The 65,280-nt window shown below is 36.3% G+C and overlaps 7 protein-coding genes across 7 annotated transcripts; 3 read left to right on the plus strand and 4 right to left on the minus strand.

Annotated features, from left to right (window-relative positions):
• Positions 1-22,344: 22,344 nt before the first annotated feature.
• On the plus strand, positions 22,345-22,743 carry K441DRAFT_734301 (uncharacterized protein; the record flags this gene model as incomplete). Its single annotated transcript, XM_067654273.1, has 1 exon — positions 22,345-22,743. The coding sequence occupies one exon, from the start codon at positions 22,348-22,350 to the stop codon at positions 22,741-22,743; it is 396 nt and encodes a 131-aa protein (XP_067499362.1).
• Positions 22,744-25,888: 3,145 nt separating this feature from the next.
• K441DRAFT_582090 (uncharacterized protein) lies at positions 25,889-26,056 on the minus strand (the record flags this gene model as incomplete). Its single annotated transcript, XM_067644442.1, has 1 exon — positions 25,889-26,056. A coding segment is annotated over one exon (168 nt), but the record flags the coding sequence as incomplete, so codon positions are not given.
• Positions 26,057-26,798: 742 nt separating this feature from the next.
• K441DRAFT_582124 (putative GABA permease) lies at positions 26,799-28,733 on the minus strand (the record flags this gene model as incomplete). Its single annotated transcript, XM_067644447.1, has 8 exons — positions 26,799-27,233; positions 27,287-27,612; positions 27,665-28,066; positions 28,122-28,190; positions 28,274-28,287; positions 28,343-28,456; positions 28,518-28,588; positions 28,647-28,733. The coding sequence occupies 8 exons, from the start codon at positions 28,731-28,733 to the stop codon at positions 26,799-26,801; spliced, it is 1,518 nt and encodes a 505-aa protein (XP_067499364.1).
• Positions 28,734-29,986: 1,253 nt separating this feature from the next.
• On the plus strand, positions 29,987-31,446 carry K441DRAFT_666971 (uncharacterized protein). Its single transcript, XM_067649742.1, has 5 exons — positions 29,987-30,082; positions 30,136-30,240; positions 30,295-30,519; positions 30,572-30,714; positions 30,774-31,446. The coding sequence occupies exons 1-5, from the start codon at positions 30,011-30,013 to the stop codon at positions 31,282-31,284; spliced, it is 1,056 nt and encodes a 351-aa protein (XP_067499365.1). The 5' UTR covers positions 29,987-30,010; the 3' UTR covers positions 31,285-31,446.
• Positions 31,447-32,024: 578 nt separating this feature from the next.
• On the plus strand, positions 32,025-34,658 carry K441DRAFT_666972 (putative cytochrome P450 monooxygenase). Its single transcript, XM_067649743.1, has 5 exons — positions 32,025-32,140; positions 32,186-33,760; positions 33,911-34,053; positions 34,139-34,381; positions 34,433-34,658. The coding sequence occupies exons 2-4, from the start codon at positions 32,368-32,370 to the stop codon at positions 34,169-34,171; spliced, it is 1,569 nt and encodes a 522-aa protein (XP_067499366.1). The 5' UTR covers positions 32,025-32,140; positions 32,186-32,367; the 3' UTR covers positions 34,172-34,381; positions 34,433-34,658.
• Positions 34,254-35,520, minus strand: K441DRAFT_666974 (uncharacterized protein). Its single transcript, XM_067649744.1, has 4 exons — positions 34,595-35,520; positions 34,392-34,540; positions 34,343-34,346; positions 34,254-34,287 (listed from the first exon to the last, which is right to left on the minus strand). The coding sequence occupies exon 1, from the start codon at positions 35,483-35,485 to the stop codon at positions 34,610-34,612; it is 876 nt and encodes a 291-aa protein (XP_067499367.1). The 5' UTR covers positions 35,486-35,520; the 3' UTR covers positions 34,254-34,287; positions 34,343-34,346; positions 34,392-34,540; positions 34,595-34,609.
• A 1,059-nt stretch (positions 35,521-36,579) lies between these two features.
• K441DRAFT_666975 (NAD(P)-binding protein) lies at positions 36,580-37,729 on the minus strand. Its single transcript, XM_067649745.1, has one exon. It carries the CDS (start codon positions 37,557-37,559, stop codon positions 36,840-36,842), a length of 720 nt encoding a protein of 239 aa, XP_067499368.1. The 5' UTR covers positions 37,560-37,729; the 3' UTR covers positions 36,580-36,839.
• Between the last annotated feature and the right edge of the window lie 27,551 nt (positions 37,730-65,280).

The raw sequence follows: 65,280 nt of genomic DNA on the forward strand, positions 1-65,280 counted from the left end.
TTATCCCTTATACGTCCTAATATACCAGATCTCTTATCTAGTTTCTATTCTTGCTATATAATAATTCTTTATCTAAATTCTTTTATGGTTTCCTTTAGTTTACGTCTTACGCTTAAATCCTTAAAGTTTTCTTACTTCTTAATTTTGGTATTAATACTTTAATCCTTTTACTAAGTCTTACTCGTAATTTCTTTAATAGTTTTTATTCTGTTGCTAAAATCTTGGTCCTATAGGATTTTTAATCCTAAGCTTACTTCTGTCTTAAGCTTAGCTCTAGCCTTAGTTTAATTAGGCTTTACTAGTGTTCTTATCTTGTTTTAAGAGTCTTAAATTTTACTTATCTTGTCTTAAGAGTTTTATATCTTTAGGAAACTTCGTCCTAAGCTTATTTATATATTACTAAACTAAGCTATTACCCTACTCTATTAGTTATCGTCTGTTATAGGTCCTTAGGCTTACCTTATCTTATCTTAAGAATCTTAGTTATCTTGTATCTTATCTTAAGAGTCTTAAGTCTTTAGCCTTTTGCCTTTATTAAGTGCTAAAGTAGTTTACTATCCTACTTCTTTTATATCTTGTGAAGTAATAGATATTATATCTAGTGGGGTCTTAATCCCTACTAATGTTCCTTACTCTATAGTAGAATTATCTTCTACTTCTTATATAACATTTCTAAGGTTTATATACTTTTAGTAAGCTACCTTCGTTGCCTTATTATTACGGAATGTTTTACCTACGTTAAACTTATTATCCTTAATGTCCGATCTGCGAACTAGTTCGTTAGTTCCTTTATATTTTATAGGTTTTAGCTCTTATAGCTAATAGCTTACGCTATACTTAGCGTTTTTATAAATTTAGTATGCGTTATTGTAACAAAACACAAAACTTTTAATTAAATATTCTTTCGTTCCTTATAGCATATTATTATCCCTCTATATATATATGTCGTCTGCTAGTTTTATCCCTTTTACTATATAATGGTTCTAACCACTCTTATAGTCTTTAACGTAATAACTTTACTTTCCATAATTTATATAAGCTCCTTCTTTAAACTATTTTTCTTATTATAGAGTCCGCCTAAATATCTTCTGCTACTAAGATCCCTAGTTTAGCCTCTGCTCTTTAGACCTTTAATTACTTAATTCTTATCCTCTAGGTTTCTATAATTTCTTATTCTATCTTTTAGATTCTTTAGTACTACTTAGGTCCATTAGCTCTGCGCTATACTATAGTTTTTAACTTTAACTTTATTATTGCGTGCCCTGCGCCTTATACGACTGTGAAACTTTATTCTAACCCTTCTTAGTCTACTCTCTTTAGTAGATCCTATTATTGATTTTAATTGCTTAATTAATTAAATTCCTAAGAGTATCCGCATCTTTTATTAGAATAATTATATCCTAGACTTTTGCCTTAAGTCCTTACTTATACTATGCTATTAGCGCCTTATTATTTTATTTAACCTATATTACTAACGTTTAAAACTGCGTTGTGTACTTAATTACTGAAGTCCTTTATACTAGGTTTTAAAGCTTTCTTTCTACTATAATAGTTGCCTTTAAGTCTCCAAATATCTGCGTTAATTATTTTATAAACTTATTCTAACTTAAGAATATATACCGGACCTCCTGGTTAGTAGTTATTATACTATATTCTTATATTTCCGTAAGGTAAGATTTAAACTACTTAAGTGCTCTTCCTATTAAGAATAATCCTATGTAAGCGACTTGATCTATAGACGTTTCTAGTTTAACTTTTTCCTATATAACTTTAAAGTGTATTTATATAAGGAATCCTTTAAGCTTTAACTTTTCTCCTAAGAATTGCTTAATTAAGGGTAACTTAACCTTAGCTGCTCCAATCCTACTAATCCTTTCTTTAAATATTTTATTATTGTCTATTAATCGATTAACTATTTCCTATAACTGTCTAATGGTGACTAACTAAGAGTTAGTATCTTCTGCTATACTAGTATTATTACCTAATCTCGATATAGTTGCTGCCGTTGACGGCGTTGTGGCTAATACTTTTGGTGGCATATTGTTTAACTTTGTTAATACTGTAACCTTAGTAGTAAATGTATAACGAAGCCTTATAGTAGGAACTACGGTGGACTTGTTAATAGGCTAGGTATATAGGTAAATAAGAAGTTAACAACGTAATAATAACTGGTGGAGTAGTTGCCTAATAGATTAACTCTAATTATATTTTAAGATTTACTATAAAGGAGAGAACTATTTAGGTAGGGACTATAGTCCTTTAAATATATAACCGTACTCCTAAGAAATCCCCTTTATACGTAAGGTACGTGTTATACGTATTATATATACGTTCCCTTTATATACCGCGTATACTGCGTATAACGTTATATAACCTTAGTTACTATTCCTCGTTATATAGCTCTATTAGTTCCATTCTAGACTGTGCCTAAATTAACTAACTAGCTTCTCCTAACTCTTCTCTAAGTAGTTATAACATTGTACTTAAAGTGTCTGTAATAGTAGTAAGTATATAAGCTAGAGCTTTTACCTATTATAGTACGGCTCTACCTAGTCTTTTATATCTCCCTACTAGAGCCTTATAGGTTATGCCTTAGGTTTTAACCCCTAGTAATAAAAGAGCTTAAGGAAGGCAGCTAGGAAGTAGAAGTAATTATCGCCTACTAGAATCGTGCTAGACAACTATAGTACCTTATTAAATAGCTAGAATGGTTAAATAAGTATAATAAATAGAAATATAAGACAGAACTTAAGAATTATTAATAACTGCTAAATAAGTACCGTAAGCGGGACACCCTAGCCTTATAGCTAAAGCGTAGGCGAAAAGTAAGTGCCGCTATTAAAATATAACCTATATTAAAGCGGAGCAGAGGACGTCCTAAGGGATTAAAGAATAAGTAACGATTGCTATAAGAACTATAGCCTTAATTTAAAAAGTACCCTTCCTAGACCTAGTCCGTTACTCTATACTAGCTAAGCAGATTATTTATATATTAGAAAATAAGCCCGTCTATAACTAGGGTCTATTTAACTAGGGTTTATAACCTACTAGTAACCTGCCGGTAGTAACCTATACCAATAACTTATATACTATTCTATATATATACTACGTAGATAACGTATAAGGCTAAAATATAGGTTAGTGGTAGGTTTAATGGGTATATAGCCTTACTATCCTAATCTGGCTATATATAAATAACCTATAACCTACCTATAAAGTATATACAGCGCTACGCTAGTATAGCGTAAGGCTAAAGTAGGGTTAGCGGCGGATTTAATAGGTATATAGCCTTACCGTTTACGAATCTGGCTGTATGCGAATAACCTATAACCTACCCGCGAGGTACTAGCGACCTACCTATATAAGCAAGCTTTAGAATATTTCTAGTCTACTAAATTTAGGCAATAGTATTAAGCTTTACTAGCTTTACCTATTAAATAGACTAATTAGGATTTTCTATACTAGGTATATAAAATCGCTATTAATTTAATTAAATGCGGGGGAGTCTTGGCAAGGCAAATCTAACTAATTAGATAACTTTAACCGCTAGTTAAAGTTCCTTAATATCTTCGCGCCGCGTATATATACCCGTCTCTTTATATATAAAATTAAGACGCTCTTTCCCCTCTAAAAATTTTTCCTTATTAAGGTTTTTTATAGGGTTTTATTAAGGCGTAAGTATATAAAGGATTGGGAATAACCCTTTTTAAAGGGGGGGCATTATTAGGTAAAACCTAAGTAGATAGTTATATAGCTGTAAGGTATAGGCGACCCTAGGGGTAATCTAGGGATAACTTGCCTGTAAGGTACGTGCTCTATATATACCTAAGGAAAACCCTTCCTACCTCGTATACAGACTCCTCCTTTTCCCTTAAGGATTTGTCTCTGTCTATATAATATACCTATTATTCTATTATTGAACTCCCTATCCATATCCTTACCTTATAATATTCTCCTTTAAATTAAGGATATTAGATATAATTACTTTATCTTATTTAAGGATAATAACTCTAGCTATGGCTTAAGTAAGAGTAATATTATTTGTATATAGAAGCAGGAGTATAGCGTTAATTACTTATTTAATGCCCCTAAGTCTCCAGACCTAAATATAATTAAAAATCACTAGTAGCTAGTTAAATAGTATATTTCTAAAGCTAACTACTAGGACAATAATAAGACTGTTAATTTTATATATAAAGGATAGAACCGTATAAAGTAATCCTTAATTAATAAGTAGGTAAGATTTATACTAAGTGTTATAGGATACCCCCGTAACACCTTATATATATCTACCTATTTTTACTAACTTAGTAACTAAAGACTAATTATAAAACGGCAATTTACGGCAATCTAACGGCAATCTGCTATATTCTACTATACTCCGCTAAGTTTTACTAAATTTTATTAAGTTCTACTAGGACTACTACCCAAATCCTATTCTGCTCTATATATATATTAACTAAGCAACTAAGCCAATAATATATATCCTTTCTTCCTATTTTCTTACCTTTTCTTCTTACGTAATGTCTTAACCTTATTATACAGTTTATATATATAGCTTAATAATATTTACCTCGTTATATACTATCGTTACTTATATTTACTCCGTAATACTATATTATATTAACCACCTATACTACTATTAAAATATAGAACGTACCTAAAGCCCCTATAATGGCAGCCGATATACTTACCGTGCTTAAAGAGCAGATAGTAGGTTTATAGACGTCCTTTATAAACGACCTCGCAGAATAAAAGGCCCAATACTAATAATTAATTAAAGCCCTTTAAGAAGAAATCCGTATCCTTAAGATACCTACGCTAGAACTTTAAGACTAAACGCTATCCCTAGAGGCCTATATACGGAACGCGAGCCCTAAACTATTAGTAGTTGTTTACCCCAAACTGACTACTATACTGCAATAATCTAAAAAACTATTAAACCCCCTTATAACGATCACCCACCAAGCCAAACGAACGCAACTAGCTAAAAAGGTACAGTGTCAAACCGAATGGTTTAACTGGCTCGGTAACTAATATATATACGTTCCCTGTCGTTACCTAACACCCCTAATATTTACTGGTAAACAATAAGAGCTTTAGTTATTCTTAAGCTGGCTTAAAAATAAGCTAACTAGTAATACTAACTGCTACCTAGCTAACTCTATTACGCCCTAAGTTAACTAGGAGAAAAGGTAGCTAACCTTATTAAACCTCTTTAGCCAAACTTAGTGTAAAGCCTAGTTAGACTTCTTAAAGCTATATATAGTAATCTAAACCGCTAGGCTACCGCTTAAAGGAAGATAAATTATATAGCTTAAGAAAAGAAAAGCCCCCTAGTATACTTCTCTAAATTTAACCATTACGTAAGGGAAATAGGCTAATGTATTTGACTACTCCCTGGGCTATACTAGTCCTCGGGCCACTCCAAAAACCACTAAAAATTAAGAAAATCGCATTTTAATATCTTGATAACGGCTTTATAATAAATTCTAAAATTCTATATCTAACCTTTAATGCCTATTCTAAGACTTTACTCTAACTTTAGAAGTAATTCATTTAGTAGTTCTAGAGGAATAGCAATTTAGTTCAAAATTGGGGGCTAAAACTCAATATCTTGATAACGGCTAGGCTTATTATTCTAGAACTTTAACAGAAGTCTTAGAATAGGTATAAAAGGCTAGCTATAAATTTTTAGAATTTATTATAAAGCCGTTATCAAGATATTAAAATGCGATTTTCTTGATTTTTAGTAGTTTTTGGAGTGGCCTAAGGACTAGTATGGCCTGGGGAGTGGTTAAACACGTTAGAATAACTCCGTACTAATTAGTAGCCTTATTAAATCCCTAAGCCCTAAACTAAAAACTTTCCTAATAGGCATAGACCTACTAGAAGCCCTTAGTGCCTATATAAATATTATTAACAAATAGTATAATAATATACTACATCTAATATTAAAGCCCGCTCCTTAATACAATATAACAACCCTATAAGTCCCTACTAAGTTATCTTCTTAGCCTAAGTACCTTAATGCTATAGACATTAACTCTAGAACCCTAGAGTATGCCCTACTAGGGTCCCTTAAATAAGAATAACGTATTAAGCTAGGCCTTTACTTTAAATGCAGAAGCAAGGCTTACATCTTAAGATACTACTCCGTCCCTATACCCTAACAGCTAATACTAGCAGCCATTTACTATATTAATCCGCTTACCTAGTTTTAGCCCTATATTTAATAAGCACCACTTATAAGGATAAAGCTATAACTAATGTTCTATAGGAACCCCTTCCTACTTACTACTAAAAGGTGCATTCTAAAGTTAAGTCGCTCTTTAGGATAGCTATATTATAGGATCTCGTTAAATGCCTTAAATATTATAAATCCTAACTCTTAGAATTGTAGTATAACCGTTAACTACTATCTTTAGTAGAAAGGTTAATAGGCTAATACTTAAGTCCTAATTAATATAGGAGCTAGCGGTATAGAATTTATTAATAAGATCTTTATATAAAATAATAGGTTTACCCTAATACCCCTTAACCGGTATATTAATATATTTAGATTTAATAGTAAACGCACTATTTTAGGCCGTATTATCCACGGAGTAGCTCTAAGACTTTAATACCTAAACTACAAAGAATTAATTAAGCCTTTTATTAATACCCTAGGTTACCTAGTAATTCTTAAACGGCCCTAAATAAAGCTATATAAAGTAGTTATTAATTAAAATAACCTTAAGCTTTTATTTACTGCTCCGCATTATAAGTGGGAATGCTTTATAATATACTATTCTAACCCTAAACTAAAATTTAGGAAATCTACTAAAATCTATTAGCCTAAGATTTCTACTAATATCTACCATACGCCTAAGGAATTTACTAAATTCCACTAATGTAAGATTTTCACTAATATCTATTAAGGATTGGAAAATCCTACTAAACCCTATAAATTAATCCTAAGCACTATACTGCTTAAAGCTAGGTAGAAGCTTAAGCTTACTACGCGAAGATATTAAAAGGACTAGTATTCTACTATAAAAATGATACTTAAAGAACCTAAACCTAAATCTAATACTAACTCTATATCTAATACTAAACCTAAAATTAAGTAAGAAACTATATAAGAAACTACAGATAACCAAAGCCTACTTAACGCCCTAGATATCCATATAAATAGAGCTACCCTACTAGCGCAACTTGCTAAGAGACCTAAATATATAATCTTCGCTATTACTATAGCTAATATTAAGAAGGCCTTAATACTAAAGAATTATACCGACCCTACTATAAAGGTACTAGTAGAGTACTATAACTGCCTAGAGGTATTTTTATAAAAGGAAGCCGATAAGCTACCAGAATACTACCCGTATAATTATAAGATTATACTTAAAGAAGGAAAGCAGCCTAGATTTAAACCCCTATATAGAATATTCTAAAATAAACTCTAAGTACTATAGAAGTACCTAGACAAAAACCTAAGTAAAGGATTTATTAGAGTAAGCTCTTTACCTATAGCTGTATTAGTAATCTTTATTAAAAAACCAAGTAGCGGACTATGTTTTTACGTAGACTACTAAGCTCTTAATGCCGTTACTGTTAAGAACTAATATCCGATCCCGCTAATATAAGAAACGCTAAATTAACTAAGTAAGGCTTGCTTCTACATAAAGCTTAATATTATCTCTATATTTAACTATCTCCGTATTATAAAAAAAAGATAAATAGTTTACTACTTTCCGTACCCGGTATAGATTATTTAAATACTTAATAATACTATTTAGCCTTATAAACGCTCTAAGCTCGTTTTAATATTATATAAATAATACCCAATATCCCTACCTAGATATCTTCTATACTGCTTATATTAATTAATAATTCATTACTTAACGTCCGATTCGGATCCCTATTAGGCCCACGCGGACTACTCCTTATATACATATAGGGAGAAAACTCTATTTAAGAAAACCCTGTAATCCATCTTTCTACCTTTTAGGACTCGCCTATAAGGCGCCTACGGGGCGCCTATAAGTCACCTATAGTGCTTCTACTACCTTACTTTTTAACCTCCTTAGGAACCACTACTGCCGTAACAAGCCTACGGACGCGCTAGTATTATATACTTTACTCTACTACTATAGAGTTATTAGGGGGCACCCGTTGCTCGCCCCCCCCGCCCTCTATTACTATTTCCCTTATAACCCGGAACTAGTTTAGTATATTTTAGCTAATAAGCTATTAGGTAACCGCCTTAAGGCCTTTTTATATTAAGAGCAGTATATTATAGTTCTCTATGCCAGCTACTAAGAGTATTACTTTTTAGTTAGTGCGTAAGGGGCATAACAGTATTACATATTTTTGTATCTGTTTTAGCCAGCTATATTTACATCTTAGGCTACCTACTAGGATACCCACCTAGTAGAGCCAGTCTTTTAGTCCTATTATTTCTGTTCCTAAGAGTGTTGCTATTATATTTTCTGCCTTTATTAGGCCTTCTTAGAGCCCTAAAGTGTTTACCCCCTATAGCGTTAACTATGCTACAGCTTAAGTTCCTCTTGCCTTAGTTAGCCTCTGTACCTTTAACTCCTATATATCTTTTTAGCGTTAGTCTAACCAGTATTATATTATAGTAGATAGTTTCCTAGCGTTTTTTTATACTCTACTTTAGCTCCTTTCTCTCTTACTATTATCTTTACTAGCCTCTTATACGTCTCCCTTTCTCCTCTATATAGGCCTAGGCCCTAAAGCAGCACTATTCTTCTTCTACTTTCTTTACTTATTTCTCTAATATATCTTCCCTACTTTAGGGTTATTAGTTTGTTCCCCTATAGGGCGCCCTAGGGTCCCCCTATAGTTTATTTAGGCGTGTCTTAATATACTTTATAACATTAGAGTTATATTTATTTTACGCCCTTTATATTATAGCGGCTTTAATATATAGTTATAGGGGGGGAATATTGGCTTCCTTCTTAAGTAGTGCTGTGGCCGTTCGCTTATATGCGCCTATTATACTCTAAAGGCAGGCTATTTAGACCTTTTAGAGTAGTTTAAGGAGCGACTTAGGGGGGCCTTTTTTAGATTCTCTAATGGCCTAAATATTAGACCTATACGTTATAGTTAGCCGGACAACTGCTATATATAGTAGGCGTAACCTCTAAAAGCATGGACCCTATATAGAATTAACGATCCTAGATAATATAATGTACTATACTTAGCCCTTATAGGCTACTTACGCCGTATATGCGCTCTACCGGAGCTTACTATCTACCTATACTCCTAATACCCTTAGGCCCTAAACTGGTTAACTCCTAAAGCCTTAAATGCGAATTATATACTAGAAATCTATAGATTAGTTGCGTTTTCTTATAAAATGGATTAGCTAGTATTTCTCTGGTAATAATTAGACTCTATATCGTCTTGCCTATTCTATATAGGTGTTATAAGCTTTCTCTAGTATTCTACAATTCTCTGCGGCTATTAGCTCGTATATAATTAGGTTTATATNNTNAANAAAGCCTATCCCNTNGGTCGCCCCTTCCTTAAAGGAGTTAAGTAGGTTGCTTATAAAGAAAAGGAAGAGTATAGGCAAGAGGGGTAATCCTTATGGTATTCCTGTTATAACTGTAATAGGGGGGCTCTAGTATCTGCTAGAGACTAGTAATATTTCTTTTTAACCTATAAACCCTTAAACAAATTATATAATCTATTCTAGGAAGCCTTTTACCCTAAGGATATATAGAAGACGCTTATAGGGTATGTTATTATAGGCGCCACTAATATCTAGGCTAAGCATTAATACTATAAAGTCCCTTCGCATCGCCTATACAGATTTAATGGTGGTAGCGAGTAGCGTAAGTACTAATAGTGTTAAGCGGTTCTTTCTTGCCCCTATTTAGCTCTATAGTAGTAGGGCGTATTTCTTAGCTATATTTACTATATAGTCCGCTATTACCTTTTCTAAGATCTTGCTAAGGGTGTTTTCTAAGGCAATAGGGCGGTAGCTTTCTGGGATTAAGTAATTTGCTTTACCTTCTTTTTATAGGATAACCGTTATTATAGATCTTCTAAGTTATAGGTAGTAGCCTATAGCAAAGTATGCTCTAGCTATATCTGTAAGCTAGGGTGCTATAAATAGTCTATAGGTCTTTAGGGCCTTATTTAGGATCCTATCTAGTCCTAGTACTATATTATTTAAAAAGTGGCTAATAGTTCTGGCCATTTCTTCTGTTATTATATTGCTATTGACCTACAGGCGAGTTACTAGTGTTTTACCTATAATGTCACTAAGGTCTGCTAGAGCCGGTTAGGGGAAGAACCTTTTTATAAGGATCTTTACCTTCTTATTATTATTGTTAGTGGCCTGTAATTCCCCTACTCTTTATAGGGGTAATAGGTGTAGGTCTTCTGCTAGTCGCCCTACCTTTTTTTTTTTACCTATTTTACTATAGCCCATAGGCCCTTATTATAGGGGAGGCTCGAATTAAAAGTATGCTTATTTATAAATCGTCTCCAGTTATTCCTTACTTCTTTTTTTAGGGTATTCTTTAACTAGTTTCTTATATCTTTATATTATCTCTTATCTTTAAGGTTATAGCTACTTAAGTATTTCTTTCTTACTCGTCGTTAGCTAGCTATAAGAACCGCGTATTATGCGGACCATATATGTCGCATATAGGGGCCCGGTTTTAAGACCGGGCAGTACTCTTTTAACCTATTTTTAATTGCTGCCTAGATCCTTTCTAGTCTTTAGTCGATTTCCTTAGGGGTAGCTAATAAGCCTTACTTATTTAGTATCGGGTAGATTTCTTCTAGGTCTTAGAGTTGTTGTTTAACTATATTAAGGAAGCTATCTGCCTTAAGCATCCTTATTACGTATCTTTTACTATTTAGTTACGCCTTAATATCTAAATCTAGCTATATCTGGATAGGGATATAGTCTAAAGTAAGTGCCTATTCTTTTTTAGGGTTATACCTTTTAAGTCTCTGGTATAGGCCTTCATCCATAAATATAAGGTTAATTATACTTTTGGCAGATCCTTGTTGCTATATAATTGCTCTAGGGGGGGTAGCCAGCTTAAGGCCCTAGGTATCTATAGCTTTTAGTAGGCACTCTACCTATTATTTAGCAGCAATATAAATACCCCCCTACTATAGGTAATAGAGGTTTATATCTCCTAATAGGATAGACTCTGTGCCTTTGGTTTTAAGTAAGCTTATTACTAATATAATATTCTCTATTTATAGGACCCCTTTAACCCTAGGGTTATATACATTAATAATTTATACCAGTCCTCTATATATCTAGATTGTTATAACTATAATATCTAGATTAACTGCCTACTATAACTATAAGGATAGGCTAATAGTCTTACTAATTATAAAGCACATGCATATAGCTGCTTTTAGTTTATATAGGAGCTAGAATCCTTAGGGGCAGTATATTAATTATATATAGGTATTATAGTACGGCTCTTATATAGTAAGGATATAGTATTTCTCTAGGTCTAGGCTGTCTAGTAAAGGCCTTATAAGACGGTGGTTTGTATTGCTATAGTTATACTATATAATGGATAGGTGGCGGACCCCTAGTAAGGGTCCTTTACCTCTTTATCGTTCCTTACTTCTTCTATTTCTACTTTCTCTAGGATATTTAGAACTTCTATCTCTTATATCTACATCCTAGTTACTACTTATTTTATATAGAGCTTTTTATTCCCGTGTTTTGTGTTCCTACTAGCGCTTTTATATTTAAATCTATTATTATCTCCAGTTCTTCCCCTATTCTTACTAGTTAGCTATACGCCCTTTAAAAGTTGGCTACAAATGTTATATTTACCGCGTTAAGTCTAATTCTTAATTATCCTGGTTTTAAGCTTACTATAGCTATCTATAAGGGTCTTCCTATAGGGCGTCCTCTCCTTTATATCCTCTATAACCCTTATATCCCTATATAGTCTAGTAATATCGCATAGCATCGCTTCTAGCCCGTTAAGGCTTGGGATAGCTAGCTTAGCCCCCTAGTATTAAAGGTAGGGAACGCTAGAAAGGCACCTACGCCCCCTATTACGGCACTGGCAGAACTTAGTAGAACTTAGCGGAACTTTACATCGGTAAGTTGCCACAGATTGCCACAGATTGCCGCATATTGCGATTACGTAACGCGAAGATCTTATAAAACACCGAATGGCGCTACTCTTCTTCTCCTTTTCTTTCCCTAGCTTTAGATTCTCGTTTATAGATAATCTAATTATATAGGCTTGCGCGACCCTTTTACCGTACTTATATCTCAATTAATTAAGTCGCTAATATTATCTAAAGCTTACTCTACTCTTTCTTTCTAAGAAGGAACTTAAATATATCTATAAGAACACAGAATAGGACCCTAAGGATATTACTAGGACTATAAGGACAGGACCTAAAAGAAAAGAACAGAACCCTAAGGAAAGAACCTATAAGATACGCATAGACTAAAACCCCTAAAGAAATTACCCGGAATTACCTAATACCCCTACCACTATGCCACAAACTATAGTAGTAGGTAAAGCAGCTGTAGAACCCTTAAATACTTTAGACAAAGAAATAATTAACGTTTTAACCCCCTAGGCGGAGCTTACGGCTGCTAATACTAAAATTAAATAACTGCGAGAGCTGCTTAAAGCTAGAGATACCCCTATATCTAATAATAAGTTATTATTAGATAACTAAAGACTTACTATAGTCCTTTAGGCCCTATCCTAGCGCCTTAGTGGATCTACTAAGGCCTATATAGCACTAAAGTGGTTAATAAAGGTCGCGGATCCCCTGCTACTTATAAACGGAACCAACCCTATATTTAATAATTAGAAGCTTTAATTACGGGATAAGCTTAAAGTTAATATAAACCACTTTCCTAACGCCTAAGCTAGAATAGCCTACGTTTTCGGCTATACTAGCGGAGACACCTAGACGTATTTACGCCCGCGATATACTAAAGACTTAGCAAACCCCTTTATCCCTAAAGAAGAAATAATTAAATACTTATCTTTTATTTATAAAAACCCTTTTAAAGTATAAAACGCCCGCCTTAGCTATAAAAGCCTAAATATAAAAATAACGGAGACCTTTTCGGCCTTCTAAACCCGCTTTTTATACCTGGCTAAATAGGCCTAGATCCCCTAGAAAGACCTACTACTAGACCTCTTTAATAAGCTTACCCTAGACCTACAGCGGGCCGTATTACTAGCTTATACTACGGTATAAACGTTAAAGGAACTTATGGACTATTACCTAGCTATTAACTAAGGCCTCTATTAAATTAAGGTACGCGCTAACTAGCTAAAAACTAGAAACCTTATAAACTAGGCCGCAAGTACTATAAGTACGGCCTATAGTGCCCTAGTATAATCGGCAACTCCTATAGTTAACCCAGCAGCTAGCCGCGTAGCTACCCCTACTATAGGCCTAGTGTACACCCGGTCTATATATAGCGACCCCTATATATAGGCCCTTAGCGATTAAGGAGCTTGCTTCTTATGCGGTTAAATAGGCTACTTTATAAAAAACTACCTAATAAAGGTAAAGATAAACGAGGTCCTATTAATTTAGGAGGATAGTATAGAGTTAAAAAAAGAGGAACCCTAAAGAAAGACTTCTCTTTAGGGTTAAAAGGGATTAATATGTTATATATTAATCTGGGTTGGCTAGTTAGTAAAAGAAGCTATACTATCCCTTATACTTTATTTCGCAATAAATATTAAGTTTTAACCTCTGCTTTAGCTAACTTAGGAGTAAATACCTTTACCTTAATTAATANAAAGTGCGCTATAAAACTNGCTAACTTTTTAAATNTANNCNTTAAAGAACTNCCNAAACTANTNCCTATTNGCGGTTATAANGGANNNATAGGNNTACCTATTATAACTATCTTATAGATCTACCTCCGCGTTAACGGATAAAGGTAGTATAATGTCCCCTTCCTTATTATGGACCTTAGAAGCCATAATATAATCTTAGGGAGAAAATAGCTAGCCTATTTAGGCTTATAGCTTAACATATGGAATAGGCAGCTTATCTAGCCCAAAACTATGCCCCTAATGCCTTCCTTTATAAAAGAGATTAGTATTATAATAGAAAACCTTATACGGCTATAGATAAATACCGTTTACTAGGCCGATGTAACGCGTAGGGATTAGGCTTTTAAGAAGGATATATAGCTTAATCCGTAACGGATCCGTATACTATACCGCCCCTAGACTGCCTATATTACACTACCCGCACTAGAGACTTAGGAAGTTGGTAGTGGCCTAGCTAAGTCCCTAATAAAGAACTTAGGCCCTATATAGCCATAAAGAAAGGCTAGGGACATTAAATAATATACTAAACTAATAGACTGAAAGAACAACTTGCGGAAAATGGAACGTAAGCTAAGGAAGACTATAAACCCTATACCGTAAAATACGGCCTAATAAATATCTATAAAGAAACCTATAGACCTCCCGCCAGTTAATATCTGCTATATTAGCGCTATAGGATTCTACTAAAACCTAGTTTAACCTAATACCGTTACCTTTATAACTAGCTTATACGAAATTAATTAAATAATTAAAGAAAAAGAAGCCCTAGCCTAAGAGAAAAGCGAGCTTATAGATAAGGAGCTAGTAAAACAAAAACTGCCCCGTTAATACTAGAAATTTAAAAATACCTTCTCTAAAGTAGCGTCTAATATACTCCCGCCTTACCGACCATATAACTATAAGATTAAAATTAAGCCGGATAAGGTGGTTACCCTTAGCTATAGCCCCCTCCGATAGTAATCTACTGCTAAATTATAGGCTATAAAGTAATATTTTATTAATAACCTAGATAAGGGCTTTATTAAGCCTAGTTAAGCCCCTTTTAACTTACCTATTCTCTTTACTAAAAAGCTAAATAGAGGACTTTGTTTTTGTATTAACTACTATAAGCTTAATAATTTAACCCTTAAAGACCGCTACCTACTACCTTTACTTAATGAGACTTTAGCCCGAATAAGTAGAGCTAAGATCTTTATAAAGCTTAATATCCGCTAGGCTTTTTACTAGATTAGGATGGACCCTAAATTAGAAGACTTTATTACGTTTTAGACCTATTACAGAATGTATAAATATAAAGTACTGCCTTTTAAACTAACTAACGGACTGGCTCTATACCAACGATATATAAATGACGTACTATTTAACTACCTTAATGACTTCTGTATAGTATACCTAGATAATATTATAATCTACTCTAAAAACGAATTAGAATATAAAGAGTATGTCTATAAAGTCCTATAACGGCTTTAGGAAGCTAGCCTCTAAGCCAATATTAAGAAGTTAGAATTTAGTGTTAAGCGTATAAAGTACCTAAGGTTTATTATTAGTATAAACGGGATTAAGGTAGACTTAGAAAAGACGGCCGTAATTAATTAATAGGTACCCCTAAGGACCGTAAAGGGGGTGTAGTTATTTTTAGGGTTCTATAACTTTTACTAACGCTTTATTAAGAACTATAGCAGGATTACCTAGCTACTAAGCTAAACTAGCTAATTTACAATAAAGAAATGCTGGCTATTATCTCTAGCTTTTAGCACTAGCGAGCCTAACTAAAAGGCACCCCTAAGTCTATTTAGGTAGTTTCCAATTATAAGGCCTTAGAATATTTTATAATAATAAAGGCCCTTATAGCCCGATAGGCGCGCTAGGCGGATACCCTATCTTAGTTTAACTTCCTAATTATATATAGGCTAGGCGCTACTAACCATGTAGACGCTCTTATAAGGCATAAACAGGATATAAATAACTAGATAGCTATAAAGATCTTATTACGGACCTAAGCGCTACTATAACTAGAGTATCTTAACTCCTAAATACGGGCAGAACTAAATACAGACTCTTTAGATGCTGAGATATGCCCTATTAACTCTATAGAACTGGACCTTATTAATAAACTGCTGTAGGTAAACTATACGGCCCCTTCTCTATAGGAGTACTGTGAAAAGGCAAAGAACGTTTCTAGCCTATAGTCCCTTAAAAGTGGACTACTTAAGCACCGCGAACGGCTATTAGTAGCAGAGAAACAGAATTTACGGACTTAGCTTATTGCCGAAGCATATACCTAGGTCTCTACGGCCCACCCTAAAAAAAATAAAACCTATAGGATTATTAGCGACCGCTATTACTAGCCCGGAATAATTATAGATATTAACCGCTATATACGGAACTGCAATAACTGCTATAGGTTTATAATTTTACGAGATAAGACCCTAGGACTATTAAAACCCCTCCTAATACCTAACCGCCCCTAGTAATATATCTCTATAGACTTTTATAAGCTACCTCTAGACTATAACGGATATAATATGGTTATAATCCTAGTTGACCGCTTTAGTAAGCGCCCGTTTTTAATTCCCTGTTATAAGAATATTAATGCTAAAGAGGTAGCCTAGCTGTATATCTACTACGTCTACCGAATTTACGGACTATTAGATACTATTATATTTAACTATAGGCCGTAGTTTATATTAGCCTTTTAGAATAAGTTTACTTAGATCTTAGGCATTAAGCTAAAGCTTTCTATAGTATATTACCCCTAGACAGATAGTTAAATAGAGATTATAAATTAATACTTGGACTAGAGACTTTAGCCTTTTATTAACTACTTCTAGGATAACTGGGCTAAACTATTGTCCTTAATAGACTACGCCCAAGTAACCCTACCCCATAACTCTACCGGATTTGCCCCTATTTAACTAGAAATGGGTTACCTACCCTATATAAGCTTTAACTAAGAAAGACTAAATGGGCCCTAGACTATACGCGAAAAACTATCTTATAAGGAAGCCTAGCAGTACGCTAAGCGCTTAGAAGAAGCTTAAAAAGTAGCCCGTATAAACCTAAAAAAGGCCCAGAAATTAATAAAATAGTAGGCGAATAAGTATAGGCGCGAGCCTGACTTTACTATAGGCGATATAGTCTAGATTATAATAAAGAACTAGAAGATAGAACGGCCTAGCTATAAGCTAAACTATAAGATAGTAGGACCGTATAAAATTCTTAATAAAGTAGGCAACTTATATAAGGTTAAGCTCCCAGACTTAATTAAAGTTTACCCTATTTTCTTACTAGATAAGTTATAGAAAGCTATGAATAACCTACTACCTAGACAAAAGAATAAACCTCCCCTACTAATTTAAGTTAATGGCGATAATAAATGGGAAATTAAAGAAGTGCTAGCCTATAAACTTATAAAGGGAACGTTAAAGTATTATATTAGTTGGAAAGGATATAACCTAGACCCTACTTAGTACCCTATATAGAACTTTATAGGTAGTCCCTATAAGCTCTAGGAGTTTTATAACCGTTACCCTAATAAACCTAGACCGCTAAAGTACCTAGATAAGTGGATAGAATGCTAGTATAATAAAGATAATAAGCTATTAAAAGAACATAAGGATAAAAACACCCTAAAAATTTCTTAGTTATGTAAGGTATTAAGATATCTAGGAACTTCGACCGGCGGTTAAAGTTATCTAATTAATTAGATTTTCTTATTAAGACTTTTAGCAACAAAGCCTAAGGGCAGGCTTTTTTAGAGGGGGGGGTAATATTACGGCACTAGCAGAACTTAGTAGAACTTAGTAGAACTTCGCACCAATAAGTTACCACAGATTGCCACAGATTGCCGTATATTGCGATTATGTGACGCGAAGATCTTATAAAACACCAAACAGCGCTGCTCTTCTTCTCCTTTCCTTTCCCTAGTTTTAGATTCTCGTTTATAGACAATCCAATTATACAGGCTTACGCGACCCTTTTGCCGTACTTATATCTCGATTAACTAAGTCGCTAATACCCCCCTAGCTTATCGCCTATTATTTCTATTTATATAACCTTATATATAGTTATTCCCGTAGCTATTAAGCCCTTATCTTCCGTCTCCTATATTTAATATAGTCTTCTCTCTCCTACGCCTTATATATGCTTTAGTAGCAGTTTACGCATTTTATTTAGTCTTAATTTAAGTAGTGTCTTATATTATAAGGGCCTATATAGTGGCTATAGCACACCTATACTGCGTATATAGATTAGGTGTATCCCTATTATATATAGCAATAGTATTATTCTAGGTATAGTCTGTGGTTATAAAGCCTTATATTATATATAAGGCCGTTTATAATTATTCCTTTTTAGATAAGGAGTTTTTATATTCTTAGTATATATATACTAATAATAAGGGAGCCATACGTTTATTTAGCGTCTCCCTAATAAGTCTCTAGCAACCCTTATATCCTCTTATTATTCTTATTATTTACTTAGTTTATATTTTCCTATTAAAGCTATTAAATTTAGGTAATCTTAAGTCCTAGTATAAGGCGTTCCGTTTATCTTACTATCTTTTATATAATTGCTATATTGTCTACCTAGCGTCTCTTTTCTACCCTAAGGCTTATAGGGACTGCTAGGACTTTAACTAGGTAATCCTTATAGAGTACTTTTATACCAATACGTTCTTCTAGCCTATCCCCTGCCCTTACGGCTTATTCCTTTACCTATTAGTCCTTTAGAGTAACTCTAATATCTTCGCTCCTAAGGTATTGGACTATAATAGCGTTATAGACCTCTTTATAGATTTCTATAAGGACTTCTGTTTCTAATTATCCCTAAAGCCCCTTTACTTTTTCTATATTTAGTTATATTATAATTATATACCCAGTTATTATCTTAAGGGGGGTAAGTTCCCTATGCTATAGAAGTGCAGCTATAGTAGCCTAGGTGCGGTTTGCCGGTAAAGGGGGGCTTTATTTATTTTTAATTTTACTTAGCCGTTAGAGGATTTAGTTAAGGGTTTGCTAAAGGGGTATCTAAGGTTTGCTAAACTAGCGGAGCTATTCTACTAGCTATATTAGATTGTTATAGCTAATAGTTACTCCCCCATAATTCTAGGTACTAAACGCGTCTAGTAGGCTTTATATTTTATTAGATGCCTTCTTAATAAAGGTATTTCCACTTTATGGTGTGGCATTCGCCCGTCTTTATTGTGGAGGGCCATTGCTAGGCGTAGTTCTGGCGGTCGCGCGCGGGTGTAAACCACCGTCGTTCGACGTATGCCTCCCTTGCGATGCATGCATCTTAGGGGGATTTTCTAGGTGTTTTATAGGGTTCTTTTAGTTGGTTTTAGTCTTTTTGGGCCGGGTATAGCAAGAGCTCCAATCGAATTGTTCCTTTTTGCTATACTTTTATTAGCTTTAACACGAAGCCTAATTCTATTACTGCTTATATTAATAATATCCTAATATATAGTAATAACCTAACTAAATACCGGAAACACGTTAATTTTATTCTATAAGCCCTATAAGGAGCTAGTCTATAATTAGATATAGATAAATGCAAATTTTATAAAACGGAAGTTTTATACCTTAGGCTTCTTATTTCTATAAATAGTATATAAATAGACTTAAAGAAAGTTAAAGTAATTATAAACTAGTAAGAACCTAAAAATGTTAAGGACGTAAAAGCCTTTATAGGATGTGCTAATTTCTACTAATAGTTTATTAATAACTTCTTTACCCTAGTTTTACCTTTTATAGCCCTAATATAAAAAGATAAAGCCTTTATCTTTAATAAGGAATATAAAAAGGCCTTTACTTACCTAAAGGTTATATTTACTACCGCGCCTATACTCTAACACTTTAACTTAAACTAGAAGAGTATTATAGAAGCTAACTTATCTAACTACGTTACTAGAGGTATTTTAATTTAATATAATAACGAAGGAGTATTATACCCTATAGCATACTTTTCAAAATAACTAAGTTTAGCCGAATATAATTATAAGATCTACAATAAAGAACTATTAGTTATTATTAGATGTTTTAAGTAATAGCGACTAGAACTAGAAGGTGCTAAATTCCTAATTATAGTTCTTAGCGATTATAAGAACCTATAATACTTTATAACTATAAAATAGCTAAGCCACCACTAGGCCTATTAGTTAGAATATCTATCTTATTTCTAATTCTTAATTACATACTAACTAGGCGCTTAAGGCTAAAAGCCTAACGCCCTAATATAATGCACGCAGGACGCGCTGGTACTAAAAGAAGCGCACTCCTACTATAACTAGACCCTACTAAAGACCTTATGGTATACGTCCTTAAAATAACTAATTAATTAATTAAATAGATTATAATTAACGAATACCCAAATAATAAGTTTATCTAAAAGACACTTAATCTAATTTAAGATAGCGTTAAATGCTTTAAAAAGATCTCTTTAAGTAAATATAAAGCTTATAGAGACCGTTTATACTACTAAAACCGCCTAGTTATACATAATCATAACGAACTTAAGCTTAAGCTTCTTAAATATATACACGATTTACTAGTAGCCGGATACCTAGGCTAAGAAAAAAACTCTAAAATTACTTTAATAAGAATACTATTAGCCGAATATATATAATATAATACGAAGATACGTCTCTAGCTACTATATCTATTAATAAGTTAAAGCTTTATATAAGACGTATAACGACCTTTTAAAGCTACTACCTATTCCAGACCGAAGATAGAAAGATATCTTAATTAACTTTATTATGGATCTCCCCGTAAGTAAAAGCTGTATAAATATTATAGTAGTTATAGACTAACTATCTAAGATAAGACACTTAATCGCCTACCCTAATATATTAGCACCTGCTATTGCCTAGCTATTCCTAGATTATATATAGAAACTTTATAAACTTCCTAAAACAATTATCTCTAATAAAGGTAGCTAGTTTATCTTTATATTTTAGAAAAAATTAACTACCCAACTCTATATTAAAGCACTATTATTTATTATATACTGCTTAGAGACGGATAGCTAAATAGAATATATAAATACTATAATAAAATAGTATATTTGGATATACACATTATATTTATAGGATAACTGGATTAACTAGCTTATATTTACTAAGTTTACTATAAATAACTTTATCTTAGAAACTATAAAGGTCTCCCTATTCCTAGCTAACTATAGCTAGTATCTATAAATAGGTTTTAAACACTTTAGTAATGTTCCTTACCCTACCTATTATACCTTATAAGTTATAAAAGTAAATAAATTTATAGAAAAGATAGAAGAACTATAATAGTTCCTTACTAATAAAATAATATAGGCTTAATCTATCTATAAAGCTATAGCGAATAAGAAATAAACCCTAGTACTAGCCTATTAAATTAGTAACTTTATTTAGCTAAATATAAGAAATCTAAATATAAAATAACCTACTAAGAAACTTAATTAGAAAAACGCTAGCCCTTATAAAGTTAAGAAGGTTATCTTCTCTTACGCCTACTAACTAAGGCTCCCTAATATGGTTAAAATCCACCCTGTATTCTATATATTAGTCCTCTACCCTACTACCCCCGTATTAGATACCCTGCCTAAATAAATATAGGATCCTCCCCTACTAGTTAAAGTAGATAATAAAAACGAGTACTTTGTTAAAAGAATTAATAATATTAAGTATAATAAAAGGAAATGCTAATATATATACCTTATAAAATAGAAAGGCTTTACTAAGCCCTTATAGGAACCTATTAACTTTATAGTACTTATATAAGCCACAGAAGACTTTTATAAACTTTCCCTAAAACTATTATAGCCCTATCTCGCAAAAGCTTAAGTTTAAAGGGGGGGTACTATTATAGGATACCCCTATAACACCTTATACACATCTACCTATTTCTACTAACTTAGCAACTAGAGATTAAATATAAGATAGCAATTTACGGCAATCTAACGGCAATCTGCTATATTCTGCTAAGTTCCACTAAATCCTGCTAAGTTCTACTAGGACTACTACTTAAATCCTATTCTGCTCCGTATATATATTAACTAAGTAACCAAGCTAACAATATATACCCTTTCTTCCCGTTTTCCTACCTTCTCTTCTTACGCAATGTCTTGACCTTATTACATAGTTTATGTATATAGCTTAATAATATCTACCTCGTTACATATTATCGTCGCTTGTACTTACTCCGTGACACTAAGTAGGCTAGACACCCACCTTAATCGCAATAGCTATATAACTACGTTTTAATATTACAACTTCTGAATTTTAACTATATATAAGTTCTATATAGAAATGTAAAGCCTTATACTTCATAAAACGTAATTAATGGTGTATTTATGCGTACGCATACAAATTTAGGTAGGGAGAGGTAGGTGCGGGCACCTCGCGTATTTCCATAGTGCCAACTTTTTTATCTATAGAGTAACAATTCCTGATGCTGTGACAATTCTTCTTGAGCACAATATCGATATTTTAGCTATCCGAGACAAGGATTCAACCACCCTTAGTCCTATGTTGAAATATATGGCTAGCCTCAAGATTCTAGTCTCCAAACTCCAGACATCGGAGTTGGAACTGCGTCCAGAGGATGCAAGCATACCCAATGCAATACTAGCAAACTCAACCTTGTCAGTGAGACTTCTTCTGGAATACGGCCTAGATGTCAATATGAAAGATGCGGGCGGGAAGAAACCACTAGACCTCGCCTTGGAACTCGCTAATCTAGAGATTCTGGAAAATTTATTAGACTTTCACGCTGAAGCAGGCCTAAAGTGGGATCATGCATCCGTATTCATCCAGAAATGGAGCAACGAGATTTGGTTCCACACCCTACTCTCCCAGCTCACTCCAGGGACGGCTCAGGGACTCTGTGGAACGTTTCTCTTCCGTAATAGAAAGTTGCGATGAGGAGACAACGTTTGTAGACGGCTCCCCCGACACTCCGTACTTGCAATTGGTCATCCCTCCACACCTACAAGAGATTCAAGGAATTATGATTCATATAGTGTCTCGCGACCAAGGTAAAAATATCCAAGTAGCCTCCAATCAAAAAGGATACTGTGGCTAATAGTTTATAAGGTTGGAGCGATCAATCCGATTAGTGGGGTGGTAGCTATATGGCCTCTTCTTCATGGTTCGAGCTCGGCGTTAAGCGGGCCTCTGGTCCAGCGCCTCAAGCTGAAAGGTTTCACATTTGTTTTAACGTCCATGGTAGTGATTCCTGGCATTTGCAAAGGCATATATGGGACGTTCAGAATCCGGCCAAACGAAAATGGCTCCGTACCTTGGCTCCTGGTGACACTTTACAGGTCTTTCCTAAAGCTCGATATGGGGGTTGGGAGAATCGTGTGCAGCCCATAAAGATCGTTCTATATGGGAACGAGACAGTCGAATAGTAGCCGATATCTATCACATATCGGGGGGGGGGGTCATTTGACGCGGTTATGACCGCGTTAATACGAGGTTAGGACCACCCCTGCTGATAACGCGCACGAACCCCCGCACGAGGTCGCGCAGCGACCGCCCCCGAGTACCCCTCGCACGCGATCTTGGGCGAAAAGGTACTTCAGACACTAGCGTAACTACCCTGATGCACGACTATCCTGTCTCCTTCTAATCATTTTCTAACAGAGCATATTCGTATCTTCTCTACGCAATAAAATTCACACCAACCAAAGCTAGCACCTCTCTCATACCAAAAGAAATCGGAGACTGTTGAATGTATTTCTCCATTAGGGATTATAATAGGAAACTTTCCACACGCATAGAACCCAAGGCGAATGTTCCTTTATCCCCACACTCGCCCTGTGCTTTCCATGCGTAAATTTCAGCCGTGCATTAGAGAATTAGTTCGCATCCGAGGCAGTATGGAATCCTACGTCTATCCGGACTAAGCGATCTAGATGGCACTAGCGGTAGGCTTGCCTGGTCTAGGTACCTCTTTTCACCACAAATTCATAAGCCATGTCCATAATCTGTGCGTTCGGTTGAGCCCCTTCTTTCAATGATATCTTTTTTAATCAACGCCCTCAAATTTTTTTCATTTTCAATTTTCAAAGGCCCAATACAGTGATGTATCAGCAGCAGCCAGCTTCACCCCCCCCTTTAGCGAGCGCTGCGAGATTTCAAATTCGCTACGCGCATCCAATCTCGCTTGATTGCGCGCCAGCTGTACATAGTAATTGTAGCGAAGCCATATGCTTGGCTGCAAGAACGTCGCGATCCCGCAGTGTCGTGATCTTCACCAGATATCGTGAGGTTTCCACCCGTATGATATTGCCAAATTCCATCGACCTCTCTGCAGAGACAGCGTTGTATTCGCGTTTGGCGGCCACAAGGGAGGCGTAGTTACGGGGGAGAAGGGGGAGAAGAGGAAGCGTACGTCTTCAATTTGATTCCCCTGGCCAACCAAGGCGTTTTCTCCAGGGCAACCAAAAGGTCCTTACGTGTGGCCACAGCCGTTCGCTACAGGTACTACGTACAGCTAGTGGCAATCAAGCGAGGTTGGATGCGCGTACGGAGGACGGCCCAGAAAGAGATTTCTCCTTCCTATTGGGAAAAGTGCGGTTTTAAGCGCCAAGACCTCACCAAAATCAACTCAATCAGCTTGATTGAAGCTTTTAATACTAGTATATTGTCTATATAGCTTCCAAAACGTGGTGTTTTAGTGTCTAGCATTTACCTGATTGACCTCATTCCACCGCACCTTATATTCTATAGGCTTTCGAGGTTTTCGAGGCCTTAGTTGCCTCTGTTGTTCTTGGCTCTCTACCTGGCTCTCTACCTAGCTCTCTACCTGGCTCTCTACCCGTTCGATTACCTGATTGCGATCGTCTCTTTAGAGTCTCTGGTTATAGAGCTGTCGATCTGCAATCAAGCCAGAGCCTTAAGTGTTTTAACGTCGATTTGGAACAACCAAATCAGCTAATTTTTGCCACTCTTCCTCAGTAATCTCCTCAATTTCCTCACGGCTCTGCGCAGGTAGGAAGAATTGTAGATAGGCGTCAGGCAGACTACAGTGATTGCGCAATATCTCGTAGCCCGTTTTAAGCACCTTAACGATCATAGAGAGCTTGCGATTGGCTTCCTTATGGAGCTGCTTCCGGCTTCGCTGCTTTTTATTTGCTCCCTCTCTATAATCGTTGCCTCCTTTAAGTTCTATAATCTTCTCAATATGGCGAGGGATCCTCTCAATCCACTACTGAATTCGCCACTGCTTAAGATCTTGCCAGGCTCTAAGCCAAGCCTTCTTTGCAGCTGCGCGGGAGGTAAGCGGGCCTCTTTTTGTAGTAATCCGTTTTAGGTAGCCCTAACAGGGCTTAATTATATTTAGATCAGGCGAATTACCTAGCTAAAGAAGACGTTGAATCTCGCAAGCGTCAAAGTAGGTTTAGTGAATCTTTGCAATATGAGTAGTAGCTTTGTCTTCCTGTATAATCGTATTAGGATTTAAGTATATAAGACTTTAGGCAAACGGAAGAAGTTTTGGTATTAAAATATTTGTTAGATATTGCCACTAGTTAATTCCACCTCCATCTAATCGAGTTAAAGCTCCGTACGACGCCGTAAACTTCCATTTAGTAGGAGCGCCGCCCATTTGCCTCTTATAACGTAGTTTGTATAGGCTCCTTTTAGTGGCTTAATTCTTCTTCTAGGTCTTATGTGCCTCTAGCTCTAGAGCTTAATTCCAGATCTTAATAATATATTTTAATTTGTTAAATTCCTTCTTTATTTAGGGCTTCTAAATATAGTAAGGGCCTTTAAAGTTGTATATAAAGTAACCCCAAAACATAAACTCGGAGTACCCCTTCCACCGCTCTTGTACGCAGCTGCGTACGTAGGCCTTATTCGATTGTTGCTATACTTAATAGCCCCCTCAACGGTGGCCTAAAATAATACTCGTCTTATCTGACTAAATTACAGCCTTCCAATCTTTTAACGTCTAATAACGATGAGCTAGTGTAAATCTATATCGTTTATTCTTTATAGCTGCAGTTAATCTAGGCTTCCTTATTAGCTTTATTTTACGGAAGCTGTGCTTTTTAAGTATAATTTAAACGGACGCCGTAGAGATACCTATTTCGCGAGCTATTTTTTTACTGCTTTTTTTACGCCCGTAACGATCGTATATAACGGCGTTTATAACTCTCTGCTTAATATTAGGGGTAATCTTTTTAGTACGCCCTGCGCGGGGCTTATCCTTAAGGTGGTTATTAAGGAGAACCCAATTTGCATTCTAACTATTCTCTACTACCTTTTTTACTAGGTTACCGATGTGCCTACCGTTAATCCCAGTAATTTGAGTGATTAGTTTTAGGGGTGTACCCAAAGCCTTTATTACTATGGCCTGCGCCCTCGTTGCAAGGCCGTAGTAAGGCATTTTGGGCTTAAAAATAGTAGGGAAAACAGTAGAAGGTATATAAAGGATATTATAAGCGATTAAGTGAGTAGATTCTATTAAAAGGTTGGTGTAGAGTTGCTTTTACAAAGCTCGAAGTCAAAAATTTGGCATATTTTGGTGGGGTCTTGGCACTAAAACCGCACTTTTCCCAAATAGGAAGGAGAAATCTCTTTCTGGGCCGTCCTCCGTAGCGAATTTGAAATCTCGCAGCGCTCGCTAAAGGGGGGGGTGAAGCTGGTCGTGAACATCACTGTAGTCTCGACTCAAGTCAGACAGTCTCAGAGGATGCGAACCATTTAAGCGATCTAAAACACTAAATCATTGTCACACCGTTACGGGAAATTTTCAAGACCCCGATTGTGAATATCATGAGATAATGCATTTAATTATCCTCGAAGCTGGAGTTGCTCAGTGCACTCACAGACATCCAAGTGCGTGAAAAGGTTATGTTTCACTATGTTCTGAGCCGAATAGCAGCACATCCTCCGCTCTATAAACAGGCCATCTCGCAGGTAAAATATCAAGTCGAATAGATCGCATTGCATCCTTCCTCCAAAAACCCCTAAATATCTCTGCGCACCAGCGTAACTGGTGGTGTATAAGTGTGTCGACCGAAAATAATATAATAGATAGTTGAAAACACAATCATTCCAGCATACATGACGATGGACCAGTTCATCGTGACCAGAGTAACGGGTGTGGCGGCTGGGAAAAAACTGAAGACATAGATGGGGGCTAGGAAGCAGAGGGCGAGCACGTTGACAAGGCCGCCGTAGCGACCGAGCGACCATCGACGGGGTGGGAGCGGCTGGCCGCGGATGCGCTTTAGCAGGACGCAGGAAATGATAATCATGTAGGATGTCAGCAGACTGGCAGTGGTGAGGGAGAGGATGGCGTTTAGGGCGGCGGTGGAGCCGATGTTGATGAGGGAGAGGCAGATTGTTACAAGAAGAGAAACAATGACGGCGTTGAGAGGGATGTTCCAACCGGGGGTGACCTGCATATGTCAGTAACGGACTAAATATGTGGGTGTGTGGACTGTTGGCTTACCCGAGCGACTGCAGAGGAGAACGGAACGCCGTTATCACGGGCAAATGACCACAGCTGGCGGGAGGCGGTAGCGATTTCAGAAATACAGCTCGAAGTGAGAGTAATAATAAGAATCGCTGTCATGACGTTTGTTCCAGAGTAGCTGCCGGTTACGTTGAAGAAGATCTGGATGAAGGGGTATCCGGTGGTAGAGGCGAGAATGCTGGCCTGGTCACCCATGGTGAAGCAGAGAGTGAGAACCATGATGAACCCAAGGATCGAGTTGAGCCCAACAGACCACATCATAGCTCGAGGCAAGGTCCTTCCGGCATCCTTAACTTCTTCGGCTATGAAACAGAATCAGCCTTCGTTTTCAGGTTGCTATCTAGGATGACTTACACATGTGCACCGCGCAGTCGAATCCCACCATTGAGATAATAGGACTGAGCAGCCCAATCATCACCGATACGCCAGTACTGCTCCATCCGCCATTGTTGGCAAACTCGGTAAAGACGGCCTTCGCATTGTTGCGTGGAGCAAGGACCCAGAGCGGGATAATAATGGCGAAAAGGCCCAAAACGTGGAGAACCAAGACGAGGCCTTCAACCAAAGGCAGCTTCTTAGCCAGAAAAGTATTAAAAAGAATAGAGAAGGTGGAAATGGCAATAACAAGCATGGTGCCATGCCAGCGCTGAAAGCTGTAGGTCGCTTCATTCAGGACGAGAAGGCCTTGGATGATGGTACCGGCTAAGAAAGCAATAGAGACAATAGCACCTTGCCACCCGGTAAAGCAGAGCCAGCCTATTTGAAAGCTGGTTAGATGAATTTGTTAAAATTATCGATCGCGTGATCTTACCAGTTAGAAAGCTCAGGTATTTCTGGCAGCTGCGTGGTGCGAACTCGGAAACCCAATGGTATTGGCCACCTAGATAAACATTTGGTAGTTAGCGTAGAGCTCAATGTTTTAAATCATGAATGAGATATTTTAGAAAATGCAGCTGTGCATACCAGAAGTAGGTGCCCTAGAAGCCGATTAGTGACAAAGAATACTACACGCTCATTAACTCGATTACTCACATCGAGGCCATTTCCGCAACACTCATATAAACCATGAAGAAACCAATGACGACTGCAATATAACCCCATACCAAACCCGCAGTACCGCCATCGGTCAATACAATACCAAGAGTACTGCATGTCGTACGTTAGCAAAGCTGCTGATATTCCATGAGATATGTTAGCTAACACTCACGTGATAATGACTTCCCAGGTACAGATAAGGGTACATCCAAAGCCCAAGATTGAGATGAAGCGGAAGTTGCGCTGTGACACGTCAGCAAGCAATACAACAAGCATTTGGATCGTCAGTAGAATATCTTACGCGCAGCTCCTGGACTCTGCCCAAGGCGGACATGTCCTGTCGATCAGCGACAGTGCCCTGCCATTTTTTGGCAACCGGAGCATTCATTTCATAGCTATCTTCCTCATCATGAGCGAAGGCAGTCTCAATGGGACCCGACTTGTCGTCCATGGCGTTCTCAATTGAAGTGTTCGACATAGTTGAAGACGGAAGATGGAAGGAATGGAGGGCGCAATGAAGAAAAGGAAGAACAGCGCAGCAGGGGGGGAAATGTCAAATGGTGGGGGAGCCAATTGCCAAACTGCCACTGGGGTACCTGCCATGATCGATATAAGCCGACCAAGAGGTCGAAGGTATGCGGGCTGGACCCAAAAGCCCGGGGCACTCTGCAGTTCGACGTATCAGGGAGTGAATTGGATGCCTCTAGCGCACAGTAGTGTGTTCCTGGATGCATGAGAATAGCATATACGAAACCGCTATGACTTCGCTCAGTTGTCCAAGTGCTCTGCAATAGCGGTGGCCGTCTCCCGCGGCGGTGGGATTCCACTGGAAACGTTCGGTTCCTCTGGTATGGCAAAGCAGTTGCTGGCATAAGCGAATGCTGCGGCTGAAGCACATCTCAACTGGTGGTAGTGGCCTGCCCGCTTCTGGTTTGGTGCAAGAAAACCCTCGCCAGTCAAGCAGGGGCCCCCCACACCAATTGCAAAGTTGTGGCCCCGTGGCGGAAGCTTCCTCGTTCTTCGAGCCGTGAGCCGTCCATGGGAACAGGCCTAGCCCGAATGGTGTTCATAGCGTTTACCGCACGGCTGGCCCCTGGTTCTGTCATCAGTGGCGATGGGTAACACGTACGGGGCAGACGCCCTCCCTGCTAGTATGTTAGCAGAATAATACAGCCCAACCATTTCGCAAGGGCTCGCTTATTTTAAAAACATTCTAGCAGGGGGGCGTCTGCCCGTTCGTGGTACCCCCTTGTAGCGTTATCTCAACATCGCGCTTCATGCTCCCCTATCAGAGTAAGGGTGCATGCTTCCTGCGTGCCAAACCGTCCACTCGCAAGGATCCAACCCACTCTCACCATAGCAAAAGCAAAGTATCTCCAGGACAATGGGCGTGCTTCACACTGCTCTTGGGTAGCGATGGGTGCATCCCGTGTTATCCCTCAAAATGTCCTTTTATTTGTATTCATATAGGTATTCTTTTCCAGATCGGCGCCTCGTCTTTGAATTTCCTTGAGATTGTTTGTTGCGACTGTCGCTATGTCGGCACCTACTGGGCTTCCTGCAGGTTACTCGCCTCCATCGTCAATTGTATCAGCAGATGACCATTCTGCGTGGATCACAATTACGGCCGCGCTGGGTCTTTGTTGTATCATACTATGTCTGATCATGCGACTTTACGTGCGAACCCGGATCAATCCACCGTTTGGCTGGGACGACGGTTCTCTCGTTGCTGCTACGGTACTTCTCAGAGAACTTCCATTAGGCTTAGCTGCAGCGTTGACCTCGTTTAGACAAGTTCTGTTGTTCAATCTGCAGTTGTGTTCCTGCAAGTCTCCCAATCGTTCGGCAAGTCTCTCGATCTGATCAGCGCACAAGGCCTTATCAGTGTGCAAAAGGTGGTGTCTTTTAGGTCATTTTGTTTGTAAACCAAAATTCCTAATTTTTTTTAGACTGCCTACGTCAACGATATTCTGTTTTTGCTTAGCATGTGTCTTTCGAAGGCCTGCATAGCCTTGTTATTCATGCGATTATCACCCGGAAAAAATCATATTAGGGCCTCCAAGATCGCCCTGATATCGTCGATCGTGTGGGCCATAGTGTCGATTTTCATGGTGGCCTTGAAATGCAACTTGTCCCACCCTTGGGTGGAGTATAACCAGAAATGTACCAACCTGGTGAGTATTCTACACTCTACCAAATAAAAACATTTTGCTAATATGCTCGCAGTTTGTACGATGGCAACTCATCACTGCCTTCGATATAATAATCGAAGTGTTGTTGTTCTCGATGTCTATATACCTGGTCAAAGACCTCCAGATGTCGCGAAAGAACAAATCGGCAGTTATTACGGCATTTGGATTCCGTTTACCGTAAGTATCTATGGAATGCTCCCATATTCTCTAATCACCCTTCTAACTGGACAAACCAGAGTCATAGCCTTCGCAGTTCTTCGACTCCGTTACATTGGCATCCGCATCAATTCGCCCAACCCCACACTTGAAGGTACCATCGCCCTCATCTGGACCCAAGTTGAGCTAGACTACAGCGTCATGGCATGTACAATACCCTGCCTTAAGCCTTTCATGATTGCTGTCAGTACGAACTATGGCTCCATTGCTCCTACCAAATCCACAATCAATGGAAGCAATGGACTATCTGGGGACCGCTCCAAAGGCAGTTTTGCCCTCACGTCTGTTAGTCGCTCAAAGACCAAAAGTCCAATGTCTACAGACCTAGGAGAGTCAAGGCTCCGAATGGACAAGGTGTTTAATTCGACTAGCGTAACATACAACGGGCAACCTGATCAACACAGCGTCGGGAGCAGTGACAGCACCAGAATGATCATCAAGAAGGAGACGGAATGGTCAATTGAGAGGGAAGTCGCTAAGACGCCCCGCGTGGGGGCGCCAGACGTTGAGGTAGTAGCGGTTCATGGTTGATTGCACCTCGTTGTATCATAGTAAATGTATGGCTTCGCGCTGGGGTTCTGACAGTTCAGAGCGGCGTTCAAGGGAAATGATTGTGTTATCGGAGGGTCAGACATGAATTGTAAAATTATTTAGCACTTAGAACTAGACAATCGAGACTCTAGAACGTGGCCGTTTTGCGTGTCTCATTGGATATTCCCGTACATTGCGTAATGTGCGTAATGCCCCAGTTGCAGAACGAATTCCTGACCCTCGGCTCTTAGTGGAGGACTATTACGGTTTGGTCTGCAAAGCAAAGAAAACGAGCCACTCAATTCATTGGAGTCCGTGTTCGCACCAACCCTTCGTCTCTGTTAGTTTATGGTGTTCTTCTGGAAATTACTTCTGCTAACCCGGCAATATCGATCCGTGGGGTCTGAACCCCTGGACAAAATTCCCGAATGCGTTAGTCTCAGTGGGATTTTGTAACGCCAAGAACCTTAGACTCTTCTTACAGGCAAGCACGACGCACTATGACGACAACAAAAGCAACCGTCCAAGCAACCGTCCAGAGTTCCTGGCGAATGGCTCACATATGTCCCGTTGTCCCGGAAGCTACTCGTTATCCGTGATACGGCTGCTGAAACTAACTGGCTGACCCAATCATGCCAGCTTTGACGCATTTATTGCGTAAGCCATTCCAGGACCCTGAACTTAAAAGAAAATCCCCTCCCGTCTGTTTTCCGTTCAGGTTCCCGAGGCGAGACGGGTTAAATAGTGGCGTCCCGTATGCGAACCTGCGAACCATCTCTATTGGCCAATCAGACTGCACAGGGTTTCAGCTATCAATTTATGCAGCGACGATCGTTGAACTCCAGCGCTTCTGCAGTGAGCTCCGGAAATTGCAATGGCTTTCCAGAATTGACGGTTACAGATACCCCGCCTTCGGCCGCTCTGGGGCCCCCGGCCTTGTCTTTGCAGCGGCGAATAATTGTTCCATTTCAAAAATCATGCATGGCTGAGAGAAGGAAATCCTTGCTGCATCACTAACGTTTTATCGGTAGCGGTGAAATATAGCCATCATGTCAATTGATTGTGGTTCTCCGTATTTCCAGAATGGCTGTTTCAGTTCTTGTTGTCTGCGCAGCAGTATCATTACTGTCCCTGACAATCTACCACTATGTCGTTGTCCCTGCATTCCTTTCTCCTCTCTCAAAAATTCCTAATGCCCATTTTACGTCTTCATGGTTACCGACATGGATCTGGTGGAAACGTCGGATTAGCCGCGAGGTCCGTTCCATCTATGCCGCCCATCAGGAACATGGCCCTATAGTGCGGCTTGCTCCCAATGAGCTCAGTGTCTGTTCGCTCGAGGGTCTACGCCAGATATACACAGCCGGCTTTGAGAGGACCCCGTGGTACACAGGGTTCATGAACTTCAATGTTCCTAACATGGTCAGTATGCTAGAACACAAACCGCATTCAATTCAGAAGCGTATGGTCTCAAATGTGTACTCGAAATCATTCCTGCAAAATTCCCCTGATTTGCAGGTAGCATGCGGAGTGATTCTCTCTGAGAAACTTCTTCCCGTCCTTTTTTCTGCTGCCCAGAGAGATGAATCGATAAATGTGCTCCCGCTGGCCCAAGGAGCGGGCATGGACTTCATGTCCTCGTACCTCTTTGGCATTACAAACGCAACCGACTTCATTCGTGACATTCCAGCCCGGCAGAAGTATTTCGACACCTACCACACCAAGGCTCACAAGCTCCCTGGCTTTCAGCAAGCAACTGCGGAATTGGAATCGTACTGTCTTTCTCGTTGTGTAGCTGCAGAGAAACTGACCCAAAATCTCTCCAACACTTCAGCTACCACACCACGCACTAGCCCTGTTGTTTACGCTAAAATGCACTCGATGCTGTCCAGCAGCAAATTTCCTGAAATGCCCAGAACCCCCGAAGCAAAGCGCCTCCACGTCGCCTCCGAAATGCTGGACCACCTGCTCGGGGGCCACGAAACCTCCGCCATCACCGTCACCTACATTCTGTGGGAGCTATCGCGTCGACCAGCGCTGCAATCTGCTCTACGGGCTGAAGTGCTCACACTCTCGCCGCCCCTGACGTTCCCATTACAACAAACCTCAGGCGGAGAACCGCACACTCCGCTCCTGCCCCGGCCTCAGGACATCGATAACCTGCCGCTACTGAACGCCATCATATACGAGGTGCTTCGACTATACCCGGCAGTACCGTCGCTCCAGCCGCGGGTCACGCCACCGGGCGGCGTCACAATTGAGGGCTATCCGAACATTCCCGGGGGAGTCAAGGTCGGCGCATCGGCGTACTGCATGCATCGGAACGAGGAGGCATTTCCGGAGGCAGAGAAATTCAAGCCGGAGAGGTGGATGCAGGGCGAGAACGGCTATGGAGGGACTGAAGCGATGAGGCGTTGGTTTTGGACATTTGGGAGTGGAGGTAAGATGTGTGTTGGCAACAATTTTGCTTTGCAAGGTATGCACCTTTTCTCTCCTGCCCCCAAACTTGCCTCGATACTCTTAAAATCGCAGAGTGACACGCTTGGATTGCTACACATTTCTTCCTCCTACTCCTACTCCTACCTCAACGGGGGGTTCGTAGTGACCACGGCTGACCGCAAACTAGTGTTAAAACTCATAACGGCATCCATCTACGCGAATTTTACGACCACCATTATCGACGACGAGGGCATTGAGCAAGCAGATTCTTATATTGCTGGGCCTGTGAGTGGAAAGCTGGTCTTGAAGTTTCACGAAATCATGCCTCAGGTACGTCCTGCTTTGAAGACTCAATAACATGAATATCTGATAGTGGAGATTCCTGTGTCTTGATTCACGCTCATGGTAGTGTTAGGTATCGCACTCTGCTATGGAGAAGACTGTTTGAGAAGTGCAGCCGGGCTCGAAACCCTACCGCGGAATGGGACTTTCCTTTTAACAGGCTGGATAATAATTCTCGTCTCGGCGTCGTTCACCTTCTAAAGATATTATTCGTCGCGCGTAATCCCTGTATATGTGTCACGAAGAGAAAGATGCATAGGTAGAAACTCCACGACATTTCTGTTACATTATGGCCTAATGAATCATATAATGAAAGGTACTCTTACTTGTCACACCTTTAGCCTTGAGGCAGCTAATTTGAGAGCAGTTGGGGAATAAGGGGAGGCGAAGAAACTGCGCCAAAGCCGAGAAGAGGGGCCGCTGATCCATAAAATCACGTTTTCCAGCTACCCTGTTTCCCAATCCCCAAATTCGACTGTGTGCTGTCAGTTAAAAATGAATAAGCGCATCGTGAGCCTCTCACCCTCACCCTTCCTATGCCATCTTAAAGGTTCTGGGCTGTGGCTATGGTCGTGGCCCATGTTTCTAGTTCGGCCGCGCTCAATGAGACGTTCCGCTCTGGGGCTATTGGAGGGCGTCGCATGATCCCGGCGAAAGGCAATACAAATGGCGCACCAGTGATGGTCGGGGGTGTTGACCTAAGGTCAATCGTCGCAGATGCCGTACACATTGCGAGACTTCGGGCTCCGGGTGGCGTAGACCTTGTTACTCTACCAGGGGCGGCGACAAGCTCGTATTTTTCAAGGTGGAAGGTACGTTCAGGTCTTTTGAATGAAACCAGAACTACTAAAGTAGTATCATTCGGGGGCAACTGGGCAGAGAGCCACCACTGCGCGTCAACATGCAGATGCGCCAAAGACTCTGACCAACCAGCCTCAATGACTATGGCGGGCCGTGGCTGGGGACCGACAGGTGCTAATGCGCTATCCGCTTCTTTGAATGAATTATTTGAGCGGTGTTGGTACCGGGCTGATCCCAAGTCGACGAAATGTTCATTACCCCGAAGGCCCATGAGCGCCATATCTCTTTGTATGATGATCAATAGGCCCCTGTGCATCATTTCATGCACTGGGCCCACCATTTTCACAATTAATTTACTATCATCGAGTTGCAAACGAATTGGGTAACGGAGTTGGTCGATGTATTTCAGTTTTGAACAGTCGAAGCCTCGAAAAACGATCCACAGCTGCGTGTCATCACCACCGTCATGAGCTCGTAGACGGTCTGTAACGGCCTTTTTGAAATTGGCAATGCTGAATGGTAGTACTTCGTTTTGCTCGAGTCCTGTTGCGGGTGGAATTTTAAGAGTGCCGAGCTTGAACACTGGTGGTTCAGTAGTTGATGAAGCTGGAGGAGTCATGATGAGCTAGAATTTCCAGAAGGCGGTATCTGGTGTTTAGGAAGGAGTGCGAAAGCTCGGCTAGCGTTAAAATATTCTCGCTTGCAGAACCTGGCGATTATGTAAGTAAGAATGCCTCGCATATGCAAAGCGGGTACCTGCATGTCATTAACAGCCTCAATAATCTTGCTCTGTGCAGTACGCTTGAGCTCGTCGTCGCGTTTGATGCAGTTCGGCAGGCGTGGTATCTGACCTGCTACATACCACCTCACATCCTCTTCGCTGGCTCGCACCTCTAGCGTAGGGATCGAGCAAACATTTTGCATTATTTCGGGGAGGTAAACGTCAGGCGCATGTCTCTTCTCACCGGCTCCTGAACATTCCGACCAATACTTTCCACCACACCAATCTACACAAAACTCTAACTAAACTCACGAACCTAGCTCAGCTCATCCCAAATTAGCCACAACGAAACTCACTCCAGCCATGGACCTGCTACCTGTCTTCATCGTACTCGCAGCCGTGGCCATCGCTAGCCCGACGAAAGGGCCACAACCTTACGATGATCCTTGCGATAACTGCGACAGGGCCATAGCCTAGAGGCTGCATGCGCAGTATTGTACGTAGCATATACAACGGATATTAAAAAAAAAACTGCGGCAGGGGCTTCCGCTTATGTCTTGGTGTATGCCTTCTCTATCACGCTACACTGTCTAGCTAGGATGAGCGCTCTGGCATGATTTACGTAAGAAATGTACTACTGGAGTTGTTGAAGCTAGATGCCTTCGCGAGTGCAGGGTGGACATGCGGTTGAGGCCGATTGCAACTTTGCGCTCCGGATTTTTTAGGATTGAGCGGGTTTAGATGAGAGAGTTTTAGGGTTAGTTGAGTTTGACTTATGATGGCAGTGCCAGGAGGAATGCGGCTTCATTAATATCGATTGTTGCACCGAATGTTGAAGTATCAACAAGTTAGACCTGCTTCCTGATGAGTCTCTTGTGTGGAGTGCCTGGATCCGGTACTGGGTTAGTGAATTAAGAGGACGAAGGCACCGAGGCAGGTCATACGGCCGCTATGGTATTCGAGGAATGGGCTGAGATGTTCGGAAGCATCTGTGTTCTTACTGAGAGCTTTCTCTTCTCAAAAATAGTATGGATAATTCTATGACTCTAGTACATTTTAGAGTAAATATTGGGGGTTTACGCCATACACGCCCGAAAGTTGTCTTCCAATTCTAGCGTTTCTCAACCCTCTTTTTCCAACCCTCTTCATATCGAAAACATACCTCTATATCGCCATTCTCCTTGAGAACCCTATTATCATTCCCAGCCCACCCCCTCCCAAAAACTCCTCCCCCTCCATCTCCACCTCCACCTCACCACCCAATATCCTTTCCCCACCGATCTACAAACCGCCCCGAATCTTCCCTCCCCAATCTCCCAACCAACGCCACCATCTCCCTCACGCTCTCGTCCGCCCCAATCGCCCCTTCCTCCTTCCACTCCACCAAGCCCGTCTCCACCCTCCCCGGGTGGACAAGCACAAACATGACCTCGGGCACATCGATGCTGAGGCTCTTGACCACGGCATTCAGCGCCGCCTTCGACGCACGGTACGCGTAGCCGCCGCCTGTGGAATTGTACGACACCGAGCCCATGCGCGACGACATGACGACAGCTCTAGGCGCGGCGGCGAGACGCAGGTTCGGCAGGAGCATCCGAATAAGCACGAACGCCCCAAGCGTATTGATCTCGAATGCAGCCCTCATTGTCTCCCGGTCCGTGACCTCGATCGTCTCCGCGCGCGCCGCGTCCCCGGGATGGCTCTGTGCGAGCTCGGGCACCAGCCCGCGCACGCCGGCACTGTGGATGAGGAGGTCGATTGGCACGTCTTTGAGTTTCCGGGACAGGGATGCGAGGGAGGGCTCGGAGGTGATGTCGAGGGTGTGCGTGGTTAGGCGCGCCGCGCAGGTGGGGAGAGGTTGGATCGGGGAGCGATCTAGTGCAAGGAGGGAGTTGGAGGGGTCGGCGGCGTAGTGGGCGAGGAAGGCAGCGCCGAGACCGGATGCCGCACCTGTTATCAGGATTGTGGGCATTGGGATAAGTACTCTCTTTCTCTATCTCGAGGGTTAATTGAGGAGGAGTGAGTGATCAGCAGCATGGCAGCTGGGAGAGGAGCTACGAAGGAATTTGACGTCCCATTCTAGTTATAGCCCTGGACTACTGGAGCGAAAATAAGGGAGAGAAGGGGGGCGTAAAGATTCCCATCTCGGGCATGCAAGATAAGCTTTGCGTTAAGGTTGCAGTAGCGCCAAGCCACGTTCCCTGGGACAGCGCTCCCCTCGAATCGTCAAGTCACCCACTTTATCAAATATCGTCCAACTTTGTTAATTTAACGTAACGTGTCCCGCCTCATTGTCGCCAAATGGCCAAAAAGACAGCAGCACTCGCGAATCTATCGCGACTGTGGCGGGACCTAATATATATACTCTTACAATAATAATATTATATATTAATGTCAGGTAAAACTAGAGTGGATACTTAGTAGAGAGACTAAATTATAGAATAACGAAAAACTATTAGGAGCAATATTACGAAAGGACAAGGATAGGAGAATTAGATATAATTATCTAAAGATTGTAGCAATGTAAAAGAACTAGATCTACGAAATACTAGAGACTACCGTTATAGTATAGCTTTTTATTTATAAACGGATAGGTAAGCGGAACGCTAAAACTAGGAACTATGGTCTTACCTATAAATATATTTAAACTACTGATAAGATAATTAGTGTAAGCTACTTCCGTACGCGGAATACGCTTATAATTTAATGCAATATTTATTACATTAGTATACTCTAATCTATATTACCTATAGTGTTTAACTATTTAGGTTTAATAGTATACCTAAAAATTACTAGCTAAGACCGTATAATTAATTATAGGACGCTATTAGGAAGTTTAAGGATATCTGCTAGAGAGTATTGTTAGCGACTTAGTCAATCGAGGCACGAGCACGGCAAAAGGGTCGCGTAAGCCTGTACAATTGGATTGTCTATAAACGAGGATCTAAAGCTAAAGAAAGAAAAGGAGACGGAGGGTGGCGCCACTTAACGTTATATATAATCCTCTAGTTACGTAACGGCAATTGTCTAAAACTATCTAAAACTATCTACAATTGTCCGCCACAATTCACTAATATCTACTAGTTTCCACTAGCGCCGTAACATTACCCCCCCCTCTAAAAAGCCTACCCTTAGGCTTTGTATATCCGTAGGGTATTCTTATCTTTATACTTAATAGGTAGCTTATTATCTTCGCTATTTTAGCACTCTATTTACTTATTAAGGTACTTTAGGGGCTTAAGTTTATTAGGGTAACGGCTATAAAACTTTTAAAGCTTATAGGGACTACCTATAAAGTTCTATATAGGGTACTAAGTAGGGTTTAGGTTATACCCTTTCTAACTAATATAATATTTTAACATTCCCCTTATAAGCTTATAGGCTAGTATTTTCTTAATTTCCTATTTATTGTCGCTATTAACTTAAATTGGTAGGGGAGGTTTATTCTTTTATTTAGGTAATAGGTCGTTTACGGCTTTTTATAGTTTATTTAGAGAGAAAATAGGGTAAACCTTAATTAAATCTAGGAGCTTTATTTTATATAAGTTGACTATTTTCTTAAAAACCTTATATAGTCCTGCTATTTAATAGCTTAGCTTATAGCTAGGTCGTTCCGTTTTTTAGTTTTTTATTATAACCTAGACTATATCTCCTACAGTAAAGTTAGGCTCTTGCCTATACTTATTCGCCTACTATTATATTAATTTTTAGGCCTTTTTTAAATTTGTATAAGCTACCGTCTAAGCTTCTTTTAAGCGCTTAGCGTACTGCCGTACTTCCTTATAAGATAGTTATTCGTATATAGTTTAGGGTTCTTCTAGTCTTCCTAGTTAAAGCTTATATAGGGTAAGTAGCCTATTTTTAGTTAAATAGAGACAAATCCTATAGAGTTATAGGGTAGGGTCGCTTGGGCGTAGTCTTTTAGGGATAGTAGTTTAGCCTAGTTATCTTAAAAGTAGTTAATAAAGGGCTAAAGTCTCTAATCTAAGTATTAATTTATAATTTCTGTCTAACTATCTATTTAGGGGTAGTATACTATAACTTACTAAAGTAGTTAACTAGAATTATAACCATATTATATCCGTTATAGTCTATAGGTAGCTTATAGAAGTCTATAAAGGTATACTGCTAGGGGCGTTCTAGTATTAAGAGTGGTTTTAATAGTCCTAGGGTTTTATCTTATAGGATTATAGATCTATAACAGCTGTCGTAGTTCTATATATAACGGTTAATATCTATAACTATTCTAGGCTAGTAGTAGCGGTCACTAATAATCTTACGGGCTTTATTTTTTTTTAGGGTAGGCCATAGAGACCTAGGTATAAGCTTTGGTAATAAGCCGGGTCTATAAGTTCTATTTCTTAGCTACTACTAACCGTTCCTAGTACTTAAGTAGTCCGTTTAAGAGACTATAGGCTAGTAACGTTCTTTACCCTTTTATAGTACTCCTATAGAAAGGGGGTTATTTAGTTAGCCTATAGTAGTTTATTAATAAAGTTAAGTTTAAAGGAGTTAATAGAATATATCTTAGCACTTAAGGAGTCTATGCTTAGTTCTGCCCGTATCTAGGGGTTAAGGTATTTTAGTTATAGTAGCGTTTAGATCTATAATAAGGTCTTTATAGCCGTCTGGTTATTTAGGTTTTATTCGCGCCTTATAAGAGCGTCTACACGGTTTATAGCGCCTAGTCTATATATAATTAAGAAGTTAAATTAAGATAGGATATCCGCTTAGCGTACCTGCTAAGCTGTAAGGGCCTTAGTTATTATAAAGTATTCTAGGGCCTTATAATCTAAAACTACCTTAACAGGCTTTAGGGTCCCCTTTAGCTATATACGCTAGTGCTAAAAGCTAAAGATAATAGCTAGCATTTCTTTATTATAGATATAGTAGTTTAGCTTAGCCTTTATTATAGTCTTTAAATAGTATATAATAGGGTGCTATTTTTTATCCAGTTGCTTTTAGGAAAAAATACTAGCTATTGCACTATTTAAGGCATTAGTTTCTAGTATTAAGGGCTATTTTAGGTTAAAATAGGCAAGTAGGGGAGCTAATACTACCTGTTTTTTAAGCTTATTAAAGGCCTGCCTATATATATCGTTAAAGTAAAAGGGCTGGTCTTTTCTAGTAAGACGGTTAAGAGGCTAGGCGATCCTACTATAGTTCTTAATAAAGTATTAGTAGAAGTTGCAAAACCTAAAAATAATTACACCCCCTTTACGGTCCGTGGGGTGCCTATTAGTTAATTATAGCCGTTTTTTCTAGGTTAGCTTTAATTCCGTCTATACTAATAATAAACCCTAGATACTTTATACGCTTAATACTAAACTCTAACTTCTTAATATTAACTTAGAGGCTAGCCTTATAGAGCCGTTATAGAACTTTATAAATATACTCCTTATATTCTAGCTTATTCTAGGAGTAGATTATAATATTATCTAAATAAGCCGTATAGAAGTTGTTAAGGTAGTGAAAGAGTATATTATTTATATACCACTAGTATATAGCTAGTCCGTTAGTTAGTCTAAAAGGGAGTATCTTATATTTATATATTCCGTAATAGGTCTAAAATATAATAAAATTCTTAAACCTAGGGTTTATTCTAATTTAGTAGAAGGCCTAGCGGATATTAAGCTTTATAAAGACCTTAGCTCTACTTATTTAGGCTAAAGTTTTATTAAATAGGGGTAGCGAATAGTAGTCCTTACAAGTTACATTATTTAGCTTATAGTAGTTAATATAAAAGCGGAGTCCTCTATTTAGCTTTTTAATAAAGAGAATAGGTAAGGGCTTAGCTAGGCTTAATAAAGCCCTTATTTAGGCTAATAATAATAATAATAATAATAATAATAATTCATTGCTTAACGTCCGATTTAGATCCCTATTAGGCCTACGCGGACTACTCCTTATATATATATATAGGGAGAAAACTCTATTTAAGAAAACCCTATAATCTATCTCCCTACCTTTTAGGACTTGCCTATAAAGCACCTGCGAAGCGCCTATAAGTCACCTATAGTGCTCCTACTACCTTACTTTTCAACCTCCTTAGGAATTACTGCTGCCGTAATAAGCCTACGGATGCGCTAATATTGTATACTTTACTCTACTACTATAGAGTTATTAGGGGGCGCCCATTACTCGCCCCCCTACCCTTTATTACTATTTCCCTTATAACCCAGAACTGGTTTAGTATATTTTAGCTAATAAGCTACTAGGTAACCGCCTTAAGGCCTTTTTATATTAAGAGTAGTATATTATAGTTCTTTATACTAGCTACTAAGAATATTACTTCTTAGTTAATGCGTAAGGGGTATAACAGTATTACGTATTTTAGTATCTGTTTTAGCTAGCTATATTTATATCTTAGGCTACCTACTAGAACACCCACCTAGTAGAGCCAGTCTTTTANTCCTATTATTCCTATTTTTAAGAGTATTACTATTATATTTTCTGCCTTTATTAGTCCTTCTTAGAGCCCTAAAGTATTTACCCCCTATAACATTAACTATACTACAGCTTAGGTTTATTTTACCTTAGTTAGCCTCTATACCTTTAACTCCTATATACCTTTTTAGCGTTAGTCTAACCAGTATTATATTATAGTAGATAGTTTCCTCCAGTTATTATTACTTATTAACTTTTGTACTTATATTACCTATATACCTAGCCCAATAACGAGCCTATTGTAGTTCTTGCTACAAGGTTCCGTTATATAATTACTACCTAGTTACGGTATTAAATATAGAAAGTTAAATAATATGCCACTAAAAGCACTAGCTATAACGCTATTGACGGCGGCAACTACTTTAAGGTTAAGTAACGATACTAGTATAGCAGATACTAACTTACAGTAACCTATAACGGTTAGATAATTATAAGAGATAGTTAACTAGCTAATAGAAAATAATATAATATTAGAAAATAGAATTAATGGGATCGGAGCAGTAAAGATTAAGTTACTATTAATTAAAAAGTACTTAGGAGAAAGATTAAAGCTTAAGGGGTTTCTTACCTAAATGCATTTTAAAGTTATATAAAAAGGAGGTAAGCTACTAATACCTATGGATTAAATAGCATATATAGGACTATTCCTATTAGGAAGGGCACTTAAATAGTTTAAGTTTTACCTTACGGAGATATAAGCGAATGGCATAATAACCACTAATTAAGATATTTAATTTATGTTTTTAAGCTAGAAAGTGTTTATAGAGCGACTTATATAAATATTTAAAGACCTAGAATTAATAACTATAGTAGAAAGAAAACTCTAAGACATTATATAATAAACCTTAGTAATTAAGTATATAACGTAGTTCTAGATATTAGTAATATAAGTAAAGTGGAATAATAAGGCGCTTATAGCATAGTATAAATAGGGACTTAAAGCTAAAGTCTAGGATATAATTATCCTAATAGAAGATATAGATACCCTAAGGGAACTAATAGATTAAGCGATTAAGATTAATAATTAGATCTACTAAAGGGAATAGGCTAAGAGAGGCTAGGATAGAGTTCTATAGTTATATAAGGCGTAGAGTATATAACGACTAAAGCTAAGTTAGAAACTATAGTATAGCGTAAAGCTAATAGACCTAAGTAGTACTAGAGAAGCCTATAAGAGATAAAGTAAAAAACCGTAGAAACCTAGAGGATAAAAATTAAGTAATTAAAGGTCTAAGGAGCAGAGGCTAAATTAGGGATTTTAGCAGTAGAAGATATTTAGGCGGACTCTATAATAAGAAAAATGGTTTAAAGAAGGAGCTTATATAAATTGCGGAAAATAAGGTTATTATATTAAAGACTATAGAAGTAGTTAGAGTTACTATATAGTAAAGGGAATAAGACTAGTAGATAATATATATATATAGAGGGATAATAATATGCTATAAGGAACAAAAGAATGTTTAATTAAAAGTTTTATGTTTTATTATAATAACGTATGCTAAATTTATAAGGACGCTAAGTATAGCGTAAGCTATTAGCTATAAGAGCTATATTTAGCGGAATATAAAGGAACTAATAAACTAGTTTGTAGATTAGATATTAAGGATAATAACTTTAATATAGGCGAAATATTTTATAATAATAAGGCAACGGAAGCGGCTTACTAGGAGTATATAAACCTTAAAGATATTATACTAGAGGTAGAGAATAATTCCACTATAGAACAGGGAATATTAGTAGGGATTAAAACCCTACTAGATATAATATCTATCGCTTTATAAGACGCAAGAAAAGTAAGGTAGTAAACTACTTCGGCACTTAATAAAGGCAAAAGGCTAAAGGCTTAAGATTCTTAAGATAAGATATAAGACAACTAAGATTTTTAAGACAAGATAAGGTAAGCTTAAGGACCTATAATAGACGATAACNNATAGAGTAGAGTAANAGCTTAGTTTANNGANATATAAATNAGCTTAGGATNNAGTTTCNTANAGGTATAAGATTCTTAAGATAAAATAAGTAAGATTTAAGACTCTTAAGATAAGATAAGAATACCTAAGCCTAGTTAAACTAAGGCTAGAGTAAAGCTTAAGACCGAAGTAAGCTTAGGATTAAGAATCTAAAGGGGTTAGAAATTCGGAGTATAAATAAGGATACCTATAAGTAAGAGGTAAGAGGCTTCTTTATAAATTAGAGAATCTATAATATAGATAGTAGTTAGACCAGGAGACAGATATATAGACTTAGAGGACTTATTAGAAGAATATAGTGTTCGGCCTAAAGATTAAAAAGTTAATACTAAGATTAAGAAGTAAGAAGACTTTAAGAATCTATTTATAAAACGCAAACTAAAAGAAACCATAGAAGAGTTTAGATAAATAATTATTATATAGTAAGAATAGAAACTAGATAAGAGATCTAGTATATTAGGACGTATAAGGAACAGAGCGCTAGTATAAAGAATTACTAATAGGCCTAGGGTAAGTATATTAAGAGCTAAGTAGCTTACTAAATTAGAAAATAAAGAGGATCTAGGGATTTTAACTAGGTTTAAAGAATAATATACTAAANGCTATTATAACGTAGTAATAAGAAGATACTTCCTTACGGACGAGCTGTATATACTTAAGGGACTGTACTAAAAGTAGTATAGGCAACGATATAACAATAAGTAGGAAGATTTCTATATATAGTTAGATAAAAAAGGTATTTAAGACTACCTAATTATAGAGAAGGCTATAAGTTATATTAAAGGAGCCTTAATTATAATATTAAAAGATCTAAAGAAGTAATTAGAGGACTAGAGAAGTAAGAGGTAAATTATAATACCTACAAATAAAGTTATAACGCTTAAATTAATATAAGATAGGTTTAAACTTAAAGATAAAGATAAGTTAAGAGTTAACCTAAAACACCTAGTATATTATACGTTAGCATAAATTATATATATAGATAATATATATAATATATATAGAGCACTAAAAGATAAGAACTAAAAGTACCTAGTAAGGATATATTAGTTATTAGATAAGGCGAAATATAGAAATGTTAAGTATATATATAGTTAGTACCTAGTAGAAGTTTAGGAGTTAGGAGACTTAATACTTTAACTAAAAAGATTCCTTATAGAAGAATACTTAGATGGATAATAGTAGTAAGAATGCCTAGAGAATATATATCTATAGTATATTAAAGATAAAAAGTAAACTAGGCATTAGCTAAAGAGTAAGCTAAGTATAATAGAATTAAGTAGCTAATAATTAGAAAAAGTAGAGGCCTATAGAACTAAAGGGAGCTAGTAGTAGAGCCTTAGACCCTTAAAGGAATTTAAGGATAATACCTAAATTTATAAGTAAANTGGTAANATTAGNAGTTTAAAGNGNTAATAGATANTAGAGCAATANAAAACNATATNTTACTAGCAGTAGTTAAGAGAATAGGACTACCTTATAGATAGAAGGAATAATCTTACCTATTAGTTATAATTTTAGGAGATCTAATAGCCTATAGAGGAGGGATTATTAATCTTAAAATAGGACCTATTTAGATAACTATTAAAGGAAAATAAATTAAGATATCTTTTAATATCCTACTATTAGGACGGAATAAGGCAATATTAGGAATACCTTAGTTATAGGAATATAATCTAAAGATCGATTGGATTATAGGTTAGGTTAATATTAGAGGTACTTAACGCTATAAGATACGATAATAAGCTAAGTTAGTATAGTACTAAGTTAGAGCAATATATAAAGAGACTAAGTAAGGCTTAAGTTATATGCTAAAGAGATACTATAAGTATGGTAAGAAACTATAGTTACCGGAAAGTAAAAAGCTATTAGATTATATAGTATAGGACTATAAGATAGAATTAGAACTAGAAATAAGTTTAAGGTTCTTTCTAATCTATAAGCTTATAAAAAAAAAGGTAGAGCACTTAAAGAATTTATTTAGGAAAACTTATAAAAGGGAGATATTAGACTATTACAGTTATTAGTAGGTTATTTAGTACTTTAAATAGCATTACTAGAAAGGATAGGTATCTTTTACCCTTAATTAGCGAAATTTAAAATAGGATAGGTAATATACAAATCTTTATAAAGATAGTTCTGAGATAGGCATACTATTAGATTAGAATTAAGAAAGACAATAAATAAAAGGCAGCCTTTAGGTTAAAGGAAGGACTATATAAACTATTAGTTATATAATTTAGGCTTATAAACGCACTAGCAACGTTTTAGAAACGTATTAATAATATATTAGGAGAACACTTAGATAAATTTGTTATAGTATACCTTAATAATATTATTATCTACTTAATAACTAAGGAAGAATATAGAGAATACGTTAAATAGGTTTTAAAGAGACTATAAGAAGAATAGATACTAGTAGCAATTAAGAAATACGAGTTCTTTACTAGGAAGACTGATTTTNTTAGATTTATTATTAAACTAGGCCAACTTAGTATAGATCTAAAGAAGATTAAGGCTATAGTAAATTNGTAAGAACTAGAGAANNTTANNNAGTTAANATNNTTNTTAGGGTTTTNTAATTACTGTAGAAGGTTTATAGCGTAATAGTTAAAGGATATTAAGCTATTTACGCAATTAATAAAGAAAGAAGAACTATAGGTATAGAGAAAGGAGTAAAAGGAACTCTTTAAGAAAGTTAAAGAGTTATTTACCTAAGAGCTAGTTCTTAAGATCTATTAATTAGGACTAGAGATAGTTATAGAGATAAATGTATTAGATTATATACTAGGGGCGTACTTTATATAAAGATATTAAGATAGATAGTACCTAGTAGCATACTATAGTTAAAAGATAATACTACTAGAGTTAAACTATAATATTTATAACAAGGAGTTATTAGGTATAGTTATAGTACTAAAGAAATAGAGAGTATTTTTATAAGGTATAGAAAAACTATTTATAGTTAAGATAGACTATAAGAACCTAATAGGATTTCTAATAATAAAGGAACTTAACTAAAGATAGGTTAAATAGGTAGAGATACTTATAGAATACTATTTTAAGATTTAGTATACTAAAGGAACTAATAATATATAAGCAGACGCTTTAAGTTAAAAGGCTAAACTATAAAACGATAAGAAGCTATTAGGGGCTTTACTATAAAAAGATATAGACGGTTTAATTAGATATAATTATCTAAAAATTATAACAACTTAAGAAGAACTAGGGAGAGTTTATAAGTTACTAGAGAGCTTTTAGGTATAAAGAATTTTAAAGGCATAGTTAGAAGATCTATAGATGGATATATATAAAAATTAAGAAGTAAAGTATATCCTAAAAAGTATAGCAGAGTAATTTATAGAAGATTTTTATAAGGAAATAACTTAAGGATATAATAGAGCTATAGGCTTAATATTAAAACTCTAAGAGGAGTATATTATTAATGGAATTTAGAGCTTAGCGCGAAAAGTTATAAAAGAATATTTAGATTACTAAAGGAATAAACTAATAAGGTATAAGCTATATAGAGGGCTATAACCTATTAAAATACTAGAGAGACTATAGGAGGTTATATTATAGAACTTTATTATTAAATTACTAAAATTAAGAGATCTTATTACCGGATAAAATTATAATATAATTTTAATAATAGTAGATAAGCTTATAAAGTGGGGATACTTTATAGCATATATAGAAGAAATCTCAGTAGAAGATATCGCTAAAATCTATATTAAGGAAATATTTGTAAAATATAGAGCACTAAGCAAGATTATATCGGATAGAGATTTAAGATTTATAGTAGTATTCTAGAAGGTATTCTTAGTAGAATAAGGAGTTAGAGCAGTAACTTTTACTATATATTATCCGCAGATAGACGGTTAAATAGAAAGATTAAATTAGATATTAAAACAGTATTTAAGATATTATATTAATTATATATAGAATAATTAGGTATCGCTATTACTAGTTATATAGTTTATATATAATATAACACCATAGGAAGGTATAGATATATTACTATTTAAGGCAAATTATAAATATAAGCTAAGGATATCGTTGTTACTATAATAAGTAAAGAAGATAAGTAGTATAGCTAAAGAAAGAATAAAGATACTAATAAATCTTTATATAGACCTTATAGAATTAGTAAAGAAAGTATTAAAAAAAAATAAGTACTATAATGCTAAGAGATCTAAGGGGCTAGATCTTAAGGAGGGAGATAAAGTATAGCTACTATATAAAAAATTTAAAGTTAATAACTAAGTAAAAAGTTAGACTACGTTAGACTAGGACCTTTTAAAATTATATAGAGAATTTTATTAGTTATATTTAAGTTAAACCTACTAACTAAAATAAAGATCTGCCTTATATAGTATATTATAATACTAAAGCCAGTATATAGGAATATTAAGCTATTAGTTTATAAAGTAGATATATATAGAGGATAGGAAGAAAATAAATAGTAAGTTTTAAGGATTATTAGTTATAAGGATATTAATAATAAAATATAGTATAAGGTTAAGTAGATAGGCTATACTAAGACTACCTAGAAACTACTAGAAAATTTAAAAAACGCTATAGGAAAGGTACAGGAGTATTAGAAGAAATTAGGTTAGGTAGTATTAATAAAAAAGGATTACTAAAGAATAAGTTACCTAAGGGGGACCTAAGAAGAGCAGTTGCTAAGCTACTTAGATCTATTTCCTTTTCTATTAAAAGAGAATCTATTTTTTTATTACTAAGTTTCTATAAACCCTATTTTATAAGTTTTTATTCCTTAAAACGGACATTTTTATAAACCTTCTCTAGACAAAGTAAATAAGTAGACACTATAATGCGAGTATCTAAGGCCTTTTATTCCGCGTCCTAAGAACGTTTTAACTTAGTAAGGGCTTAAGATAGTTTACTATCTAGCTATATAGCAGTATATTAAACATAAAACCCTAAAACAAATTAATTAGGGAACTAGACAACTATTAAGAGTAATAAGTTACGTATATTTAGTATTAAAGGTAGAGCAAACGTTATAGAATAAATAAATATTTGCTTTAGTGCGCTCTAAATAAGAGGACAATTATTATAAAAATAGGTTTACTAACGCAATATAAACTAACCCCTTTTTTAAATAGCAAGAATATGGAGATAGTATAATCTCACTAAGAGATAATATTGCAGTAATAGTATAAGCACGACGTTGGGCGTATAAAGAAGAAATTGCTTTAGGTATAATAAGTAATAATATTAACTAAATTAATTAGATAGATATTATACCTCTAGTAAACAACTTAGAGATATTAGGGATCTTTAAAAATAAAGATAAAAAGGAGGGAGATAGTATTATAGACGCTTTAAGTATAATATTGTAACTACTTAGAGAAGAGTTAAAAGAAGCTAGTTAGTTAATTTAGGTATAGTCTAGAATAGAGCCGATAAAGCTATATAATAAAGAATGGTAACTAAGGTTATATAATATGTTACGTATTAAATAAGAGGAACGGGAGAAACTTATATACCTTATATATAAGACGTATATTATATATAAGAAGGATTTTATAAAAGTACGGTTATATATTTAAGGACCCTTAGTCCCTACCTAGATAGTTCCTTCTTTGTAGTAATTCTTAGAATACAATTAGAGTTAATCTATTAGGTAACCACTCCACCAGTTATTATTACTTGTTAACTTTTGTACTTATATTACCTATATACCTAGCCTAATAACAAGCCTATTATAGTTTTTACTATAAGGTTCCGTTACATTCCTTAATAGCTTTTATACGGTTAGGGTCTATTATAATACCCCTAGGGGTAATAATAAAGCCTAGGAACTTAACGTTCTTAGTATAAAAGATATATTTTAATAGTTTAGCGTATAGGCCCTAAGCGCGAAGCTGTTATAGTACCTACTTAATATACTTAACGTACTTATCCTTGTTATTTAAGTAGATAAGAATATTATCTAGGTAAACTATATAGATAGTATCTACTAGGGTTCCTAAAGCTTTATAAATATAGCTCTAGAATATTATAGGGGCGTTAGTAAGGCTAAAGGGCATTACTAGGTACTTAAAGTGACCATAGTATATCTTAAATATAGTCTTCTATTTATCTCCCTTTTTAATATAAATTCTATAGTATGTATTATAAAGATCTAGCTTTATAAATATCTTTATATAGTTAAGCCTATTAAAGAGTTCGCTAACTAGCGGTAGGGGGTACTAATTTTTAATTATAATCTTATTTAGGCGTCTATAGTTAATATATAGCCGTATTATACCGTCTACTTTTAGCATAAAGAGAATAGGCGCTTTAGCAGGCGACTTACTAGGTCTAATTTAGCCCTTTTTAAGAGTACTGTCTAAGTACTCTTATAAGATCTACAACTCTTTTTATAAGAGGTTGTAGAGGGGCATTTACGGTAGTGTTTTACCTTCCTCTAAGTTAATTATATAGTCGTACTTAGAGTTCTACAGTAGTATACTTACTAGCTTATTAAAAAAGATATTAATTTCCTCCTTATATATATCTGGTAGGCTAGGGGCTATAAAAGTTAAAGCAACTATTATATAGTAGTATGCTTTTAGGAGCTAGTAAAGAGAAGGGTGCGGCCAATATACGTTTTATAGGTATACTTGCACTAAGAGTGTATATAGCTCTACTATAGTATACTTAATAGTTTTAGGGTTTTAATTACCTCCCCCTTATATATAGGTGATCTGCGCTAGCACTAGAGGGTCTTTATAGGTACTTACTACTAGTAATAGTAGGTCCTCTACTATATTTATAACTAGTATCTCTATATCCGGAGGGTCTATATGGGTACTCGCTGCTAGTAATAATAGGTCCTCTATTTTGTTTATAACTAGTATAAAAAAGGAGTCTTCTAGCTATAGCGAATAGACTATTTTACTAGCCTTAATGTCTGCTAGGAGAGTATTAAGAGTGACTATTTAGAGGCGTCTAAGGTCTAAAGTACCCTAGATAAACTATTTAGAATAGAAGCTAATTAATAGATCTATTTCCGCGAGCTAATCCTATCTAAGAACTATATTATAACTATTAAATAAGCCGCCCTAAAAGGTCTGCGGGCTAATAGTGCAAAAAGTACCCTAGGAGTTGCTAGTAGTAACCGTTAGATTATAAGTATCCCAGATTATTATCTGGTTACTATTAAGGAAATATATAATAGGTTTATATAAATATAGCGCGTAGTATATAGGTAGGTTAAACCTATAGACGATATCTTAATTAATAAGGTTAATTTAGTACCTATTATTGTATAAAGTATATAGGCGGACTTTACCCTAGGGCGTATCTATCGCAATATATACTATAATGCGTTTCTTTTCTCCCTCTATTATTACGGACGCTTTAAGTATGTCGGTATAACTCGCTTTATCAACGTGCACGAATATCACTTGTAGTGGTACGTATGCGGTGTTGAAGTTGGTAGTTGATTGATTGTAGAAGAAAGGGGTTACTCTAAGGTTAGACAGTTAGTCTCGCTTTGTAGTTATATAACCACGTCACGTGATTAACGTTCTGACACTAGAGCAACTCTAAAAAGAAGGCTAATTTATACTCTAAAGTTAAGTCTCTTCTAGACTATTCATAGCGTATACGTAATAGTTAGCTCTTCCGTTTATAATACGCAATAGCTTCTACGTATGACGGTGATGGAGCATCATCTACCAGATTCTGCCAAATTCTGCCATGCTGTTGAGCCAGCCAATTAGGATTTTCCATGCCCGGCATGAAAAATCGCTATTGGCTTATCTGCTACTAGCGCCTTGGCGGCTGGCTCTGTATAGTATAAGCCCGTTATACCTAGTTATATAACGCTATACTGAAGCCAAGTCCGTTTATTTAACCTACCCTATGGCCTGTAATTTAACTCCTTTGTTATAGCGTCCGCAGGGTTAGTATCTCTATTGATCTACTTAATTTTGGTAATCTGTCTTTGTTTATAAGCTTGGCGAAGGCATATTATATTAATTATTAAGCGTTTCTCTTGCGTAGTTTCTAGTTGGATAAGATAGTTGTATAAAGACTTTAAATTAGTATAGAGAACGAGTGGTAAGTTAACCTGTAAGACCTTGTCTAGCGTGGATTTAATTATAGCGCCTATGTTAAAACCATACGCTATACTGTATAACTCTGAGGCTAATACACTCCTAGTGATTCTTTTGCACTTAATTGAGGACTAGTAGACGATATTTGCCTTATTTGAGGCGTCTGCTAGTATAAGTACGTAGCCAATTTGTGAAGATAAGTCCTTATTATTGGTGAAGGAAGCGTTTGTAAATACCAGGAGTTATAAGGTGTTAACGTCTAGCTTAACGAACTTTAGGCCTCTATTTGCGTTCTTAATCTACTAGCTTAATTGCTTATTAAGACTCTTTGCATTGTCTTTAACTAGGTTAATTACCTAGGCAGTAAAGGATAGGTTAAATGAGGCCTCTAGCTAATAGACTAAGGCGATATAGGCTTCTCTGGCGCGTTAAGCGATATACTGGTCCTTTAGCGTAAGTAGGCTATGCGTAACTCCTCTGGAGCTAATACTGTCTACTAGCGTAGTATTAACTATACTAAGGTTCTTATACTAGCGCTTTTACGTTAGCGTAATACTCCCGTCTTATATTAATTAAATAAGTCCTTCGTTAAACTTAATTGGTGTATTAGCGGTTAATTACTCTCACTCCTTAGCTATAAATTTGGCCTTGTGTAGTTTGCTTTATTTAGCCTTTATAAAGGTATTATCTACGAGGAATAGTGTATCGTTAGTTTATAGGCCGACGATTCCGAAAGGCTTATTGCTATAGAGTAAGTAAGGGTCGTACGTGGACTGGTCCATTCGCAGCTGATTAATATAGTATAAATGGTAGGTTTTAAACTAGTGGTTTCTAGCTTTAGGTACTTTATAAAGTGGCTTTATAACCTTTAGAACGGAGTCCGTATTAATTCCCAATTGTTTATTTAGCTCGTGTGGTGGTTATACGTAGAACTCGCGGTTTAGGTTTATAGTGGACTGGACGTAGGCTTATAAGATGTCTTAGAGGTAGAGTTGTATTTATAGTAGTATAGCAGCGATATAGAGAATTAGCCGCTGGCTAACCCGTTAAATTGTTGGTGACTAAGTAAGGACTAGCTCTTTCTCTAAATCATTATAGGCCTGTATAATAAGTCGTGATTTCTTAAAGGCTCTATTAGTTCCCTTATTCTTAATCTTATTAATAAACCGTGAGTTAAAGAGTCTGACCCCCTTTAGCATATCGCGTAGCTTGATGATCTTAAAGACGCCTTTCTTAAGTAGGCCTGTGACCTCCTTTTATTGTAAAGTGCTGAATTAGGTGTTATTATCGTTCTGTAAGTAGATAGCGATATTAGCGATATCTATAATATTACCCGTAAAAGTACCTATATCTATTGTAGCGTCTATAGTAGCCGTATCTGCGATGGCCGTAAGCAATGGGTATTTATAGGGGCGACCTCTGCCTCGCTTTAGCGGTAGCTGTGGTTCGGCTTTAGGTAACAATTAAGGTTTAGCTGGTAAAGGTACTGGTTTAGCTGATTTAATAGGCTCTTATAGTTCGACTGGGTCTTATAGGTTTAGTAGGTGAGGTTTTACGACCGTAAAGCGAAAGGTTGTAGGCCTATTTAGTAGCTTTACGGTATAGGTCTTACTGTTAACGGCAAGTAGCGTATATGGCCTATCCCAATAACCACTCTGGCCAGTATTACCTTTTCTCCAGACTAAGATAGGCGAACTAGGTGGGAGGCCGTGAATGGCGTTAGTTCGTGGTCTGTTTCGCATATTAAGAGCGTTAGTAATCTGTTGTTTAGCTTATAGCTTTTAGATTTCTACTATTGCTTTCTTAATAGCCGCAGCTCGCTATGTAACTAAAGGTAATGGCGCGTCCAATTTAACTATTTGGGGGTAGGCTTTAAAGACTAGGAGTATAGGGACTAGGCCTTCTAGGCTAGCCGTGTTATTAATAGCTTTAAAGGCTATTTATAGGGCTATCTCCTTGCTAATTTTAGGGATTTTAGTCGTAATAATTTAGTAGGCTTGTCGTAGCGGGCTATAGTAGCGCTCTACTATTCTAATGGAATTATGTAATTTGACTAGAACTAACTTTATAGTTACTTCTATAGTGGTAGCGTAGTGCTTAAACTCCTTACTAATAAAGTTCTTCTTAGTATTTGTAGTAATTAGGTCTAGTAGTCCTAAGTAGCTATTAATTTAGTACATTCGTAGAATGTCCTAAGTGTGCTTGGCGCTGATATCTCGTAGCTATCTACTAGCTTAAAATTAAGTTGCTTTATTAACTACGTATAGTAGGGGGGAGCCGCTAATATATATAATGTCGATGATAATATTGTAATTAAAATTAACGTCGTTTTATAGGGTAAAGCGAAATCTACCTAAAGATCTGCTATACTTCTGGCAATAGTAGCAGAGTCTGGTTAGCTTTTTAATAGCGGATCTATTAGTGTTATAGCCGTAGCCAGCCTTGTTAAGAAGCTTTTGCAGTCTATTAACTAACGGGTGACTAAATTAACGGTATAGACGTTGTAGTTCTACGTCAGTTAAGTAGCAAGGGTTTATATTAAAAGACTTAACTAAATAAAACTATAAGGAGAAGCTCTATAAGAGAAATGGGTGGCTAAATCGTCTAACTACTAGCACCCTTTTAGTGTGAGTGATAATAACGTCCTTTAGGTTATTGTATTTAATATAGAGTTTATCCATATCTACTAAGCAAAGTAGGAAGGGAGTATTTACTTTAACAATATAAAATTATATCTTGCCTATAGGGCTGTTAATGTCTATAGTTCCGATAGATATAGAGGCTCTAATCCCGAATTAGACAGTTACTTGGCCCTTAGTTAATATATTAAGACTTATAGACTTGTCTACGGCCTATAGAGCTTAGAATTAACCGTAGCTAGCTATAGACTTGCGTAAAGTACCTATATTGATTATGATTCCTATAAAGACCGTTAAGGTATATTATAACGCTATAGCTGTAGCCGTACTGTAGGCAAATGGGTTGGTCTCTATATAAGGTTCTATAGTGGACTCCATAGTAAGTTCTAAAGCTATAAGCAGGTATATATAAGCCTTATTGGCTAGTTCTACGCTTATAAAGGTTGCTTTCTCTATAGTAAGTGTTCCAAAGGTAATAATATAGGTAAAACTATTATTAGGTTCTCCGGCATCGCTTCTAGAGTCATTAGCGTCATATATGTAGGCTTTAAAGTCTAAGTTATCCTCTTTATCTCTTTCGCAGACGGCGACGTATTGTTTAAAGTGGTTGTTAAAGTTGCCCTTATTGCGGCCCTTAATATTAATAAAACGTCTCTTATAGTTGTCTTTAGACTAATTACGCTCCTCCTTTATATATTTCTATAAACGGCAGTCCTCCTTCTTACAGACGTAGCACTTGGCCTTTAGTCTACCGTTGGTTCTATAGGGGCGATTACTACTATAGCGATTGGTGTTTCGGTCTCGATTCTGGTTATTTTAGTAATAGCGTTAATCCGTAAAGAAGGCTTAATAAGACAATCTTATTAAGGCCTATAGGGGGTGTTCTTTTTCCTACGTAATAATAGAGGATTATAGCTTACTAATTAACTAAGAGAGGTCTTCTAAAGGGTTGGAGATAGTAATACGGCATACTAGTACTCCCTAGCAAGCAGTAACCAGCTTATTTATAAGAATGCGGTTTATACGGAAGTCTAAGTATAGTCCGTAGCGTTACTTTAGCAGCTTATTTATAAGTAGTTGGAAGTTCTAATAGATTGACTTATTAGGGTTCTTATCCATGACTTCTTAGAGGGTTATACTGTTCCACTTTATAAGATTCTTATAGTAGTATTCTGGCCCTTTAAAGAACTATTATATATAGTTGTAGGCTTTAGTAAAAGGTCTTGACTTAAGGTTGCTGTTATAGTAGTGGTCCTAAGTAAGCCCTTTTAGCATACTAGGGAATGCCACTACGTAGCCTTTTAGTGGTAAGCTAGATCTCTTATAGATGTTATAGAAGATAGTTAGCTTAAAGTTAAAGCTGTCGTTAACTCTATTGTACTTTTGGTCGTCTATATAGATCTTTGCAATTATAGCCACCTCCTTACTATATTTAGATTCTTGCTTAGGTCCTTACTCTATACTAGGCATAGCTAGTTTGGGTAGTATATATATATATAGCTGCTGCGGTTGCTATAGCTGCTGCAGTTGCTGCTTTTTTGGCCATAGTAGTTAGTTAATAAGAGCGTGGATTTGGTTATAATTAGAGAATTAAGGACTAGAGGGGGTAGTGGGGGTAGTAGGGGTAGCGATTGGAGTAGCTGGCGGTGTAGCAATTGGAGTAGATCTAGGGGGGGTAGTAGGGGTAGCGGGGGCAGCGACTGGGGTAGCTGGTGGTGCTGCGATTGGGGTAGCTGGCGGTGCAGCAACCAGAGTAGCTGGTGGTATAGCGGCTAGAATAGCTGGTGGAGTTGGTAGAGTACCTAGTGGTGGGGCTGGAGGTGTAGCAAGCTTATCTAAGGTCGAATTAAGTCGGTCTTATAGAGTTGTCGTGATTATTGGCTTTACCTCTATAAGGGCCGCAATAAGCTCCTCGTCTGTCTATTTATAAAACTCTTCTTTATAGGCGACGTCCGTTAGTACCTTGCTAAGGGTGTGCCTCTTATCTTGCTTAATAACGTATACTCCTCTCTTAACTAGGTAGTTATAGATTCCCACTCTAGTTTCGGATTGTACTTATTTAAAGAGCTCTAGCGTAAAGTCTTTAAAGTCTTTCTAATATACTATCTACAGTAAAAAGTTTGTAAGGTTATGCCGTGTATATAGGTGTATCTTAGTCTCCATATACTCCGCTAGATTATTATCCGTAGCCGTCTCTAAGTTAATTCCGTAGCCGTATTTAGTAATTTTTTCCTTCTAGTTAATTTCTATATTATCGTGTCTTTGTATATAAGGGTAGTTGTCGTTTAGAAGTTAAGGTTAAGGTCGAGGTTAAGGTTAAGGTTAAGGTTGGGGGTGTAAAGGTAAGGGTATAAGGGTGTGTGTGTGTCCCCTTGACAAATCTATAGTTTTTGAAGACTAAAGACTGAAGACGATTCTTAGTAAAGATATGGTCCTCTAGGCGATCTTACGCGTTAGCAGTTAAGTTAATACGTGGTCTTAAGCTTTAAGGTCCTCTAGGCGATCTAACGCGTTAATAGTTAAGTTAATGTGTGGTCTTGAGCTTTAAGGGGTGACGTAGCTCTCTCTAAGTAAAGATACGATTCTCTAGGCGATCTTACGCGTTAGTAAGCTGATACGTGGTCTCGAGCTTTGAGGGTAATGTAGCTTTCTCCTTTAACTAAAATAGGGCGATAGCTCTACGATCTAACGCGTTAGTAGTTAAGCTAATGCGTGGTTTCGAGCTTTGCTATTATATATTTCCTAATCTATACGTCTACTAATTAGTGTTAGTATAACTCGCTTTATTAACGTGTACGAATATTACTTGTAGTGGTACGTATGCGGTGTTGAAGTTGGTAGTTGATTAATTGTAGAAGAAAGGGGTTGCTCCAAGGTCAGACAGTTAGTCTCGCTTTGTGGTCATGTGACTACGTCACGTGATTAACGTTCCGACAAAGTATAATGTTATAACTACTTAAAAAGGAGTCGAAAGAAGCTAGTTAGTTAATTTAGGTACGGTCTAGAATAAAGCCGATAGAACTATGTAACGAGGAATGGTAACTAAGGTTATGTAGTATAATCTATATAATCTATATAATCTGTATAATCCGTAATAGAGTAGATAGAGTATACGTTTATTATATATAAGAAGGATTTTATAGGAGTATAGTTATGTATTTAAGGACCCTTAGTCCCTACCTAGATAGTTCCTTCCTTATAGTAATTCTTAGAATATAATTGGAGTTAATCTATTAGGCAACCACTCCACTAGTTATTATTACGTTGTTAACTTTAATTTATATTACCTATACACCTAGCCTAATAATAAGCCTATTATAGTACCTGCTATAAGGTTCCGTTATATAATTACTACCTAGTTACGGTATTAAATATAGAAAGTTAAATAATATACCACTAAAAGCAGCTACTACGACGCTATTGACGGCGGCAACTACTTTAAGGTTAGGTGACATTAGTATAGTAGATACTAACTTATAGCAACCTATAACGGTTGAATAACTATAAGAGATAGTTAACTAGTTAATAACAAATAATATAGCGTTGGAAGAAAGGGTTAATAGGATTAGAGCAGTAAAGATTAAGCTACTATTAATTAAGAGGTACTTAGGAGAAAGATTAAAGCTTAAGGGGTTTTTTACCTAAATGCACTTTAAAGTTATATAAGAAGGGGTAAAGCTACTAATATCTATAGATCGAATAGCCTATGCGGGACTATTCCTATTAGGAAGGGCACTTAAGTAGTTTAAGCCTTACCTTACGGAAATATAGGCAAATAAAATAACAACTACTAATTAGGGGGTATAATTTATATTCTTAAGCTAGAAAGGGTTTACGGAGTAACTTATATAAATATTTAGAGACCTAGAGGTAGTAACTACGGTAAAAAGAAAACTCTAAGATATTACGCAGTAAACCTTAGCAATTAAGTATATAACGTAGTTCTAGACGCTAGCTATATAAGTTAAGTAAAATAATAAGGCGCTTATGGCACAGTATAAATAGGGACTTAAGGCTAAAGTTTAGGACGTAATTATCCTAATAGAAGATGCGGACACCCTAAGAGAGTTAATAGATTAAGCGATTAAGATTAATAATTAGATCTACTAAAGGAAATAGGCTAAAAGAGGTTAGAATAGAGTTCTATAGTTATATAAGGCGTAGAGTATATAACAACTAAAGCTAAATTAGAAACCGTAGTATGGCGCAAAGTTAATAGACCTAAGTAGTACTAGAGAAGCCTATAAGAGATAAAGTAAGAAACTATAAAAACCTAGAGGTTAAGGATCTAGTAATTATAGGACTAAGGAGTAGAGGCTAAACTAGGGATTTTAGTAGTAGAAGACGTTTAGGCGGACTTTATAGTAAAGTTAGTAGTTTAAAGATAGAGCTTATATAAATTATAGGAAATAAGGTTACTTCGCGAGGGATTATAAAAATAGTTAGAATTACTATATAATAAAGGGAACTAGACTAATAGTAGAAGATATATACGTATAGAGGGATAATAGTATACTACGAGGAATAAAAGAGTGTTTAATCCAAAGTTTTACGTTTTATTATAACAACGTATACTAAATTTATAAAGACGCTAAGTATAGCGTAAGCTATTAGCTATAAAAGCTAAAATCCTTAAAATATAGAGGAACCAATAAACTAGTTCGTAGATTGGATATTAAAGACAATAAATTTAATATAGGTAAAATATTCTATAATAATAAGGCAATAAAAGTAGCTTACTAGGAGTATATGGACCTTAGAGATATTATATAAGAGGTAGAGGATAATTCTACTATAAAGTAGGGAATATTAGTAGGGATTAAGACCCTATTAGACACGATGTCTATCGCTTTATAAGACGCAAGAAAAGTAGGGTAAAGAACTACTTCGGCACTTAATAAAGGCAAAAGGCTAAAGACTTAAGATTCTTAAGATAAGATAAGAGATGACTAAGATTCTTAAGACGAGATAAGGTAAGCTTAAGGACCTATAACGGATAATAACCGATAAAGTAGAGTAATAGCTTAGTTTAAGAATATATAAATAAGCTTAGGATAGAGTTTCCTATAGGTATAAGACTCTTAAGACGAGATAAGTAAGATTTAAGACTTTTAAGATGAGATAAGAATACCTAAGCCTAGTTAGACTAAGGTAGGAGTAAAGCTTAAGATAGAAGCAAGCTTAAAATTAAAAATCCTATAGAACTAAGATTTTGAGATATAAATAAGGACTATTAACAAGATTAAGAAGTAGGAAGACTTTAAGGATCTACTTATAAGACGCAAAAAGAAAGAAACTATAGAGGAATTTAGAGTAAGAATTACCTTATAGCAAGATTAGAAACTAGATAAGAGATCTAGTATATTAGGTTGTATAAGGGACAAAGTACCTATATAAAGAATTACTAATAGACCTAGGATAGGTATACTAAGAGCTAAGTAGCTTACTAAACTGGAATAGGGGGGGGATTTAGGGATCCTAACTAGGTTTGAAGAATAATATATAAAGGGCTGTTATAATATAGTAATAAGAAGATACTTTCTTATAGATAAGCCGTATATACTTTAGCAGCTATACTAAAGATAGTATAGGTAAAGGCATAACGATAAGTGGAAAGATTTCTATATATAGTTAGATAAGAAAGTTATCTAAAACCACCCAATTATAGAAAAGGCTATAAGTCATATTAAAGGAGCCTTAATTATAACTTTAAAAGATTTAAAGGAGCAATTAGAGGACTAGAGAAGTAAAAGATAAATCTTAGTACCTATAAATAAAGTTGTAACGCTTAGATTAATATAAGAGAGGTTTAAACTTAAAGATAAAGACGAGCTAAGAGTTAACCTAAGACACTAAGCATATTATATATTGGTATAGATTATATACGTAGATAATACGTATAATATATATAGAGTACTAAAAGATAAGCACTGGAAGTACCTAGTAAGGATATATTAGGCACTGAATAAGGTAAAATACTAAAATATTAAATATATATATAGTTGGCACCTAGTAAAAGTATAAAGCTAAAGGGACTTAATACTTTAGCTAGGAAGATTCCTTACGGAAAAATGCCTAAATAGATGATAGTAGTAGGAGTGCCTAGAAAATATATATCTATGGTATATTAAAGACAAAAAGTAAACTAAGTATTAGCTAAAAGTGGACTAAGTATAAATAGGATTAAGTAGCTAATAATTAGGAAAAGTGGAGGCCTATAGGACTAGAGGGAACTAGTAGTAGAGCCTTAAACCCTTAAAGGAATTTAAGGACAACACCTAAATTTATAAGTTAAGTGGTAAGATTAATAGTTTAAGGTATTAATAGATAGTAGAGCAATAAGGAACTATATCTTATTAGTAGCAGTTAAAAGAATAGGATTACTATATAGGAAGAAGGAGCACCCTTACCTATTAGTAACAATTTTAGGAGATTTAATAGCCTACGGAGAAGGCATTATTAATCTTAAAATAGAACCTATTTAGTTAACTATTAAAGAGAGATAAATTAAGATGTTTTTTAATATATTACTATTAGGGAATAATAAGGTAGTACTAGGAATACCTTAGTTATAGGAATATAATCTAAGGATTAATTAGGTTATAGGTTAGGTTAATATTAGGGATACTTAACGCCATAAGATATAATAATAAGCTAAGATAGTATAGTACTAAGTAGGAGCAACCTATAAAGAAATAGAAAAAGGACTGGGCTATATACTAAAAAGATACTATAAGTATAGCAAAAAACTATAGTTACTAGAAAGTAAGAAGCTATTAAAATATATAGTATAGGACTATAAGATAGAATTAGAACTAGAAATAAGTCTAAGGTTCTTTCTAATCTATAAGCTTATTAAAGAAAAAGGTAGAGTATTAAAGGAGTTTATTTAGGAAAATCTACGAAAGGGATATATTAGACTATTATAGTCATTAGTAGGTTATCTAGTACTATTTATACTAAAGAAGAATGGTAAACTAAGGCTGTATATTAACTATAGATAATTAAACAGCATTACTAGGAAGGATAGGTATCCTTTACCCTTAATTAGCGAAATCTAAGATAGGATAGGCAGTATATAAATCTTCACGAAGATAGATTTAAGATGGGTATACTATTAGATTAGGATTAAGGAAGGCGATAAATAAAAAGCAGCCTTTAGGTTAAAAGAAGGACTATATAAACTATTAGTTATATAATTTAGGCTTATAAACGCACTAGTGACGTTTTAGAAGCGTATTAATAATATATTAGGAGAATACTTAGATAAATTTGTTATAGTATACCTTAATAATATTATTATCTACTTAATAACTAAGGAAGAGCATAGAGAACACGTTAAATAGGTCTTAAAGAGATTATAGGAAGAATAGATACTAGTAGTAATTAAAAAATATAAGTTCTTTACTAGGAAGACCGATTTTATTAAATTTATTATTAAACTAGGCCAACTTAGTATAGATTTAAAGAAGATTAAGGCTATAGTAAATTAGTAAGAACTAGAGAACGTTATATAGTTAAGATTGTTTTTAGGGTTTTGTAATTACTATAGAAGGTTTATAGCGCAATAGTTAAAAAATATTAGACTATTTACGCGATTAATAAAGAAAGAAGAACTATAGGCATAGGGAGAGGAATAGTAAGAATTGTTTAAAAAGGTTAAAAGGTTATTTACCTAAGAGCTAGTTCTTAAGATCTATTAACTAGGACTAAAAACGGTTATAAAGATAAATATATTAAACTATATACTAGGGACGTACTTTATATAGAAATATTAAGATAGATAGTACCTAGTAGCATACTATAGTTAGAAGATAATACTACTAGAGTTAAACTATAACATTTATAATAAGGAGTTATTAGGTATAGTTATAGCACTAAAAAAATAGAGAGTATTCTTATAAGGTATAGAAAAACTATTTATAGTTAAGATAGATTATAAGAACCTAATAGGATTTCTAATAATAAAGGAACTTAACTAAAAATAGGTTAGATAGGTAAAGATACTTATAGAATACTATTTTAAGATTTAGTATATTAGGGGTACAGATAATATATAAGCAGACGCTTTAAGTTAAAAAGCTAAACTATAAAGTAATAAAAAGCTATTAGAGGCTTTACTATAAAAAGATATAGATAGTATAACGGAACCTTATAGCAAGAACTACGATAGGCTTATTATTAGGCTAGGTATATAGGTAATATAAGTATAAAAGTTAATAAGTAATAATAACTGGTGGAGTGGTTGCCTAATAGATTAACTCTAATTATATTTTGAGAATTACTATAAGGAAGGAACTATCTAGGTAGAGATTAAGGGTCCTTAAATACACAACCATACTTTTATAAAATCCTTCTTATATATAATATACGTCTTATATATAAGGTACGTAAGTTCCTTCTATTTCTCTTATTTAATATATAGTATATTATATAACCTTAGTTACTATTCTTTATTATATAGCTCTATTAGCTCTATTCTAAACTATACCTAAATTAACTAACTAGCTTCTTCTAACTCTTCTTTAAGTAGTTATAATATTATACTTAAAGCGTCTATAACACTATCTCCCTCCTCTTTATTTTTATCCTTAAAGATCCCTAATATCTCTAAGTTATTTACTAGAGGTATAATATTCATCTAATTAATTTAGTTAATAAATAATAATAATTCTTCTTTGATTAACGTCTGATACGGATGCTATTTAGCCCCACGCAGACTACTCCGTACATAAGGGAAAAGTAATATTAACGGGAAAAAACCCTTACTGCTGGGGGGGAGGAAAAACCCTATAAGCCACCTCAGTAGGATAAAAAACCCCGATTTGCCATGTCCGTCCGTAGCGGCGGCCCTATAGGCCTACGGCTACGTCCTGTCCTCCTTAGATGTTCGAACTCCTTAGGAACCACTACTTCCTTCTCTAGCTTATCTAAAGCTAGGGTTCACTACGTCCCAGCTAGGCCTTGCTAATTGATTGCCGTACGGTCGTCTCCCATATCTTAACCACCCCCTATATGCTATCTCCTATAACCATTGCGTTGCCATATACGCCTTGCCTCCCCCCCCCTAGAGCTACCAAAGGCGTAAAGGGGATTCATCCGTTCTAACTACCGTAATACTAATAAGCGAGCGGGATATGTTATATTTGGGTATCTTTTATACCTAGGCCCCAGCTAGGCCCTTCCTAAGGGTCACCACTCCGTTAAAAGAAGACAATGGGGAAAACCGTGGGTCGCAATCCAGGCTGCTAGGTAGTATTTAGTAGTAAGATGGCGAGTAACCGTATGCTCCGCGGGCGATCGCCCTGGGGGTTAGAAGGGGCCGTATATTTGCTCGTTCGTTCATTTATTTGTATATGCGTTTATTCGTTAATATAAGGTCGTTAATACTTTTAGTTAAGGTTTAGGGATGTTTATTGAGTGCTATATATCTACGTTGGATCGTATAGGTGCCCCAGATAGGAGAATAGTGGTAGTCGTCGTATTGTAGAGGGCCAACAGTAGTGGTTTTTAAGATCTCACCATCCGAAAATTTTTCACTACCGCCCTTAACGCCTACAACCACCACCAGGTCCTGTCCGCACGCTATGCAACGTCTCTGCGTTGGCTCTGGGTCTGAACTTCGAAGACCCAGGTTCGTAGCCGTCACCACGTACAGGTGCAGAGTCCGTTTTCGACGGCCTTTAGTTAATATTATTACTTGTTATACCTAAAGCAATTTCTTTTTTATATACCTAATGTCGTTATAACGGAACCTTGTAGCAAGAACTACAATAGGCTTGTTATTAGGCTAGGTGTGTAGGAAATATAGGTATAAAAGTTAATAACGTAATAATAACTGGTGGAGTAGTTGCCTAATAGATTAACTCTAATTATATTCTAAGAATTACTATAAGGAAAGAACTATCTAGGTAGGGATTAAGGGTCCTTAAATACACAACCGTACTCCTATAAAATCCTTCTTATATATAATATATATCTTATATATAAGGTATATAAGTTCCTCTCGTTCCTCTTATTTAATACGTAGCATATTATATAACCTTAGTTACTATTCCTTATTATATAGTTCTATCGGCTCTATTTTAAACCGTACCTAAATTAACCAACTAGCTTCTTCTAACTCCTCTCTAAATAGTTATAATATTATACTTAAAGCGTCCGTAATACTATCTCCCTCCTTTTTATCTTTATTCTTAAAGATTCCTAATATCTTTAAGTTGTTTACTAGAGATATAATATCCATCTAATTAATTTAGTTAATATTATTACTTATTATACCTAAAGCAATTTCTTCCTTATACGCCCAGCGTCGTGCTCGCACTATTACTGCAATATTATCTCTTAGTAAGATTATACCGTCTCCATATTCTCGCTACTTAAAAGAAGGGTTAGGGCACGTTCGGTTGCAAATCGCCTCCATATCATAATCTGTTCAATCCGTGCGCCTTTTAGTGTCGCCCGTTTTGTAATTAGTGGCGGCTACCACCGTGGCTCATTTGAATCTGTAATTGAGTCGATTGATCGGTTGCAGCTCCAGAATGAGGCTCCATATTTAACGT

The sequence above is a fragment of the Cenococcum geophilum genome, assembly GCF_001692895.1.
Source record: "Cenococcum geophilum 1.58 unplaced genomic scaffold K441scaffold_52, whole genome shotgun sequence".
NCBI classification, from domain to species: domain Eukaryota; kingdom Fungi; phylum Ascomycota; class Dothideomycetes; order Gloniales; family Gloniaceae; genus Cenococcum; species Cenococcum geophilum.

Excerpts from the sequence above, each read along its gene's own strand:
- K441DRAFT_666971 (XM_067649742.1), top strand. The coding sequence starts at position 30,011 with ATGCGACTTTACGTGCGAACCCGGATCAATCCACCGTTTGGCTGGGAC. Across the intron at positions 30,241-30,294 it reads GCCTTATCAGTGTGCAAAAG|ACTGCCTACGTCAACGATAT; the intron begins GTGGTGTCTTTT and ends AATTTTTTTTAG. Across the intron at positions 30,520-30,571 it reads ACCAGAAATGTACCAACCTG|TTTGTACGATGGCAACTCAT; the intron begins GTGAGTATTCTA and ends ATATGCTCGCAG.
- K441DRAFT_666972 (XM_067649743.1), top strand. The coding sequence starts at position 32,368 with ATGGCTGTTTCAGTTCTTGTTGTCTGCGCAGCAGTATCATTACTGTCC. Across the intron at positions 33,761-33,910 it reads CAACAATTTTGCTTTGCAAG|TGTTAAAACTCATAACGGCA; the intron begins GTATGCACCTTT and ends ACCGCAAACTAG. Across the intron at positions 34,054-34,138 it reads TTCACGAAATCATGCCTCAG|GTATCGCACTCTGCTATGGA; the intron begins GTACGTCCTGCT and ends TGGTAGTGTTAG.
- K441DRAFT_666974 (XM_067649744.1), bottom strand. The coding sequence starts at position 35,485 with ATGACTCCTCCAGCTTCATCAACTACTGAACCACCAGTGTTCAAGCTC.
- K441DRAFT_666975 (XM_067649745.1), bottom strand. The coding sequence starts at position 37,559 with ATGCCCACAATCCTGATAACAGGTGCGGCATCCGGTCTCGGCGCTGCC.